A 72,089-nucleotide genomic window follows, 5' to 3' on the forward strand; every position below is an offset into this window, starting at 1 on the left:
AGGAGCATGTTGGAAAGGGTACAATTCTTTTTGGAATTACTTCAAGCAATCCATTAGGATAATTCTTTTAGGAGCTCAAGCAAGCCAAAAGAACAATTCTTTTAGGAGCACAAGTAAACCAAAAGAATGATGGAAATACAAGTTGTAGGATTGACAGGAGAAGCATCTCAGGAAGCTGTCAACTTTGTGGAAGAAGATTGATTTCTTGTTATGATGAGAAATAACTTCAAAACCAACAACTCTGTGGAACACTCTATGACAAGGCACATTCACACCATGTATCATTTATTTTGAGAGCATGTCTTTTAGTCAAAGAATTACTGACAGAAACATTTATTAAATCACTTGATAAAGTTATTTTTTCAAGACTGGTTTGTAAGTGTGGGATATCATTCATTGCATATTATTTAGAAATCCCATATGTAAGGAATTCTTCATATAAGTTCACAAGTATTAAATCTTTAATATTTAAAGGACTTGTGAATTTATCAGTAATCCAGTACCTCATACTTAGTGCTACTATCTTGATTATCATGATTACAATGTCATATACATTTGTGGTAGTTAAATATTATAACATTAAGTTTGAATACTATTTTAATTGATTTAAATTGTGACTGTAGAAAATTCCATTCTATATCAGTCTCATAATTTAAATTATGTTAAAATAATATGCAGCATAGTTATTTGTATCATGTACGAATAATTGTGGTACTTTTAGTATTAGTGATATTATTTAGAATTTTTGTTCTAAGTAATCAATGCTTATTTCTAAAATTACTGATATTGAAAGTTGAATTATTTTCTAAGTTATGTGTATAAAACTCTCAATATTTTACATGCTTAGGAAGTATTTCTAAAATTACTAATTATCCATAGAGTGATTGCCATTTATATAAGTCATATATTCTATTGGTAATTATTCAAGGATAATTATAAATATTTAAGTGCTAGTATCTAACTCAAAGATATTTAGTATTTATTTATTTAATATTTATTTTGGGTTGTTTGGGTGATGGAATTTGAAGCAATTCAATGATTTTATTTGCTCCATAATTCAAACTAACTTAAAATAAATAAGCAGCATGATTGATTATAACTAAATCTGTCAACAATTGATATCTAGTATATTGATGGTAACTTACGTGTTATAAGTTAATATGAGATTTTGGTTTTAGTCAATTTAGCAATGTTTATATCTCAAGAATTCACTGAAATCAGAATCATGATTGTAGCATGATTAGTTGTATGCTAATTCTTGACTTATATCAGTTAATGATATTTAGTTAAGAGTTTAACTATGAACTAATTATGAAGTATTAATATTTGTGACATTACTTAGAACTCCTCTAAGTAATCAATGCTTATCTTCAGTCACTTATACTAATATAGAAAGTGTGGAAATTTTTCTTAAGAACAACTATGGTTAAAATATTTGATTGCTTTATTAGAAGTAACCATATGTTGTCAAGTTAGAATAATTTTTATACTTATTTGTAAATTCCTAAATACTTTGATAATAGATGCAATACTCAATGGATCAAAGTATATGGAACTTAGAATATTTTCTAAGATTGCAAACAAGTCAATGTTGGTTAATGTTGCTTTATTTATCGAACCAATATTGTTTGAGATATTACAGTTGTTAGGAGTTAACAATTGTATGATATATGAAATTGAATGCTGATATCTTTTTGATAGATAATTGGTATTTAATTCATTGATATCTTATTTTAATGTTTAAAATAGGGTGCAACATAATTATTGGTATCCAAAGCACTTGACAAGTATCAGTCAATGATATATTGTTAATATTTTGTTGTAGATAATTGTGAGATTTTAAGTTCTAGTGAATTTATATGCTTTACTGTATCTGAAAGATTCACTACAATTTGAAATTAACAGCATAATCAATCTTATTAAGATTATTTATGAATAAACAATATTGTTGGTAATAATTTTATAAAGATAGATTATGGAGCTTTTGATATGAATGAGAATTGCTTAGACTTTACCCTAAGTGATCAATGCTTTTACAAAAACTCATTCATATTAAAAGATAAAATCTTTCTTTCTCTTCTTAATACTGCTAGGTCATCAGTCTGTGTCTTATCAAATCATTTATCTTTTAGGCATAAAAACAGACTTTTGCTGTTACGACCGGCATTTTGTGTAATATTATTTGCGAACTTTGTATAATATTTGAATCGATTATAAACATACCTATTTGATTATACACTTGTGTGAATGGAGTTGCTGCATTATAAATTGCTTTACTCAGAATATGAATTTTTTTTAAAGCGATAGTTTTATTAATTGCTCCTATTTTTTTAATTTATAAAGAATATTCTTTACCATGGAAAATTATCTTTTAAAAAATTATTTCATTCACAAATTTCAAAAGTGATCTCATAAAATTTCTAAAAATCCAAGTTATTTTATGGTATAATTTTTATAATTTTTGAACTTTTATTTTATTTTATAAAAGTAGAACTTTAAAAATTAGCTGTTAAGTAATTAGCAAATTATATGAATATCCTTGCATGCAAATACCCTCCCATTCAACTAAAGGGCTAAAAAGACAATTCCAACCCCACTCACTTTCATTCTACTAGCCAATTTACCACTTTGTCCTTGCATGCAAATTTACCTAACTTTAGCTAGAAGGTTACTTTTGTCATTTACTAAATCCACCCACTTTTAGTCAAAACAAAGGCATAAAAACAAACACAAGTATCATAGCACTTCATTTTCACTCCACCATTCCACCCTCACCTCACCTCCCTCCCCTCCCTCTCGGCTCCTCCCTCTCGGCCTTTTGGCCGAAGCCCTACCCCCTCCCTTTTTCTTCCTGCTTCATTCAAGCACCTAACTTCCATTCAAGTAAACGTTACTTCCTATATTGTTAGTCCCTTAACAATATAGTAAGAATTACAGAAGGGGGGTTGAATGGAATTCTTGAACCTTTTTCTCGAAATAAAAATGTTCAACTCGAATATAGATATAAGTGTTTTGATTAGCACAATGCGGAATAGAAACTTAATTGAATCAAAACATAAGTAATTAAAAACAAGAGTCTTTAAAAACTTTCTGGTGGATTTAAAGAAAATTCCACCAGAGATATATATTATATATCGAGAGGACTCTGTGTGCAAGACTGCTCACATCTGCTTACAAATGAACTGCTGAGAATACAGGGAAATGCTAAGGATTTTTCTTACAAAGATTTCTCTATTTTTGTGTTTCTCAGCTATCTTTTTCTATTTGCTACATTCTTGGTTTATATATCACCAAGATTACAAAGTCAAAAAGACTGAACAAATATAAAAACTATCAGTCTTAAGCTTTGCTGCTTTTCGTCCTCTATTACCCGGTTAATGGGCTTCCACAGTAGATTTGTATACATCTCGACGGCTGTGCTCAGCTTTCACTGTTCAACTGCTGTTTGAATTCTTTATTAGTTGAGTACATGATCATCCTTCGGGTTGTTGATCATCCGTCGGGTTGTTGATCATCCGTCGGTTGCTTTGTAGGTTATCCGTCGGGTATCAATCAAGCATATGACTTCATTTCACTTATACAGAATTACAAGACATCATTTATGTACAATTAATCAACCTATTCTGCATATCTAGTTAAAGTCAACATGACTTGTATGCTACTACAGATTCTATACAAAGGTGCATACATAACTGTGCTACAGACTTATTATTACATAAGCTACTCACTCGATGGATAATAAGTTAACATCCGTCGGGACTATAATGAGTTATCCGTCGGGACTATAATTCTTATCCGTCGAGTGCTACATTATTTCACTAAGTAAAATCCACTTAGATGTTTTATTTATGAAATCATCAAGTACACAACATCTGCACAACATATATCTTAATCATATATAATCCAAAGAGTTTTTAGTGAAAAGTTTATGTTTTGATCTTGCATGTCATAGTTCTAGTTGGAACTTAAAGTACAATCTTGATTCTCATGGATTTAAGGCTGTATTATTGAGGGAACTACAGGGAATGGTGAAATGCCAAGTCAAGCGAGTGAAGCTCTTGTTTTTAATGGTCATTTCCCTTCCATTTCATTTGGCTATGACCATAAGGGAGCCGAATGAATGGTTCTTGATGGTGTTTTGTTGCCTTGTTTCATTTTTGTGTGTTTTTGTGATAATAACATGAATTTTGTAGTATAAACTTGGTAAAACCCTTTGCATACTAAGAGATCATTTAGTTATAGCTTATGCTAGGATTGCATGTTGATTTTATGATAAAATTTATTTTGGAAATCATATTGTTTTGGCTTGAATATTTGAAGGCATGCATGCATAGAAATCAACTCATGATTTTCAGAAGTTTTTGATCATTTGAATTGATAATTGTTAGTAGGATTTAATTTCAGTTGAGTTAAGATAATGATCTTGATTTGTGATCCTTGATATGTGATGTTAATTCATATATATTTATAAAGAAGATATAGCATGTTGTTTTCAAAAACTTGATGACTTGTAATTAGTGTAGTATGTTAACTTTTGATTTGCTATGTTGCACCTTAGGTAAGGATGATCTACACTAAGTCAATATTGAGTGTAGGAGATTTAGTTCATTAGATCACCTTGGTTGAGGTTTGGTTTGGGTTTCTGGTTGTTGTTGGTTAGGTTTGTCAAGTAAGAATATTGTTGAAAGGAGAGTATTAGTTTCTGCAGAAAATCAGTTTGGTACCCTGAGGTTTAGAGTGAGATTTGACCTTGTCATTGTTGTGCACTTTGAGGCCCAAGTCACCAGAAGCTAGCACTAGGAGTATACAATAGGTTTTAGGTGTTTGTTGGAGGTGAGTCATTTGGTTAGGTGCACGAGTGGAAACACCAAATCTGTCCAGCAGGGAACAGTTTTGTTACAACTAAGAAATGGGAAGTTTTGACCATGTCATAGGTAGGCCTTCATTAGGCCCTGTTGATCCTTAGTTAGAGGGAGTGTCAGAGGAGTTTTTCCAGCCATAGTTCATAGGATTTGAGTTAGAATCATGTGTCAAAGGTTAGTTCAAATCAGGACCCTTTTCTGCCCAGAAAAATAGGGGAAGCGTAGACTTTAAGCTTAGGCCTAGGGAGGTCCAAGCTAGGTCCTTGAGCCACATCAGGTTTTAGAGTTAGCTTATGATCAGGAGAGTCTAGTGTATAAGTTTTGGAGGTAAACTTGAAGTGTAAGAGTGTCAAATGCACCCAAGAAACCTTAGATATCATTCTGAAATTTACCATAATGAGCACATTCACTTACCATATAGTTTTAGAGCACTTAGGAGTGAAGTTTTAGTTGACCACCATAATTACAATATAGTTAGGGTCAATAGAGTAAAAGGCCCAAGTTAGGGTCAATAGGAATTGGATGGTTTAGTAAAGGCACATCGAGTTAGGAGGCCAAAATTTGGAGATTTTGTCTAGCAACCAAGTGACTTAAGTAAGTGGAGCGAGATCATCCAAGCCTAGAGTTGTAATATGGTGTATGTGCTATTATTTGGTACTTAAATATGGTATGTGAGCATATGTGGCTATGTGTACTATTATGATTATAAGGTAATTGTAAATTGTGTGTATATAGGCCTAGTGCAATTGTGTTTAAATTATGGTTTACGAATAGGTTGAGTTGGTAAGAATATATTATAATGAGGTTATTATTATTTGTGTAGGATCTCGAGATGAGGGTAAACTTTCCATTAAGGTCGAGTAAAGCTTTTAATTACTCCTATATGCCAGTCAAGTCCAGTCTTTCTCAAGGCAAGTAATTCAACCTGCCTTTTTCGTTTACACTGCAAGTGTGTGATAACTAGTTCATATATACGATGCGAGTATTTTAATTCACCTTGATATACATAAACCAAGTGGTTTCGAATCTATATCCGTAGTATATGAAAATGACATGAACCCTCAAGTATTTATTTCAAGTAGTTTAACTCTACTTGAAGATTGTTATGCAAGTAAATCAAAAGTCCTATCATGCTAGTATACCCAAGTAATTGTGATGATGAACCATGTGCAAGTTATAATCAGTAACCTTATCTTAATACCTAAAAGTCACTCATTCCTTAACGATTATCCATGATTGGTTGATAACCCTATCTTTACCCTAAAGCATGACACTCTGTTATACCTTGAGTTAATGCTCACCTTCTCTATATTTTAATACATATACCTCATTTGGAACCATTAATGCTTACTTTCTTTGTATTTTTAAATACCTATGCCTTACCTGAAAACGTTACCTAGAACCTCGTTTGCCCTTGTTCCTTCATACTATTCGATAACCTTGCTAAATCTCACTGTCAAAATCCTTGTATATAGAAACCTTGTAATTCCCTTGATGAAGTATAGTCTAGTTGATCATGGCCTTGAAATTTAGTGGACCTTTTCCCTGTGCTTCAAAGTTGATCTAGAACCCTTGATAAAGATGCTCACTGTTTAAGAAATTAACCATCACCTGGCATCAGTTTTTAATAAAATAAAAAGTTAAAATTTGGATTTCCAGTCCCAAAAGGGGACAAATATTTTCTTTAAATAGTGGATCTGGACTGAGACTCAAGTCCTTTCTGCTATTAATTTGTAGGCTTAAAAGTTGCCTAGGGATCCCATTAATGTTCTAGAACCCAGCGAGGTTCGGGATTACTTCGCAGCTGATCACCGGCTGTAATCCATAGCGTCATAAAATGGTTTTGATAGAAATGGTTTGAATGGTTTTGTTACAAATTAAAGATGCCATCACTCAAAAGTTTATCTCTTGCTATTATTAGCTCTATCTTCACATTGTTAATCTTATATCTCGATTTATGTTTTGTATTGTATTGTATAGCACTTGTTGAGCATTTGGCTCACTACTTGCTTTCACCCTGATATTTCAGCTAGCAGATGTGGTTAGATTCAAGCAGACAGCGCATAAAACTAGTGATGCCGATGCATATGTCCGAGCTCAGGTAGTTGTGTGATTGTTTTGTGTGAGGACTCGATATTAGAAATCAGGTTGTAATAGTTAATAGTGATGGGCTGTTCCAAACCCTAAACTGTAAGATCTTGGATTCGGTTGTATTTAATTTCTTTTGCTAACTATTGTAATAATTTGTATAATATATTGTTAAGTCGGGGCGTGACATGTTTTGGTATCAGAGCTACGGTTTAGAGTCCCTGGACAGCCCAGATAGGTTATAGGATATATGTATAAGTTATAGGATATTATGCGAGAGAGTAGGTTAAGCGAATCTATTATTAATACTCCTCTTATATATATATATCTATGTATTGTTTGTCTGCAAAGGGCACATTCCTTATCATCCTCTGGGTCGGCTGACACTATTGCTTTATCTATGTATGCTGAGTTGAGGCGCGAGTTCGACATACTTCAAGGCAAGTACGGCCGACTGTTAGACCGATTAAAGAATGTGTATCCGGACAGCCGAAACTATGAAGGGAAGCCTAAGGAGCATATGACTGCGAGACTTTGGTTCAGTACATCAACACTAAGCTTGAGGAGATGCCATCGCACCGAGACCGTACCAACCAATATACCCTCCAAATGATTGCGGACGAGCTCCAGAGTATTGTGAAGACGCTTCGAGAGGAGAAGACTACCAAACCCCGTTCTGACGGAGTGGAGCCTTAGTTCTTTCCATTATCTACCTTTCATGTTGTTATATTATTGGACTTTGTAGAATTCCCTGTTATTTCCTTTAAATAAGCATGTTATTCCTAGATACATACTTTATTCCAATCTTGATGTACCTTGACCTTAAATTTTCAATTATTATGTACTATCATTCTATTTGCTTTCAATTGTTTTTACGCCTTTATATGCATCACCCTTATTGTTTAATTTAAAAACTCGACCTCATATGTGAGCAGAATGTCATGTGACACCCTATCCTCGAATTATCTTATTGTTCATACCTGTTTTGATAAAACTTTTATTTCAGGATCATGCCACCCAAAAAGAAGAACCTAACAACCACATCTACCACAGATCCTAATATTCTTCGATTACTGGAAACCATACAACAACAAACAAATAATATAGCTCAACAACAAAGAACTCTTCAACAACAATTTGAAAACCAAGATAACCGTGAACCACACCAACCACCTGATCCACCAGTACCACCTCGATAAGTTGTCACTTTCAAAGCTTTTCAGAATGTGAATCCACCTGCATTTCATGATACCACTGACCCAGTAATAGCTAACACATGGATTAAGGAAATCGAAAGAGCTTTTGAATTGGTACAGTTAGGGGACGACCAGAAGACACCCTATGCTACTTACTTCCTGAAGGGTAGAGTCATTTATTGGTGGGATTCAGTGAAAGCTATGGAGGCAAATCAGCAAGTTTCCTGGGAAAGGTTTAAGAAGTTATTTCTGGACAAGTATTACCCTAAGTACATGCAGAATCAGATGGTGCTTAAATTTCTTGAACTAAAGCAATGGAGTATGACTGTATTGAAGTATGAGAAGAAGTTTACGGAACTGTCAAGGTTTGTGACAAAGTATACCAACAGTGAGGAGGAAAAAACAAAGAGATTCCAACAAGGATTAGAGTCTTGGATCAGAGATAGAGTGGCTATGTTTGAGCTTGATACTTATGCAATAGTAGCACAGAAAGCTGCTCTGATTGAGGGTAATGGGATGCAGTCAAGGAAGGAAAGAGATAACAAGAAGAGGAAGGTTCCATTTTATGGAGAGAAGTCTGAAGCTGGAAGTTCACAAGACAGGAGTGTAAAAAGGATTGGATTCCATAAAGGCGGGAATTTTCAGAAGAAGGGAAATTTGAATAAAAGACAAGAATCAAAAGGGAACAACCAGGCAAGCCAAGGGTAAGTTGGAGAAAATAGATTTCAGAGGCTAGAGTGCAAGCATTGTGGAAAAAGACACCCAGGAGTGTGTAATAAGCTGAACATGACATGCTATAGATGCAACCAGAAGGGACATTTGACTAACGAGTGTAAGATGCCGAAGCCGGGAGTCACATGCTACAAGTGTGGAAAGACTGGACACATAGCTAGGGAGTGCAAGTCAACCGGACCGGTCAAAGCTCTGATGAACGTGGCAAGCACCAGTGCAAGCATACCAGCTGAGGTATTGGCATTACCTCCACCACCTACAACAACTCCGCAAGCAACGACAAGGACATTCGATTTGAAAATGAAGGATGCTGTTCGAAATTCTGAGGTGATAACAGGTACTCTTTTATTAAATAATGCGGAAGCTAAAGTATTGATTGATTCTAGAGCAACGAGATCTTTTATATCAGAAACTTTTGTTGATAAACTTTAATGTGATAAAAGGACCATGAACGAGGTAGTATATGTGGTAATTGCGAATCAAGAGAAGATTCTGGTGAGTCAACTCTGTCCTAAGTGTGAGATTGATATCTCGGGATATAAATTTCCAGCCGACTTGATACTTTTCAAGTTAGGGGAGTTCGATATAATCTTAGGCATGGATTGGTTAGGGAAGAACAATGCTCAGGTAAATTGTAAGTCTAAGAAGGTGTACTTGAAGACGGAGAGTGGAAAGAAAGTAGTATTTAAGGGACAGAGGCAAGATCAACTGTTTTCTTACAATCGTTCAGGCTAAGAAGTTGCTTAGGAAAGGTTGTGAGTCATTTCTAGCTTATGTAGTAGATTCAGAAATAGACAGTCTCAGCATAGAAGATATTCCCGTAGTCAACAAATTTCCAGATATGTTTCTAGACGAACTACCAGGTTTACCGCCAGATCGACAAATTGAGTTTGAAATCAACTTAGCTCTAGGCACAAAACCAGTTTCGAAGGCCCCATATAGGATGGTACCAGCATAAATGAAAGAGTTGGCAAGCCAGCTACAAGAATTGTTGGACAAAGGAGTGATAAGGCCAAGTATGTCGCCATGGGGATCACCTGTTCTGTTTGTAAAGAAGAAAGATGGAAGCATGAGGCTATGTATAGATTACCGGGAGTTGAATAAGGTGACGATTAAGAACCGATACTCGCTACCAAGAATAGATGACCTATTTGATCAGCTGAAAGGAGCAAAGTGCTTTTCCAAGATTGACTTAAGATCAGGATACCATCAATTAAAAATCAAAGAAGAAGACATCCCAAAGACAACATTCAGGACAAGATACAGACATTATGAATTCTTAGTAATGCCTTTTGGGTTGACTAATGCTTCGGCATCATTTATGGATCTGATGAACCGGGTATTTAAGAAGTATTTGGACAAGTTTATAGTGGTATTTATTGATGACATTCTTATTTATTCAAAGTCGGAAGAAGAACATAAGCATCATATGTGGATAGCATTGGATATACTCCGATAAGAGAAGTTGTATGCCAAGTTTTCTAAATGTGAGTTTTGGTTAAAGGAGGTTCAATTTTTGGGTCATGTTATTGGAAGTGAAGGAGTTAAAGTAGATACGGAAAAGATTGAGGCAACTATGAGTTGGGAAAGGGCAAAGACACCTACAGAAGTGCGAAGTTTTCTAGGATTGGCAGGGTATTATAGAAGATGTGTCAAAGATTTCTCAAAAATCGCCACGCCATTGACTAAGTTAACTAGGAAGAATCAAAAGTTTGAATGGAATGCAGAATGTGAGGATAGCTTTCAAGCGTTCTTTCAAGCGTTGAAGCAGAGGTTGGTTACAGCTCCGGTGTTGGTACTACTAGACAATCAAGGAAACTTTGTGATTTTCAGTGATGCTTCACATAAGGGTCTGGGTTGCGTGCTAATGCAACACAACAAGGTGATTGCGTATGCGTCAAGACAGTTAAAACCACATGAATTAAAGTACCCTACGCATGACTTGGAACTAGTAGCCATAGTATTTGCACTTAAGATTTGGAGATATTATCTTTACGAAGAAAAGTGTGAGATCTACACGGATCACAAGAGTTTAAAGTATATTTTCACTCAGAAGGAGCTCAATATGAGGCAAAGGAGATGGTTGGAACTAATTAAGGACTATGATTGTTCGATAAATTATCATCCTGGAAAGGCGAACGTGGTAGCCCATGCTTTGAGTAGGAAGGAAAGATTGAATATGATAGCAATACCAAAAGAATTTTCTGAAGAGATTAAGAGATTTGAATTGGAACTTTGTGATTGTGGAATAGTTGAAGAGGTTTGTCATACTATGACTTTTCAGCCAACATTATTTGAAAAGATAAAGAAATGTCAGGAAAAAGTAATGCAGCAGGAAAGAAATCAGCTAATCTGGGAAGAGATTGGGACTCAAAGAGATGAGCAAGGTATACTAAGGTTTTCCTCAAGAGTTTGGATTCCTCATGTGACTGAATTGAAGAATGAGATATTGCAAGAAGCCCACAATTCAAGATTTTCAACCGATCGAGGAAGCACCAAAATGTACCAAGACTTAAAGCAAAATTTTTGGTGGCCAAACATGAAACGAGAAGTGGCAGAATGGGTTGCGAAGTGTTATACTTGTCAGAACGTGAAGGCAGAACATCAAAGACCAAGCGGATTAATTCAGCCCCTAAAGATTCCAGAATGGAAATGGGAAAATATTGTAATGGACTTTATAGTGGGATTACCTCGAACGAAATCCGGACATGATGCTATATGGGTTATAGTTGATCGCCTTACAAAGTCGGCGCATTTTCTTCCAATCAATGAGAGGTCTTCTTTGGACAGATTGGTCCATCTGTATGTTCGTGAAATCGTATTAAGACACGGCGTGCCCGTATCGATAGTTTCAGACAGAGATCCCTGATTTCACTCGAGATTTTGGAAGCAATTTCAAGAAAGTCTTGGCACGAAATTAAACATGAGTATGGCATATTATCCGCAGACTGACGGTCATAGCGAAAGGATAATTCAAACAATCGAAGACATGTTGCGTAGTTGTGTAATTGACTTCGCAGGAAGTTGGGACGACCACCTGCCATTGGTAGAATTCTCCTATAACAACAGTTATCACTCCAGTATTGGCATGCCACCATACGAAGCTTTATACGGATGGAAATGCAGATCACCAACTAGTTGGGATGAAGTAGGAGAAGGAAAGATTCTAGGCCCAGAATTGGTACAACAATTGCATGAGACAGTCAAATTAATTCAGAAGAGGTTACTTGCTGCTCAAGATAAGCAAAGAAAGTATGCGGATCCAGCGCGCAAGGATGTCAGATTCCAAGTGGGTGAAGCCATTTTGCTGAAAGTATCACCGAAAAAGGGATTGTCTAGATTTGGCAAGAAAGGGAAGTTAGCACCTAGATATATTGGTCCTTTTGAAATTTTGAGTCAAGTGGGGAAGGTGGCTTATGAGTTAGCCTTACCGCCTCAGTATCAGCATGTGCATAATGTGTTCCATGTGTCATTGCTTAAGAAGTACAATCCTGATGTCAATCATGTGATAGAATATGAACCTATAGAAATTCAGGCAGACCTGTCATTTGTGGAGCAACCTGTCAAAATACTCGACTGGCAAACAAATAGTCTTAGAAATAAGTCGGTGAAGTTAGTAAAAGTACTTTGGAGGAACCCCAAGGTCGAAGAGTCAACCTGGGAGTTAGAGTCAGATATGCGTTCCCGGTATCCTCATCTGTTCTCTTATATTCTGACGACAGAATCCTTTAAGGGGAAGAGGATGTTACGACCGACATTTTGTGTAATATTATTTGTGAACTTTGTATAATATTTGAATCGATTATAAATATACCTATTTGATTATACACTTGTGTGAATAGAGTTGCTGCATTATAAATTGCTTTACTCAGAATATGAATTTTTTTCAAAGCGATAGTTTTATTAATTGCTCCTATTTTTTTGATTTATAAAGAATATTCTTTACCATGGAAAATTATCTTTTAAAAAGTTATTTCATTCACAAATTTCAAAAGTGATCTCATAAAATTTCTAAAAATCCAAGTTATTTTATGGCATAATTTTTATAATTTTTGAACTTTTATTTTATTTTATAAAAGTAGATCTTTGAAAATTAGTTGTTAAGTAATTAGCAAATTACATGAATATCCTTGCATGCAAATACCCTCCCATTCAACTAAAGGGCTAAAAAAACAATTCCAACCCCACTCACTCTCATTCTACTAACCAATTTACCATTTTGTCCTTGCATGCAAATTTACCTAACTTTAGCTAGAAGGTTACTTTTGTCATTTACTAAATCCACTCACTTTTAGTCTAAACAAAGGCATAAAAAAACACAAGTATCATAGCACTTCATTTTCACTCCACCATTCCACCCTCACCTCACCTCCCTCCCCTCCCTCCCGGCTCCTCCCTCTCGGCCTCTTGGTTGAAGCCCTACCCCCCTCCCTTTTTCTTCCTTCTTCATTCAAGCACCTAACTTCCATTCAAGTAAATGTTACTTCATATATCTTGATCATATGTAATCCAAAGAGTTTTGAGTGAAAAATTTATGTTTTGATCTTGCATGTCATAGTTTTAGTTGGAACTCAAAGTACAATCTTGATTCTCATGGATTTAAGGTTGTATTATTGAGGGAACTACAAGGAATGGTGAAATGCCAAGTCAAGAGAGTGAATCTTTTGTTTTTAATGGTCATTTCCCTTCCATTTCATTCAGTTATGACCATAAAGGAGCCGAATAAATGGTTCTTAATGGTGTTTTGTTGCCTTGTTTCATTTTTGTGTGTTTTTGTGATAATAACATGAATTTTGTAGTATAAACTTGATAAAACCCTTTGCATGCTAAGTGATTATTTAGTTATAGTTTATGCTAGGCTTGTATTTTGATTTTATGATAAAATTTATTTTGGAAATCATATTGTTTTGGCTTGAATATTTGAAGGCATGCATGCATAGAAATCAACTCATGTTTTTCAGAAGTTTTTGATCATTTGAATTGATAATTGTTAGTAGGATTTAATTTGTTATCCTTGATATGTGATGTTAATTCGTATATATTTATAAAGAAGATATAGCTTGTTTTTTTAAAAACTTGATAACTTGTAATTAGTGTAGTATGTTAACTTTTGATTTTCTATGTTACACCTTAGGTAAGGATGATCTCCACTAAGTCAATATTGAGTGTAGGAGAGTTAGTTCAGTAGATCACCTTGCTTGAGGTTTGGTTTGGGTTTTTGGTTGTTGTTGGTTGGGTTTGTCAAGTAAGAATATTGGTGAAAGGAGAGTATAAGTTTCTGCAGAAAATCAGTTTGGTACCCTGAGGTTTGGAGTAAGATTTGACCTTGTCAATTTTGTGCACCTTGAGGTCCAAGTCACCAGAAGATAGCACTAGGAGTATAAAATAGGTTTTAGTTGTTTGTTGGAGGTTTGTAAGACGTTTGGTTAGGTGCACGAGTGGAAACACCAAATCTGTCCAGCAGGGGACAGTTTTGTTGCAACTTAGAAATGGGAAGTTTTGACCATGTCATAGGTAGGCCCTCATTAGGCCCTATTGGGACTTAGTTAGAGGGAGTGTCAGAGGAGTTTTTTCAGCCATAGTTCATAGGATTTGAGTTAGAATCATGTGTCATAGGTTAGTTCAAATCAGGACCTTTTTCTGCCCAGAAAAACAGGGGAAACGTAGACTTTAAGCTTAGGCCTAGGGAGGCCCAAGCTAGGCCCTTGAGTCACATCAGGTTTGGGAGTTGGATTATGATCATGAGAGTCTACTGTATAAGTTTTTGAGGTAAACTTGAAGTGTAAGAGTGTCAAATACACCGAAGAAACCTTAGATGTCATTCTGAAATTTACCATAATGAGCACATTCACTTACCACATTGTTTTAGAGCACTTAGGAGTGAAGTTTTGGTTGACCACCATTGTTGCAAGATAGTATAAAGTCATTAGAGTGAAATGCCCAAGTTAGGGTCAATAGGAATTGGATGGTTTAGTAAAGGCACATCGAGTTAGGAGGCCAAAATTTGGAGATTTTGTCTAGCGACCAAGTGACTTAAGTAAGTGGAGCGAGATCATCCAAGCCTAGAGTTGCAATATGGTGTATGTGATATTATTTGGTACTTAAATATGGTATGTGAGCATATGTGGCTATGTGTACTATTATGATTATAAGGTGATTGTAAATTGTGTGTATATAGGCCTAAGTGCCATTATGTTTAAATTGTGGTTTACAAATAGGTTGAGTTGGTAAGAATATATTATAATGAGGTTATTATTATCTGTGTAGGATCTCGAGATGAGGGTAAACTTGCCATTAAGGTCGAGTAAAGCTTCCAGTTGCTCCTATTTGCCAGTCAAGTCCATCCTTTCTCAAGGCAAGTGATTCAACCTGCCTTTTTCATTTACACTGCAAGTGTGTGATAACTAGTTCATATATACGATGCGAGTATTTTAATTCACCTTGATATACATGAACCAAGTGGTTTCGAATCTATATCCGTAGTATATGAAAATGACATGAACCCTCAAGTATTTATTTCAAGTAGTTTAACTTTACTTGAAGATTGCTATGCAAGTAAATCAAAAGTCCTATCATGCTAGTATACCCAAGTAATTGTGATGATGAACCATGTGCAAGTTATACTCAATAACCTATCTTAATACCTAAAAGTCAGTCATTTCTTAACGATTATCCATGATTGGTTGATAACCCTATCTTTACCCTAAAGCATGACACTCTGTTATACCTTGAGTTAATGCTCACCTTCTCTATATTTTAATACCTATACCTCATTTGGAACCATTAATGCTTACTTTCTTTGTATTTTTAAATACCTATGCCTTACCTGAAAATGTTACCTAGAACCTCGTTTGCCCTTGTTCCTTCATACTATCCGATAACCTTGCTAAATCTCACTGTCAAAATCCTTGTATATAGAAACCTTGCAATTCCCTTGATGAAGTATAGTCTAGTTGATCATGGCCTTGAAATTTAGTGGACCTTTTCCCTGTGCTTCAAAGTTGATCTAGAACCCTTGATAAAGATGCTCACTGTTTAAGAAATTAACCGTCACCTAATAAAATAAAAAGTTAAAATTTGGATTTCCAGTCCCAAGGGGGACAAATATTTTCTTTAAATAGTGAATCTGGACTGAGACGTAAGTCCTTTCTACTCTTAATTTGTAGGCTTAAAAGTTGCCTAGGGATCCCATTAATGTTCTAGAATCCAGCGAGGTTCCGGATTACTTCGCGGCTGATCACCGGTTGTAATCCGTAGCGTCATAAAATGGTTTTGATAAGAAATGGTTTGAATGGTTTTGTTACAAATAAAAGATGTCATCACTCAAAAGTTTATCTCTTGCTATTATTAGCTCTACCTTCACATTGTTAATCTTATATCTCGATTTATGTTTTGTATTGTATTGTATAGCACTTGTTAAGCATTTGGCTCACTACTTGCTTTCACCCTGATATTTCAGCTAGGAGATATGGTTAGATTCAAGCAGACAGCGCGTAAAACTAGTGATGCCGATGCATATGACCGAGCTCAGGTAGTTGAGTGATCGTTTTGTGTGAGGACTCGATATTAGAAATCAGGTTGTAATAGTTAATAGTGATGGGCTGTTCCAAACCCTAAACTGTAAGATCTTGGATTCAGTTGTATTTACTTTCTTTTGCTAACTATTGTAATAATTTGTATAATATATTGGTAAGTCGGGGTGTGACATTCGCACTCGAACAGTTTTAGGAGAAAATCAAACTTCTTTCTACAGTGGTGATTGCTTATTTCATTAAAATCTTTTGAAATCACTATTATACATCATTTCTCTCAAAAGATTAAATGCATGACTTTCATTCATTATAGATCTTAAATGCATTTTATCTCTACATTGCCATATATTCTGTGATACAGTTTCAGCCTCCAATGGCCTTCTTTCATTGATAAGTCATGAGGTTGAAAACCCACAACTTCTATCCTAGACTGTAAAGAAAAACACAGAAACATAACCAACCAACACTCTCTTACCAATAAAATGAAGTATGAATGAGCGTGAGGGAGAAAGTGTCTTAGTGCACCACATAAGGAAGGTTTTGAAGTCAACTCAGCAGCTCTGTCTCCTACAAAGATAAGTAGTATTTAAACAAAGACAACTGCTAGCCCCCATACATCTTCTCAAAAAGATGTAATAACTGAAAAGGCACAAAAACAGTCACTAGATTCATCCTCTCAACAGGGTGCGTCTATTGAAATTCACCTGTCGGCCAAGGCATCCGATGTAGTGTCACCACCTCAAACATAAACAATTTTTTGATGCACAAGGAAAGGTTACACACACAAAGGATGAGTTGAGGGAAACAAGAGTTTCGACCATTTTATGGTCAGATTCAATTGTTCAAGGTTCTTTAATGGACCAATTGCCTTTACAGGTGTTAGGAGAGGATACTGATCCAATAGCCATATGTCAGTGGTCAGTGTCTACCTCCCCGGGCTTAAATCCCCTGGATGAATCTGTGGATAGTGGATCTGACATAGGTGCAGATCGACAACTTGTTGACAATGATGCAGATATAACCTGATGTCACAAGGAAATGTCTTCATAGACATTAGAAGGGAACTTTGATCTTTATGCTAAATTCTTTAGATCATTGTTTACCTTCCCAGAGTTCAAATTTGGAACCCTAAAAGGGAAACTAGCAACTTGTAGATTATGACTCAGATTCATCTGACGAGTCTAACAAGGATGGGGATTTGCGAACTCCCATTGCACCACATGTGACCTCCTGAAGGATGGCTAAGGTGATTTTCCTTGCAGGTACAGCTGGATTTTGGAGCTATGAGAGGAGTGATACACTTGTGAGAGGAGTGTAAACACGAGTGGAGAGAAGAGTGAAACACTTGTGAGGTACACGAAACAGAATCACATACTCATAGTGAGGAAGAAAGAGAACCACCATATCCCATTCCCTATCCCTAAACATGGTTCTTTTTACTTCGAGTCTCGATTCTGTTTATGATTGGAACCTAACTCTAAGGAACCTAACATTTACAGATTAGATTAGAATACTTCGAGACCTAACAAGGTGGGAGCTAACAATTGGTAACAATTGGTGATCTTACAGTTGGGAGGTATAAGGAGTTGGGAATATTGGTTAACAGGATGATCAACAGTGAAGCCATTTTGCAAAATTTCAAGGGACATGGTTGATCAGACTATAAATTGTTATTTCTTTTCAAACCAAATGTAATATGAGAACTCCTTTAGACGACAACATACAATCCTTCTCTAAGGAGGAGATAAAAGCTTATATAATAGTTTGGAGGATTCATCAACTTAGGGGGAGAATTAGCAGGCATAGGAAAAAAGGTAAAGCACATGTACACTACACCACACCATTGTTGTTTGTAACTACGGATCTATTGTACGGGAGAGGTGGTAACACATAAGGTGATTTCCTAGTAATCAGAAGAAGTGGTTTGGTTTATCACTATTCTTCATAAGGGGAGAAGCTGTTTTCCAAAAAGGGGAATACCATTAGTTCTTATCTGCGGATCCTATTGTACGAGAGAGGTGGTAGACGAAGGTGATCTCTTTAAGCAGTTGATTCTCATAGGGGGAGAAGCAAGAGAGATATGCGCTTCTTAACAGGAAATGTGGTTGTACAAAAGAAGCTGCTGATGATTACTTCAAGACTGAGAAGTGTTATCCGGCAGAGATTTGAAGAACCAAGGAAATGAAGATAAAAATACTTGAAGATCATTTCAGTTCTAGAGGAACAAGCATCTTTCATTTCAGTTACTCAAGAAATCCGGAAATGCAGTATTTGATCCAGAAAACTAGTAGCATTATTTACAAGTCCTGGTACATTACTTTTTCTAGTTGTTAGTTGAGTTATCCTCTCTATTTAATTTGTTTGTTAGGTTTAACAATCAAATAGGGGGAGATTTTTGGTGAGACTGCGTAGATGTATGAATAGTTACGTGATAACTCAACACGATAACAACACTAGAACATGACAGGTTAATAATACTACATCTACACAAGAAATCAGGAAGAATAAAGACAAGGCAAATACAAAGAATCAGAAGATTAGAAGAAGACCTGAAGTCTATCTACAGGTCACTGAAAGAAGTTCATTAATATGATCATGCCTAAGTGAAGAACAAAGGTTAAAGACTTTCAAGGTTTCAGAAATGTTGAAGATTCAGTATACAAGTGCTACTGGAAGATTTCAGTGTATTGGCATTGATTGAAGATAGACAGTGTTTGAAGCATAGGAATCTGAAGAATTGAAGACAGGGTATAAACATAGGTTAATGAAGACGTTGTCTAGAGTACCAGAAAGGATTCCAGTGAAAGTACAATTGTTTATTGACAGTCATTGTTAGTCCCTAACAATGCAACAAGAATTACAGAAGAGAGGTTGAATGAAATTCTTGAAACTTTTTATTGGTTTAAAAGTTGTTCTAACTTAAAATATATATATCTGAGTGAATTGATATACAAAATGCGGAATAATAACTTGGAATGAATCAAAACACAAGTAATTAAAAACACAAGTCTGTAAAAACTCTCTAATGGATTTGAAAGTATACACCAAAGATATATATTATATCAAAAGAACTCTGTGTAGCATAATTTACTCACAGCTGCTTACAAATATGAACAACTAAGTTTGCAGAGAAATGCTAAGAATATAACTTACAATTGTTTCTCTGAGAAATTCTTGCTTATTGTTCTTGTTGTTCTATTTGCTACTTCTTGGTTTATATATGACCAAGATTGCAAAGTAATAAGACAAGATAATAAAACAAAACCTATCAAGTCTAATACTATGCTGCTTCATTACTCTATTTCAACATCTTTGAATATCTTCATAATAGCATGGAAATGGCAATGCTTCTTTGTTCTCTAAAACCCAGTTGAATAGGCTTCCACATTCCATTTGCATACACTCGACGCATGTGACTGTGTTGTCACTGTCAACAGATGTTTGAATTCTTTATCCGTCGGGTTCATGATCATCCGTCGGGTTGCCTTGTTGATCATCCGTTGAGTGGCATTGTTGTTTATCCATCGGGTAGCTATCTGGCACTTGACTTCATTTCATTTATGCAGAATTACAAGACATCACCTATGTACAATTAATCAACCTATTATGCATATCTAGTTAAAGTCAACATGATTTGATTACTACTACAGAATCTAAACAATGTGTATGCATAAATGTGCTACAGACTTATTGTTACACAAGCTACTCACTCGATGGATAATGAATCATCATCCGTCGGGACTATATTGAGTCATCCGTGGGGACTATAATCCTTATCCGTCGAGTGCTACATTTTTCACTAAGTAAAATCTACCAAGGTGTTTTGTTAATGAAATCATCAAGTTCACAACATATCCACAACAATCTCCCCCAATTTATGTCTACTGGAATTGTAGCCATAAATTAAGAGAAACTTGATGATAACAAAACACCCTAAAAATACAACTTTGAAAGTAAGTAGATAAAACTGTAAACTGCTTCAATTAACAAAATGTACAAAGATTTGCTCACAGTCATTTTCAAGGTGCTCCTCTAGCCTGAGCATATTAATCTATTTCCTTAAAGATATGGATCTTTTTCCAAGCTTTTTGTTGTTTTCTTCTATCTGATTTTGGAGCTGTCTGTGGAATTCCAGTTCATCAGATTATGAGAGATTTAGCTTTTCTTGCATTTCCACAAGAGTCTCATTGCTAGAGATGCTCAATTGGCCTTCTAATCTGAAAAATCTTCTCACTCCTTTTTCTATCCATGAACTCCATCAGCCAGTAGGGCCTTAGATGCACTCTTCCCCCTGTGTAAGGAATAATTAGAGTCTTTGGGAGTGCATCTTTAGATCTAATACTCCTCAGTTCTTCAATCTTCTTTAAAACCAGTCTTCTTGCAGTTACATTGAATCCAAAGTTCCTTTTGAATGATGAATAAACCTTTATCAGTACAGCTTGGCTTTCTTAAAGGATCCCATGAAGTGGCCATTGAATCTCCTTTCCTCCCTTGTACTTGAAAACTAACTTTTCAGGTAGATTCCTGTAGGCATCAATCCCTCTCACTTCTTCTAGTTCATTTAAATAGAGATTTAGATCAGAGAATTTCTTGATGTCACACAAGTACATGTAATCTCCCTTGTTGACTTTGGATTGTGCTTTAGTTAGAGATTTGGATTTGAGAGGTGACAACTTCACTTTCTTGACTGCTCTTGACTTTGTTCTTTTTGGCTTGCTGAGGACTGGAAAATTGAAGTCAGGAATTGGTAGACTCTCCCAGTCTATTGGTTCATCCTTAGGCACAATAGGTTCACCATGAATGTTCCTGTAAGGATCCACCACTTTAATGTCTTCAAATACCACAATGGGTTTTGATGCTTGAGTTATAGTTGGAGTGGATTCCTTGGAAAACTGATCCTCCAATTCCTTATCAACAAAGTCCAATTTCCTTTTGGTTCTTTTGGCCAATTCCTTGTATCTTTGAGGTTTCTTCTATTATGGTTCAACATGCTTCTTTGGATCTTGAGATTCAGTGATTTCAGATGGCTGAGCATGAATTTGTTGTATTGGTTTCACAGCTTGTAGCCTGGCCAAGATAGCAGCTTGCTCTTTCTTTTGTTTAGCCTTTTTAGCATCTAGAGCAGCTTGCTTCTTTTCTTACTTCAATCTAGCCTTTTCTTCTCTCTTTGCTTGAGCAAATTGAGGATGTCCAACCACCACACAAATTTCTTTCCCATTCCTGAAAACTTTAGCAATTCTCCTTTTTAAGGCTGAATCAGCTGGATCCTTGTAGAAGGCAATTGACCTTGACAACAGTTTCTTCTCATCAGGTTTAGGTGTCTCATACACTATATCCAAAGGGTTCTTTAATGATGATTTTGGATAGTTCACCCTTGGCTTCAGAATTATTTCAGCCTTTAGAGATTTGATGCAGGATGGCTGTCCCCTTTTCAGATAGTTCATGCTCATTTCATTCACAGAGATTTTCCTGACTTGAGAGTGATGAATGGCTGACTTTTCCTGGCTTCTTTACTAGCCCAAACTTCTTTTGAATGTCCTCATCAATTTTCTCCCAGTTGATTGGACTCAACTATTTCTTTTCAGCTGCTCTTATATTGGATGCTGCTTCATTTATCAGATCAATGCTTTCTGTAACTGGTGGCTTGGTGAAAGTAATTGTAGGCACAATTACTTTACTGATTTGAATGTTAGGCTGTTTCTCCCCCTCACTTGGTCCTTTCTCCCCTTTTTTGTTATCATCAAGTTGAGTAGAGGAGGAGGTTTGTGTAGCCACCAGTTCTTGAAGCAATTCTGTCTGTTGAGCTTGATGTAGATGAATTGCTGTAAGAGATGCTTCCATAGCTGTCATCCTTGTATCCAAGGCATCTATCTTTATGGCAAGATCATAATTTTTCCTGAGTTGTCTCTTAATATCAAGAATTGTAGCTTCTGGAAGCTTAGAGTCCATTTTGTCAGAAATATCCTTCTTCATCTCATCAATATCTCCTTTGATGGTTGTAATAACCCCAATTTTTGGAATTTTTTTGAAACCCTTATGAATAGTGATTTTGCTGATTATGCTGAATAAGAAAACTTTTCATACCCCACTTTGTAGAGGTTCTTTTATTGTTATTCTGAGATCTTATTAGTACTCTATATGGTATATAAGTGTATGTAAAGATCGTCAGAATCCAAATTCGAACACTATGATTCTTCCCAAAAATCCATCAGATACCGAAAGAATTGAGTATAAGGAGACATGATAAAAAGGATTTAAATTCAAGGATTATAAGAGAGGATCATATAAGAAATATAATATATTGAGAAAGGTTTAGGGGAACCCAAGTAATAAGATCCCGGGTATGATCCCACAAACGATAAACGAGAATGAAAAGTAAGCAAACCGTATAACAGATAATAGGTCATTAACCAAACAATTAAGCAAGGATTAGCATAAGAATATGCTTTCACCACCAAGTGATGACAAGTGGTAAGAGATGAAGTCACCAAGATGATGTCATGCTTAGTCATACTCCACTCACTTTAAACAACCAACAAATCATCCAAATATCCCATTCACTTCATTTTCCACCATAAAACATTCAACAAAGCAAATACTCTCCCAAGAACACATAGCTCTCGGCTTTTTCATTTTTTCAAGGAGAAAAATTCCAAAAATCAAGTTTCTAGCTTTATTAATTTGCAAGGTAATTACCCAAGGTCCCTTATGATTAGATAAGCATATCCTAGGAGTTTAAGCTTCTATTTCTTCATGAATCTCTTCCAATAAATCAAGGAAGAAGATGATGAATAGTGTTTTCAAGATTACTAACTTTATTTTCTTTGATTTCCTTTAAGATCCAAACATTCCTAAGCTATCTCAAGGCTTCTTAAGGCTTCCTAGATACTCTAATCACTCCAAGGAAGGTATAACACCTCCAAACCCTAACTTTACTTTGAGTATTAAGATGGTTTTGATGGTTATAGTAAATGAGAAGCATGATGCTTGTGTGTTTAGAGTTTGATTTGGATTTGTAGTGATTTGGATGTTGAAATCTTGTTTATAGTTAATGAAACTTAAGTATAGCTAGTAGTTCATGTGTGGGGTTGTATAAATTGGAAAATCTTGAGGTTTGGGGACTGATGTAGTAAGGTTTGGATGAGGGTTGGTTGTATTATTGGTTGTGAGTTGAATGGTGGTTGTTTGGAGTGGTTTAAAACTTGGTAATCGCGTAAACATAGCCGTCGTAATGCCCGATTTACTTTAGACTATTTTTGTTCTTAAGATCAGGACCCGTGAACTCACTGTTAGGTTTTGACCATTGCCATGATTAGATAGTTCATGTTACGAGCTTTTTTTTGATATGTGGTTCGTTTGAATCCGATGTACGGTTTAGGAGAAACGACCGTTTTAAGTAACGGCGCTTCGCGACCGAACCATTACCCCTCGCCTTACTTTGAAACATTGGTTAAAGACCTTAAATGATTAATTGGAGTATGAAACATTTATGTAAAGTGGATTAGGCAGTTGGTAAGGTACTCGCGAAAGAATCGCCTTAAAACTCTTAATGGTTAATTTATTAAAAATGGTGGAGCCGAGGGTACTCGAGCGACTTAAGTGAATCGTTAAGCGCGAAAGCGAACGTTAGGGTCTAATTGGTTAAAGTATAGATTCTTAAGAGACTTTGGTTTGATTCCGGCTTATGTTGTTGTTCATAGGTTACCGGACCCACTCTAAGCTTAAGTCTACCCCGGAGCACTCAGGCAAGTTTTCTACCCGTTATACTATTGTTGTGATGTAAATATATGTATATGCATTATCTTGTGATAAGTGCATGATTGTTATTAGCAAATCTTGCGATATATTGGAGCATGTGATATGGTATATATGCATGTCTGTTTCGTAATCTTGATATCTAATTGTTGATTCAATTGCTTATAAGTTGCATAATACATATGCTAGAGATAAGTAGTAGTTGCGTATACCCTTAGTATAGGGGACCCAAAGGTGAATATTTTTCTAAACCGGGAGTCGATGTTCCCGAGTATAATATATATATATATATATATATTGATATAGTTTTCAAAACTATTAATCGAATAAGGTTTATTAGATAACTTTATTTTATTTAATGAATATTATTCTGAATATTCATTCGAGGACTTATGACTCTGCTTACTTTATTTAATGAATATTATTTCGAATATTCATTCGAGGACTTAAGACTCCGTTTATTTTATTTAATGAATATTATTTTGAATATTCATTTGAGGACTTATGACTCCGCTTATTTATTAAATAATATTCTTTATTTTATTAAAGAATAATGTTTCGATAATCAAACTTATTTTCGATTATTCAAATAAAGATCGTACTTTCGTATAAGTATATCTTTGGTTGTTTATTATTCATTTCAAGTATAAGTTTTAAAACTTCTACTTCAATTATTTTTATAAGGATTATCCTTTTGGGAATATTATTTAAATAATAATATTCAGATATCCTCCAACATATCGGGACTGATTTAATTTATTAAATCAGCATTACTCCAAACATTCTCAAAAATGTTTTTGAGTCTTCAAAATGATTTTAAAAGTTAGAGCGGATCCCAAAACTCATTTTTAAATTTAAGATCTTCCTTTCGAAGGGGACTTGAATACTCACTCAAAAATCTAAGGGATTCGGCTCTGTGGTGTACTTTATATTCGCAACGTGGTTGCTGTTTTGAAAAAAACAATTTGATTACTTGCCCAATGTTCGGGAAGTAAGTCCATCTAATTGAGTCAGCAGCGACAGGCCGGGGTACGGTCTATGAAGGTGTAAGAGGCTGGGTGACAGTCCATCCATGCGTGAGTGGCCGGGTAACGGTCTAGCACGAGGTCCTAATGCGGCCAGGGTGATGACTGGCGAGGAATTCATCCATCTACAGTAGAAAATGTTACTTATTGGTATCTTTGCCTGATCAGCAAGATATCGGGTTTATGCCAAAATTCTTTTCTTTCCAAATTCATTGGATATTGCAACTCTGTTCATACTTTACATGACAGAGGTTTTCAGGAAATGTATGAGAGATATATATGGATAAATATATATATCGGGACTTAATGAAGTATCTCGTAACTTCATTTCATTCAATAATATTTCAAAGATTGAATCTATTCAAGTCTTATCTTGTAGTCTCATCTGTGTGATGAACTTTTGAAACTAATTATAACTTGAACGGTGGTAGTTCAAGTAGTATTCGGAAAGATATAAGTATATTGGAGTATCTTGTAACTTCATCTTTTAAACTTATATCTAGTAAATGATTATCTTGTGCATGTCAAAGATTTTCGGAAAAACATTGAGACAAGGGTAGATATATGAGATCACCTTGCAATAATATTTTTATACAGTTATAAACTGGAGCCATGTGTGTATTATGCACGGCAGAGTATTCAAAGATTTTGAAAAGTATATATGTATATACTGAATATTTTACGACTTGGTCGCGTTAAGATATCAAACTTGGTTCATTTCTTCTTGACCAAGACTTTCATGAGTACTATGAGAATGCTCATATATTGTTAATTATTATACATATTATTTCGGTGGGCTTGTTGCTCACCCTTTCTTTCTTCTTTCATCACACAACAACAGATAGACAAGATGAACAGGATCAAGCTCCCAATTCACGAGCAGATAGGAAACGTTCTGCGGTTTCCTGTAGGCGTTGATGTCGTGTAGCTGAGGTAGGATCTACCAATAGGCTAGGTTTTCAACTTTCGATGTACCAGACTTATGTATATTTATGAATTGTAATAATGGCAAAGAATATGTAAATTATTCAGAAACCCTTTTTAAGGTGAAATAGTTTATAATTGTGGAATAAAATGATTTGGGTTATTTTTGGCATTCATCTCTGAGATTATAACTTGTGGTGTATGTGTGTGTATATTGTGGGGTCACAGTACTCAGTAGTCGGTTGACTATTAAGATTAAGTATTAATAAGGGAAATGGAACTCGTGACAACCCGAATCCCCGACCCCGGATTTGGGGGTGTTACAGAAATGGTATCAGAGCTAAGCGTTATAAACCTCAGAGATGATGTGACGTTAAGATAATAAGTTCACTAAGATAATAAGAACTCTTGCCAAGTTCATAGTCGGGCTATCTAACGTAGTATTGACAGTTAAAACCCTTATGGGAACCCTTATAAATATCGTGATAGAAGCGTAGTTCATTATCGTATATAGTAGCGGGACTCAAAACCCTGAGGTTGAGGAGCAACAGCGCGATGATGTTTTATTACTGATTGGGGATTGGATTGTGGATCCAATGGAACACCCTAATGAGGGACCGGATGATATTCATATTGAGAATGCAGCGGTTGAGGATGTTGTCCCAGAAGGGATTATTGTTGAGAAGGATCTCGTGGAGGATCCTAACAAGACTGAATAGATGATCGCTGAGGAATTGATAACCATGGTTAGGGCGACTACCAGAGGTAGGATTGGCCGGTCACTGCCGGAGGTTCGTTCAAGTTTGTAAAGATAGTAGCCCCTTTTGAAAGAAATATGTCCTAAGTCCAATCAAGTATTAGGATTTAGGAATAACTTTTATATAATCTGTTTTGATTTCATTGATATTAATAAAAGACTTGTTTTGTTTTTATTACGGGCTCTATCTATTTAAGTGTTTAAATAAGATATACCATAGTTTAGAGTAAAGCTTTTATGGATTATGATGAGATCATAATAGTGAGACCTAAAAGAAGATAACTCTAAACTTAAATAGTTCCTGATCATAGGATTACTAACTGGTAATTAATAATCCGCAAAGATCGGTACATACTATGCTTGCTTCATTATGAAGGATGTCTGTTCTCATAGACATTTGTGTGGTGACACTATAGCTAGTATGTAGGTGCTTATTATAGAATAAGTTCACTGAACATGACTCGCACGGCTGAATAACTGATGGAGTTCACTCATGTGTCAGCAGTTGTTCACATAGTGATAGTTGTACAAGTATCCTTAGACTTGAGGTCATCATAGTCATCTTGTGTACACTGAACTATGCTTTGGTTTAGTTCATAGTCTCCAGGGACAATTATTAGGGCTCTACTGGGTATAGGAATTTGTACACGAAGATAGTGTATGATCAATAAAGGATCTACCCCTTCCAGTTTAGGAAGCGAATGTTCAAGGCTGACCCACTTATGCTAGTTCAGGAATCTCTGGCCAGAGTGAATGAAATTAGAAAGGAGTTTCTAATTTGCATAGAACTAAGCATAGTAAATGGTAAGCAAGTGATTAAATTAGATAGGCTTGATGAAAGGAAAATGTCCTAAGTCCAATCGTGTATTAGGATTTAGGAATAACTTTTATGTAATCTGTTTTGATTTCATTGATATTAATAAAGACTTGTTTTGTTTTTATTACGGGCTTTATCTATTTAAGTGTTTAAATAAGATATACCATAGTTTAGAGTAAAGCTTTTTATGGATTATGATGAGATCATAATAGTGAGACCTAAAAAGATGATAACTCTAAACTTAAATAGTTCCTGGTCATAGGATTACTAACTGGTAATTAATAATGCGCAAAGATCGGTACATACTATGCTTGCTTCATTATGAAGGATGTCTGTTCTCATAGACATTTGTGTGGTGACACTATAGCTAGTATGTAGGTGCTTATTATAAAATAAGTTCACTGAACATGACTCGCCCAGCTGAACAACTGATGGAGTTCACTCACGTGTCAGCAGTTGTTCACATAGTGATAGTTGTACAAGTATCCTTAGACTTGAGGTCATCATAGTCATCTTGTGTACACTGAACTATGCTTTGGTTTAGTTCTTAGTCTCCAGGGACAATTATTAGGGCTCTACTGGGTATAGGAATTTGTACACGAAGATAGTGTATGATCAATAAAGGATCTACCCCTTCCAGTGAAGGAAGCGAATGTTCAAGGCTGATCCACTTATGCTAGTTCAGAAATCTCTGGCCAGAGTGAATGAAATTAGAAAGGAGTTTCTAATTTGCATAGAACTACGCATAGTAAATGGTAAGCAAAGTGATTGAATTAGATAGGCTTGACACGAGATCCATGCCTTGTATTTAATCGGGACATTGTAGGGAAGAAGGAGTTTATTGTACGGTAACTATTCACTGACAGATTCTTGGTATTCTAAGCAGTGAATTCATATTATCCGGATAGTCGCGATATGTTGAGAAGCATCACTCACGATGTAGAATAAATGTGATTAATTAATTAATCATATTTAATAAATTAGAGAATTTATATAAATAATGATAAAATAGTTTTATTATTATTTATTTCTACTACCGGCTTAATATTGAACCTACAGGGTCACACCATAAAAAGAGAATGATTTAATGGTGGAGGAATTAATTAATAATGGCTAATAATTATTTATTTATGAAATAAATAATTAATTGGCAAATTTAATAATTGATTAAATGAGATTTAATTGATTATAAATTAATTAAGAAAAGTTCTTAATATTATTAATTAAAGGATTTAATTTTTGGAAATTAAATCAAGAGAGAGAATTATTTCTAAAGTGTTTAGAAAAAGGATTAATGATTAAAAGGAGTTTTAATTATTAATGAGAATAATAAATGGGATAATAATAATAATATTTATGGGAAAATTTCAACTAAAAATTTTGCCTATAAATACACTATTATATACCCTATTTAATTCTAACCCACATCAAACCCGAAAACCCAAAAGGTTTGGAAAACCCAATTCTCTCCACCTCCTTCTTCCTCCTTAACATCATTTTCTTGGTGGATACCGGTGGAGTGCTTCACACTTGAGGAGCAACTGCTAAGGATCTCTGATCGTTGTCTCCGAATTATTTTAAAAGGTTAGATTCGATCCCTCGAATTTTTATTCACGATTTATATGCTTTTATTTGGATTTTGTATGTGTAAAAGTGTTTTTCCACGACCCCGCTGCGTTAAAAATCCAACAATGGTATCAGATCATAGGTTGTATGCATATAGATCTGTGGTAAAAATTTCAGAAGTTTATGTACTTGTATGAATTAATTATGAATTTTACAAGTTATATCATGGATTAATTTTGTCTGATGAGAAATCGTTTCTCTAAATAATTTTGAATGTTGATCTGGGTTCTACAAGTGTTGTAGATCGTCTGGGTATTTTTTTCATAATTTTATGATGTATAGATTTTTTATTATGAATTTTTGAAGATCTTGTAATTAAAATTCGTAATTAAATAAATCATATATATATATAAATTGTTAGTTTGTATGTATATATTTGTGCTGTTGCTGTACTGTGATGCACGGAAAGGAAGGGTATGGCTGTCAGGTATGTCAGGCGCGGAGTTCGAGACAGAAAAGCAGGCGGCGGCTGCTGAAAACAAAAAAAAATATATATAGGGGTGTAACGCATTCCGGGAATGCGTTACACACCTGTGGCGCATTCACGGAATGCGTTACACCCTTGTAACGCAGCACCGTAATGCGTTACAGGGCTTGTAACGCATCACTGTAATGCGTTACAGCCCGTCTGTTAATTTTAAAATTGATTTTCTGGGAGTTTCGTAACTCCGTTTTGGGCGTGCAATATACCGTTGGATTCGTTTTTCCGAGACGGATCTAATGGAGTGATCAATTTTAGTTTATATAAAAGTTTTGAACTGTTTATATTTCCATGAAGTGTTTTAAAGCTGTTTTAGTTGCTTTTAAATGCTTCATGTGATACATAGAGATGTATAATGCTTAGAATAATGTGCTAGATGATATAACATGCCAACCTTGATGTTTATTCATGTTGATATATGTGATATATGCTTAGTTTATCATGCGATGATAGATTTAGGTGAACTTAAATAAACATAAGGCGTTTGTTAGACAACCTAGTATAGTGAAATTGTTTCATAACCTTAAGAACAATATTATGAATACAGTCATGAGATTCTTGTGTTTGTGAAACACGTAATTGAATATGAATTTTCGATATGAGAGAAAGGATGATTCTGTCAACAATAGATTTCTATCTGTAAGAAAGGGTTATTAAGTGACGCCTCTTGACAATGCTCCACCCGATCTGGGAATCGTCTGATTATTGATTATTGATTTGAAATATTTAATTTAAAAGGAAGAATCTCTTTATAATATGATTATGATTGTAACGTAATATAATCCCTCTAAAATTAAATAATATCAAGTAGTAATTGGCCAATGACACAACGGGCTTGTGTCGGTCATAGCCTTCCAACATGATAGAAAAGTAGTTCTTATTTTTGAATCATTGTCGGTTCGTGCTACAGCCGAGGGCTTTGATTTCGAAATAAGAAATACTTGTCTATTACATAGAGATGTGTACATTGAATAAGAATCTAAAGGTCGGTACGTGCTACAGTCGTGGGCCTTTGGGGACTGATTCAACTGTACGGAATGTTGGGTTAGACTTGACTTAGAATATTGAGTTTATCGTGCTACAGCCGAGACTCAATTATTCAAGAGGCTAAAGTTTGATTAGGGAATAACATGAGATGTAATTGACAAGAGTTGTCTGCCTATTGAACATTACATGGCGGTTCGTGCTACAGCCGGGGTCGTGTAATGGAATGTAGGATCCCTATTCCCACTAGCATTATGAATGCTTAATTTTTCACGTAGGGGGTTGAATAAATTAGGAAAACTAGTGGGAGCCACTTATGAATAAAGACCAGATTCAGATAGTGTTTTGAAATGAAATCGAATATTTGCTAAGTGTTGTTATGTGTTTATCATTTACAGATTTACTTTGTACGTTATGTCTTATGCACTATCACTCAGGAGCATACTGGATGCTCACAAATTGACTGGTCCTAATTATGCTGACTGGCTTCGAAACTTGAGAATTGTTCTCAGGATTGAGAAGCTGGAATACGTGATTGACTCACCTAAGCCTACTGAACCTGCTAGTGATGCACATAATGATGAACATATTGTGTATCGTAGGTGGATAGATGATGCAAATGTTGCTCAATGCATCATGCTAGCTTCCATGAACATTGAGCTACAGAAGCAACATGAGCATATGGATGCTCACACTATCCTCATGCATCTACAAGAGTTGTATGATGTGGCGGGGAGGACAGCTCGATATGAGATATCGAAGAAGCTGTTCGGTTGTAGGATGTCTGAGGGATCATCTGTGAATGACCATGTACTTAAGATGATCAATTTGATTGAACGTCTTGGACAACTTGGTTTTACCATGGATGGGGAGCTGAGCCAAGACTTGGTCTTGCAATCGCTTCTGAGTTCGTTCTCGCAGTTTATTGTGAACTTTCACATAAATAAGTTGGATGTCAGCCTTCCTGAACTCCACAACATGTTGAAGACTGCGGAATCGAATTTTTTCCCCAAAGAAGAGTTCTGTTCTTCTAATTGGTGAAGGTTCCAATCCTAAGAAAAGGAAGAGGAACTCTTCCAAGAAGAAGAAAGTAGGTGAGAAAACGCCGGTTCCACCAAAAGCTGAAGACCCCAAGAGCAAAGTTGTTTGCTTTCACTGTAACAAGGTGGGGCACTGGAAGAGGAACTGCAAGGTTTACCTTGCATAATTGAAGAAGAAGAAGGGTAGTGAGACTACAGCTTCTGATTCAGGTATGTTCATGATAGAAGTGAATATGTCATTTCTACTTGGGTATTAGATACCGCCGGTGGTTCTCATATCTGCAATTTGTTGCAGGGACCAAGGAGAAGTAGGACTCTTGAGGAAGAGGAGGTGATTCTACAGATGGAAATGGAGCAAGAGTTGCTGCTGTAGATGTAGAATCGTTTCATTTATATAGGCCTACGGGTAAGACTATTGTTTGAAATAATTGTTATTTTGTTCCCTCGATTGTGAGGAATATTATTCCCATGTTAGACTTGGGTGGATTTTTCATTTATTATTGAGAATAATGAATGTTCTATTCTTAGAGATAATATTCTTTATGGACGTGGTACTTTAAAATAATGGTCTGTATATATGTGACATAATTTACTTCAGATTGAACAAACTAATAAAAGAAAAGGGATGATGAAAATCTCACTTTATAGTGGCACTGCAGTCTCCATTTAGTGGACATGGAGAGAGGGCTGCAAATTTGCTAGGAATGGTACACACAGATGTATGTGGACCAATGTCTAAGAAAGCCATGGGTGGATTTTCATACTTCATTACTTTCATAGATGATAGATCTGGATTTGGATATGTGTTTGATGAAACACAAGTCTGAGGCCTTTGAAAAGTTCAAAGAATATAAGTATGAAGTGGAGAAACAACCAAAACATAGTATTATAACTCTTCGATCAGATCGAGGTGGTGAATACTTTAATGGAGTGTTTCTAGATTATCTCAAAGTAAATGGTATAGTCTCCCAGTGGACTCCTCCAGATTAGTATCTGAAAGGAGAAATCGAACTTTGTTAGACATAGTTCGGTCCATGATGAGCTATGCAAATCTTCCAGTATTCCTATGGGGTTATGCATTGGAAACCTCAGCATATTTACTGAATATGGTGCCTTCCAAAATCTGTTCCTCAAACTTCGTATGTGACATGGAAAGAAAGGAAACCGAGTCTTAAACACGTTAAGATTTGGGGATGTCCAGCTTATGTCAAGAAAGTTGACCCAGATAAGCTGGAATATCGATCCGTAAAATGTAGTTTTGTGGGATATCCTAAAGAGACTTTAGGGTATTACTTTTACACCGATCATCGGGTGTTTGTCTCCAGACATGCTACCTTCTTGGAAAAGGAGTTTATCCTTGAAGGAAACAGTGGGAGCAAAATTGAACTTGATGAAGTTCAAGAAGCATAAACTACTACGGATCAAGTGGAAACACCTGTTCTGACTGAACAACCTTTTGTGGAACAGCCCATTCATAGATCAGGGAGAGTGTCTCGCCAACCTGAGAGGTATTATGGCCTTGTCATTGAGAATGACAATGAGTTGTCGATCATTGATGATGACGACCCTGTGACCTATAATGAGGCTATGAGTAGTGTTGACTCAGAGAAATGGCATAGTGCTATCAAATCCAGAATGGAATCTATGTATACGGTATACAAAAGATAGATTATAGCAGATGGCCAGGTGGAGACCTATAAGGCCAGGCTTGTGGCAAAAGAATTCAAACAAAGGCAATGGATTGACTTTGATGAAACCTTTTACCTGTAGCCCTGTTATAATCAGTTCGGATTTTGCTTGCGATTGCTGCTTACTACGACTATGAGATCTGGAAAATAGCCAGATGGTTTTCTTTCCAAGGGAAATGAAAGCCTAGTGTGTAAGCTACTACAAACCATACGTGGTTTAAAGCAAGCTTCTCGAAAGATGGAACATTCGTTTTGATGAGACAATCAAAGAGTTTGATTTTATCAAAAACGAAGATGAACCATGCGTCTACAAAAGGGTTAGTGGGAGCGCGGTAACATTTCTTATATTATATTGAATTAGAGTTGACACACATAACAACATAGCAGACCCACTCATAAAGCTACTTTATGAAAGTCACTTTGATCGTCAAGATGGGTATTAGATACCAGAGTGATTGGCTTTAGTACAAGTGGGAGATTGAAAGGAATATGTCCTAAGTCCAATCGTGTATTAGGATTTAGGAATAACTTTTATGTAATCTGTTTTGATTTCATTGATATTAATAAAGACTTTTTTTATTTTTATTACGGGCTTTATCTATTTAAGTGTTTAAATAAGATATACCATAGTTTAGAGTAAAACTTTTTATGGATTATGATGAGATCATAATAGTGAGACCTAAAAAGATGATAACTCTAAACTTAAATAGTTCCTGGTCATAGGATTACTAACTGGTAATTAATAATCCGCAAAGATCGGTACATACTATGTTTGCTTCATTATGAAGGATGTCTGTTCTCATAGACATTTGTGTGGTGACACTATAGCTAGTATGTAGGTGCTTATTATAAAATAAGTTCACTGAACATGACTCGCCCAGCTGAACAACTGATGGAGTTCACTCACGTGTCAGCAGTTGTTCACATAGTGATAGTTGTACAAGTATCCTTAGACTTGAGGTCATCATAGTCATCTTGTGTATACTGAACTATGCTTTGGTTTAGTTCTTAGTCTCCAGGGACAATTATTAGGGCTCTTCTGGGTATAGGAATTTGTACACGAAGATAGTGTATGATCAATAAAGGATCTACCCCTTCCAGTGAAGGAAGCGAATGTTCAAGGCTGATCCACTTATGCTAGTTCAGGAATCTCTGGCCAGAGTGAATGAAATTAGAAAGGAGTTTCTAATTTGCATAGAACTACGCATAGTAAATGGTAAGCAAAGTGATTGAATTAGATAGGCTTGACACGAGATCCATGCCTTGTATTTAATCGGGACATTGTAGGGAAGAAGGAGTTTATTGTACGGTAACTATTCACTGACAGGTTCTTGGTATTCTAAGCAGTGAATTCATATTATCCGGATAGTCGCGATATGTTGAGAAGCATCACTCACGATGTAAAATAAATGTGATTAATTAATTAATCATATTTAATAAATTAGAGAATTTATATAAATAATGATAAAATAGTTTTATTATTATTTATTTCTACTACCGGCTTAATATTGAACCTACAGGGTCACACCATAAAAAGAGAATGATTTAATGGTGGAGGAATTAATTAATAATGGCTAATAATTATTTATTTATGAAATAAATAATTAATTAGCAAATTTAATAATTGATTAAATGAGATTTAATTGATTATAAATTAATTAAGAAAAGTTCTTAATATTATTAATTAAAGGATTTAATTTTTGGAAATTAAATCAAGAGAGAGAATTATTTCTAAAGTATTTAGAAAAAGGATTAATGATTAAAAGGTGTTTTAATTATTAATGAGAATAATAAACGGGATAATAATAATAATATTTATGGGAAAATTTCAGCTAAAAATTTTGCCTATAAATACACTATTATATACCCTATTTAATTCTAACCCACATCAAACCCGAAAACCCAAAAAGTTTGGAAAACCCAATTCTCTCCACCTCCTTCTTCCTCCTTAACATCGTTTTCTTGGTGGATACCGGTGGAGTGCTTCACACTTGAGGAGCAACTGCTAAGGATCTCTGATCGTTGTCTCCGAATTATTTTAAAAGGTTAGATTCGATCCCTCGAATTTTTATTCACGATTTATATGCTTTTATTTGGATTTTGTATGTGTAAAAGTATTTTTCCACGACCCCACTGCGTTAAAAATCTAACAATGCTATTAGAGCATAGGTTGTATGCATATAGATCTGTGGTAAAAATTTCAGAATTTTATGTACTTGTATGAATTAATTATGAATTTTACAAGTTATATCATGGATTAATTTTGTCTGATGAGAAATCATTTCTCAGAATAATTTTGAATGTTGATCTGGGTTCTACAAGTGTTGTAGATCGTCTGAGTATTTTTTTCATAATTTTATGATGTATAGATTTTTTATTATGAATTTTTGAAGATCTTGTAATTAAAATTCGTAATTAAATAAATCATATATATATATATAAATTGTTAGTTTGTATGTATATATTTGTGTTGTTGCTGTACTGTGATGCACGGAAAGGAAGGGTACGGCTTTCAGGTATGTCAGGCGCGGAGTTCGAGACAGAAAAGCAGGCGGCGGCTGCTGAAAACAAAAAAAAAATATAGGGGTGTAACGCATTCCGGGAATGCGTTACACACCTGTGGCGCATTCACGGAATGCGTTACACCCTTGTAACGCAGCACTGTAATGCGTTACAGGGCTTGTAACGCATCACTGTAATGCGTTACAGCCCGTCTTTTAATTTTAAAATTGATTTTCTAGGAGTTTCGTAACTCCGTTTTGGGCGTGCAATATACCATTGGATTCGTTTTTCCGAGACGGATCTAATGGAGTGATCAATTTTAGTTTATATAAAAGTTTTGAACTGTTTATATTTCCATGAAGTGTTTTAAAGCTGTTTTAGTTGCTTTTAAATGCTTCATGTGATACATAGAGATGTATAATGCTTAGAATAATGTGCTAGATGATATAACATGCCTACCTTGATGTTTATTCATGTTGATATATGTGATATATGCTTAGTTTATCATACGATGATAGATTTAGGTGAACTTAAATAAACATAAGGCGTTTGTTAAACAACCTAGTATAGTGAAATTGTTTCATAACCTTAAGAACAATATTATGAATACAATCATGAGATTCTTGTGTTTGTGAAACACGTAATTGAATATGAATTTTCGATATGAGAGAAAGGATGATTCTGTCAACAACAGATTTCTATCTGTAAGAAAGGGTTATTAAGTGACGCCTCTTGACAATGCTCCACCCGATCTGGGAATCGTCTGATTATTGATTATTGATTTGAAATATTTAATTTAAAAGGAAGAATCTCTTTATAATATGATTATGATTGTAACGTAATATAATCCCTCTAAAATTAAATAATATCAAGTAGTAATTGGCCAATGACACAACGGGCTTGTGTCGGTTATAGCCTTCCAACATGATAGAAAAGTAGTTCTTATTTTTGAATTATTGTCGGTTCGTGCTACAGCCGAGGGCTTTGATTTCGAAATAAGAAATACTTGTCTATTACATAGAGATGTGTACATTAAATAAGAATCTAAAGGTCGGTACGTGCTACAGTCGTGGGCCTTTGGGGACTGATTCAACTGTACGGAATGTTGGGTTAGACTTGACTTAGAATATTGAGTTTATCGTGCTACAGCCGAGACTCAATTATTCAAGAGGCTAAAGTTTGATTAGGGAATAACATGAGATGTAATTGACAAGAGTTGTCTGCCTATTGAACATTACATGGCGGTTCGTGCTACAGCCGGGGTCGTGTAATGGAATGTAGGATCCCTATTCCCACTAGCATTATGAATGCTTAATTTTTCACGTAGGGGGTTGAATAAATTAGGAAAACTAGTGGGAGCCACTTATGAATAAAGACCCGATTCAGATAGTGTTTTGAAATGAAATCGAATATTTGCTAAGTGTTGTTATGTGTTTATCATTTACAGATTTACTTTGTACGTTATGTCTTCTGCACTATCACTCAGGAGCATACTGGATGCTCACAAATTGACTGGTCCTAATTATGCTGACTGGCTTCGAAACTTGAGAATTGTTCTCAGGATTGAGAAGCTGGAATATGTGATTGACTCACCTAAGCCTACTGAACCTGCTAGTGATGCACATAATGACGAACATGTTGTGTATCGTAGGTGGATAGATGATGCAAATGTTGCTCAATGCATCATGCTAGCTTCCATGAACATTGAGCTACAGAAGCAACATGAGCATATGGATGCTCACACTATCCTCATGCATCTACAAGAGTTGTATGATATGGCGGGGAGGACAGCTCGATATGAGATATCGAAGGAGCTGTTCGGTTGTAGGATGTCTGAGGGATCATCTGTGAATGACCATGTACTTAAGATGATCAATTTGATTGAACGTCTTAGACAACTTGGTTTTACCATGGATGGGGAGCTGAGCCAAGACTTGGTCTTGCAATCGCTTCTGAGTTCGTTCTCGCAGTTTATTGTGAACTTTCACATGAATAAGTTGGATGTCAGCCTTCCTGAACTCCACAACATGTTGAAGACTGCGGAATCGAATTTTTTCCCCAAAGAAGAGTTCTGTTCTTCTAATTGGTGAAGGTTCCAATCCTAAGAAAAGGAAGAGGAACTCTTCCAAGAAGAAGAAAGTAGGTGAGAAAATGCCGGTTCCACCAAAAGCTGAAGACCCCAAGAGCAAAGTTGTTTGCTTTCACTGTAACAAGGTGGGGCACTGGAAGAGGAACTGCAAGGTTTACCTTGCATAATTGAAGAAGAAGAAGGGTAGTGAGACTACAGCTTCTGATTCAGGTATGTTCATGATAGAAGTGAATATGTCATTTCTACTTGGGTATTAGATACCGCCGGTGGTTCTCATATCTGCAATTTGTTGCAGGGACCAAGGAGAAGTAGGACTCTTGAGGAAGAGGAGGTGATTCTACAGATGGAAATGGAGCAAGAGTTGCTGCTGTAGATGTAGAATCGTTTCATTTATATAGGCCTACGGGCAAGACTATTGTTTGAAATAATTGTTATTTTGTTCCCTCGATTGTGAGGAATATTATTCCCATGTTAGACTTGGGTGGATTTTTCATTTATTATTGAGAATAATGAATGTTCTATTCTTAGAGATAATATTCTTTATGGACGTGGTACTTTAAAATAATGGTCTGTATATATGTGACATAATTTACTTCAGATTGAACAAACTAATAAAAGAAAAGGGATGATGAAAATCTCACTTTATAGTGGCACTGCAGTCTCCATTTAGTGGACATGGAGAGAGGGCTGCAAATTTGCTAGGAATGGTACACACAGATGTATGTGGACCAATGTCTAAGCAAGCCATGGGTGGATTTTCATACTTCATTACTTTCATAGATGATAGATCTGGATTTGGATATGTGTTTGATGAAACACAAGTCTGAGGCCTTTGAAAAGTTCAAAGAATATAAGTATGAAGTGGAGAAACAACCAAACATAGTATTATAACTCTTCGATCAGATCGAGGTGGTGAATACTTTAATGGAGTGTTTCTAGATTATCTCAAAGTAAATGGTATAGTCTCCCAGTGGACTCCTCCAGATTAGTATCTGAAAGGAGAAATCGAACTTTGTTAGACATAGTTCGGTCCATGATGAGCTATGCAAATCTTCCAGTATTCCTATGGGGTTATGCATTGGAAACCTCAGCATATTTACTGAATATGGTGCCTTCCAAAATCTGTTCCTCAAACTTCGTATGTGATATGGAAAGAAAGGAAACCGAGTCTTAAACACGTTAAGATTTGGGGATGTCCAGCTTATGTCAAGAAAGTTGACCCAGATAAGCTGGAATATCGATCCGTAAAATGTAGTTTTGTGGGATATCCTAAAGAGACTTTAGGGTATTACTTTTACACCAATCATCGGGTATTTGTCTCCAGACATGCTACCTTCTTGGAAAAGGAGTTTATCCTTGAAGGAAACAGTGGGAGCAAAATTGAACTTGATGAAGTTCAAGAAGCACAAACTACTACGGATCAAGTGGAAACGCCTGTTCTGACTGAACAACCTTTTGTGGAACAGCCCATTCATAGATCAGGGAGAGTGTCTCGCCAACCTGAGAGGTATTATGGCCTTGTCATTGAGAATGACAATGAGTTGTCGATCATTGATGATGACGACCCTGTGACCTATAATGAGGCTATGAGTAGTGTTGACTCAGAGAAATGGCATAGTGCCATCAAATCCAGAATGGAATCTATGTATACGGTATACAAAAGATAGATTATAGCAGATGGCCAGGTGGAGACCTATAAGGCCAGGCTTGTGGCAAAAGAATTCAAACAAAGGCAATGGATTGACTTTGATGAAACCTTTTACCTGTAGCCCTGTTATAATCAGTTCGGATTTTGCTTGCGATTGCTGCTTACTACGACTATGAGATCTGGCAAATAGCCAGATGGTTTTCTTTTCAAGGGAAATGAAAGCCTAGTGTGTAAGCTACTGCGAACCATACGTGGTTTAAAGCAAGCTTCTCGAAAGATGGAACATTCATTTTGATGAGACAATCAAAGAGTTTGATTTTATCAAAAACGAAGATGAACCATGCGTCTACAAAAGGGTTAGTGGGAGCGCGGTAACATTTCTTATATTGTATTGAATTAGAGTTGACACACATAACAACATAGCAGACCCACTCATAAAGCTACTTTATGAAAGTCACTTTGATCGTCAAGTTGGGTATTAGATACCAGAGTGATTGGCTTTAGTACAAGTGGGAGATTGAAAGGAATATGTCCTAAGTCCAATCGTGTATTAGGATTTAGGAATAACTTTTATGTAATTTGTTTTGATTTCATTGATATTAATAAAGACTTGTTTTATTTTTATTACGGGCTTTATCTATTTAAGTGTTTAAATAAGATATACCATAGTTTAGAGTAAAACTTTTTATGGATTATGATGAGATCATAATAGTGAGACCTAAAAAGATGATAACTCTAAACTTAAATAGTTCCTGGTCATAGGATTACTAACTGATAATTAATAATCCGCAAAGATCGGTACATACTATGTTTGCTTCATTATGAAGGATGTCTGTTCTCATAGACATTTGTGTGGTGACACTATAGCTAGTATGTAGGTGCTTATTATAAAATAAGTTCACTGAACATGACTCGCCCAGCTGAACAACTGATGGAGTTCACTCACGTGTCAGCAGTTGTTCACATAGTGATAGTTGTACAAGTATCCTTAGACTTGAGGTCATCATAGTCATCTTGTGTACACTGAACTATGCTTTGGTTTAGTTCTTAGTCTCCAGGGACAATTATTAGGGCTCTTCTGGGTATAGGAATTTGTACACGAAGATAGTGTATGATCAATAAAGGATCTACCCCTTCAAGTGAAGGAAGCGAATGTTCAAGGCTGATCCACTTATGCTAGTTCAGGAATCTCTGGCCAGAGTGAATGAAATTAGAAAGGAGTTTCTAATTTGCATAGAACTACGCATAGTAAATGGTAAGCAAAGTGATTGAATTAGATAGGATTGACACGAGATCCATGCCTTGTATTTAATCGGGACATTGTAGGGAAGAAGGAGTTTATTGTACGGTAACTATTCACTGACAGGTTCTTGGTATTCTAAGCAGTGAATTCATATTATCCGGATAGTCGCGATATGTTGAGAAGCATCACTCACGATGTAGAATAAATGTGATTAATTAATTAATCATATTTAATAAATTAGAGAATTTATATAAATAATGATAAAATAGTTTTATTATTATTTATTTCTACTACCGGCTTAATATTGAACCTACAGGGTCACACCATAAAAAGAAAATGATTTAATGGTGGAGGAATTAATTAATAATGGCTAATAATTATTTATTTATGAAATAAATAAATAATTGGCAAATTTAATAATTGATTAAATGAGATTTAATTGATTATAAATTAATTAAGAAAAGTTCTTAATATTATTAATTAAAGGATTTAATTTTTGGAAATTAAATCAAGAGAGAGAATTATTTCTAAAGTATTTAGAAAAAGGATTAATGATTAAAAGGTGTTTTAATTATTAATGAGAATAATAAATGGGATAATAATAATAATATTTATGGGAAAATTTCAGCTGAAAATTTTGCCTATAAATACACTATTATAGACCCTATTTTATTCTAACCCACATCAAACCCGAAAACCCAAAAGGTTTGGAAAACCCAATTCTGTCCACCTCCTTCTTCCTCCTTAACATCGTTTTCTTGGTGGATACCGGTGGAGTGCTTCACACTTGAGGAGCAACTGCTAAGTATCTCTGATCGTTGTCTCCGAATTATTTTAAAAGGTTAGATTCGATCCCTCGAATTTTTATTCACGATTTATATGCTTTTATTTGGATTTTGTATGTGTAAAAGTGTTTTACCATGACCCCGCTGCGTTAAAAATCCAACACTTGACACGAGATTCATGCCTTTTATTTAATCAGGATATTGTAGGGTAGAAGGAGTTTATTGTACGGTAACTATTCACTGAATAGGTTCTTGGTATTCTAAGCAGTGAATTCGTATTATCCGGATAGCCGCGATATGCTGAGAAGTATCCCTCACGATGTAGAATAAATATGATTAATTAATTAATCATATTTAATAAATTAGAGAATTTATATAAATAATGATAAAATAGTTTTATTATTATTTATTTCTACTACCGGCTTAATATTGAACCTACAGGGTCACACCATAAAAAGAGAATGATTTAATGGTGGAGGAATTAATTAATAATGGCTGATAATTATTTATTTATGAAATAAATAATTAATTGGCAAATTTAATAATTGATTAAATTAGATTTAATTAATTATAAATTAATTAAGAAAAGTCTTTAATATTATTAATTAAGAATTTAATTTTTGGAAATTAAATCAAGAGAGAGAATTATTTCTAAAGTGTTTAGAAAAAGGATTAATAATTAAAAGGTATTTTAATTATTAATGAGAATAATAAATGGGTTAATAATAATAATATTTTATGGGAAAATTTCAGCTGAAAATTTTGCCTATAAATATACTATTATAAACCCTATTTTTATTCTAACCCGAACCCAAAAAAAAGTTTTTAGAAAACCTAATTCTCTCCACCTCCTCCTTAACGTCGTTTTCTTGGTGGATACCGGTGGAGTGCTTCACGTTTGAGGAGCAGCTGCTAAGGATCTTCGATCGTTGCTTTTGGATCACTATTAAAGGTTAGTAATCGATTCATATGTTTTAATCATGATTTATTTGCTTTTATTTGGATTTTATATGTGTAAAAGTGTTTTACCATGCCTCCGCTGCGATATAAATCCATCAATGGTATCAGAGCATAGGTTGTATGCATATAGATCTGTGGTAAAAATTTCAGAATTTTATGTGCTTGTATGAATTAATTATAATTTTTACAAGTTATTTCATGGATTAATTTTGTCTGATGAGAAATCGTTTCTCAGAATAATTTTGAATGTTAATCTGGGTTCTACAAGTGTTGTAGATCGTCTGGGTATTTTTCTTATATTTTTAAGATGTATAGATTATTTATTATGAATTTTTGAAGTTATTTTAATTAAATTCGTAATTAAATAAAGATATATATATATATATATGAGTTGTAAGTATGTATATATATTTGTACATCTGTTGTCTGCTGTTGCTGTACTAGGTTGATTGCACGTAAAAATAGATGTCAGGCACGGCGTTCGAGACAGGCGCAGTTGTCGGCTGCTGCAAGAGAAAGGAAAGGGGTGTCGCGCATTCCGAGAATGCGTTACACCCTGTGGCGCATTCACAGAATGCATTACACCTTTTAATGGGTTAAAAGGGTTGTAACGCATCACCGGAATGTGTTACAGGGCTTGTAACGTGTTCCTGTAATGCGTTACAGCCCATCTGTTATTTTTAAATTTGATTTCTGGGAGTTTCGTAACTCCGTTTTGGGCGTGCAATATATCGTTGGATTCATTTTTCTGAGACGGATCTAATGGAGTGATCAAATTTTAGTTTATATAAAAGTTTTGAACTGATTATATTCCATGAAGTGTTTTAAAGCTGTTTTTGACTGTTTTAATTGCTTTTAAATGCTTCATGTGATACATAGAGATGTATAATGCTTAGACCAATATGCTAGATGATGTAACATGCCTACCTTGATATTTATTCATGTTGATATATGTGATATATGCTTAGTTTATCATGCGATGATAGATTTAGGTGAACTTAAATGAACATAAGGCGTTTGTTAGACAACCTAATATAGTGAAATTGTTTCATAACCTTAATAATAATATTATGAATACAATCATGAGATTCTTGTGTTTATGAAACACGTAATTGAATATGAATTTCGATATGAGAGAAAGGATGATTCTGTCAACAACAGATTTCTATCTGTAAGAAAGGGTTATTAAGTGACGCCTCTTGACAATGCTCCACCCGATCTGGGAATCATCTGATTATCGATTATTGATTTGAAATATTTAATTTAAAAGGAAGAATTTCTTTATAATATGATTATGATTGTAACATAATATAATCCCTCTAAAATTAAATAATATCAAGTAGTAATTGGCCAATGACACAACGGGGTTGTGTCGGTCATAGCCTTCCAACATGATAGAAAAGTAGTTCTTATTTTTGAATCATTGTCGGTTCGTGCTACAGCCGAGGGCTTTGATTTCGAAATAAGAAATACTTGTCTATTACATAGAGATGTGTACATTGAATAAGAATCTAAAGGTCGGTACATGCCACAGCCGTGGGCCTTTGGGGACTGATTCAATTATACGGAATGTTGGGTTAGACTTGACTTAGAATATTGAGTTTGCCGTGCCACAGCCGTGACTCAATTATTCAAGAGGCTAAAGTTTGATTAGGGAATAACATAAGATGTAATTGACAAGAGTTGTCTGCCTATTGAACATTACATGGCGGTTCGTGCTACAGCCGGGGTTGCGTAATGGAATGTAGGATCCCTATTCCCACTAGCATTATGAATGCTTAATTTTTTATGTAGGGGGTTGAATAAATTAGATAAACTAGTGGGAGCCACTTATGAATAAAGACCCGATTCATATAGTGTTTTAAAATGAAATCGAATATTTACTAAGTGTTGTTATGTGTTTATCATTTACAGATTTACAATATACATTATGTCTTCTGCACTATCACTCAGGAGCATACTGGATGCTCACAAGTTGACTGGTCCTAATTACACTGACTGGCTTCGAAACTTGAGAATTGTTCTCAGGATTGAGAAGCTGGAATACGTGATTGACTTACCTAAGCCTACTGAACCTGCTATTGATGCACATAATGATGAACATGTTGTGTATCGTAAATGGGTAGATGATGCAAATGTTGCTCAATGCATCATGCTAGCTTTGCATTGAGCTACAGAAGCAACATGAGCATATGGATGCTCACACTATCCTCATGCATCTACAAGAGTTGTATGATGTGGCAGGGAGGATAGCTCGATATGAGATATCGAAGGAGCTGTTCGGTTGTAGGATGTCTGAGGGATCATCTGTGAATGACCATGTACTTAAGATGATCAATTTGATTGAACGTCTTGGACAACTTGGTTTTGCCATGGATGGGGAGCTGAGCCAAGACCTGGTCTTGCAATCACTTCCGAGTTCGTTCTCTAAGTTTGTTGTGAACTTTCACATGAATAAGTTGGATGTCAGCCTGCCTGAACTCCACAACATGTTGAAGACTGCGGAATTGAATTTTCCCCCTACGAAGAGTTCTGTTCTTCTAATTGGTGAAGGTTCCAATCCTAAAAAAAGGAAGAGGAACCCTTCCAAGAAGAAGAAAGTAGGTGAGAAAATGCCGGTTCCACCAAAAGCTGAAGACCACAAGAGCAAAGTTGTTTGCTTTCACTGTAACAAGGTGGGGCACTGGAAGAGGAACTGCAAGGTTTACCTTGCAGAATTGAAAAAGATGAAGGGTAGTGAGACTACCGCTTCTGATTCAGGTATGTTCATGATAAAAGTGAATATGTCATTAAATCAAATTTCTACTTGGGTATTAGATACCGCCTGTGGTTCTCATATCTGCAATTTGTTGCTGGGACTAAGGAGAAGTAGGACTCTTGAGGAAGAGGAGGTGATTCTACTGATGGGAAATGGAGTAAGAGTTGCTGCTAAAGATGTAGAATCATTTCATTTACATATGCCTACGGGCAAGACTATTGTTTTAAATAATTGTTATTTTGTTCCCTCGATTGTGAGGAATATTATTTCTATTCCCATGTTAGACTTGGCCGGATTTTCATTTATTATTGAGAATAATGAATGTTCTATTCTTAGAGATAATATTCTTTATGGACGTGGTACTTTAAATAATGGTCTGAATAAATGTGATATAATTTACTTCAGATTGAAAAAACTAATAAAAGAAAAAGGATGATGAAAATCTCACTTCATTGTGGCACTACAGTCTCCATTTAGTAGACATGGAGAGAGGGCTGCAAATTTGCTAGGAATGGTACACACAGATGTATGTGGACCAATGTCTACGCAAGCCATGGGTGGATTTTCATACTTCATCACTTTCATAGATGATAGATCTAGATTCAGATATGTGTTTGATGAAACACAAGTCTGAAGCCTTTGAAAAGTTCAAAGAGTATAAGTATGAAGTGGAAAAACAAACCAAATATAGTATTATAATTCTTCGATTAGATCGAGGTGGTGAATACTTGAATGGAGAGTTTCTGGATTATCTCAAAGTAAATGGTATAGTCTCCCAGTGGACGCCTCCAGATTGGTATCTGAAAGGAGAAATCGAACTCTGTTAGACATGGTTCAGTCCATGATGAGCTATGCGAATCTTCCAGTATTCCTATGGGGTTACACATTGGAAACCTCAACATATTTACTGAATAAGGTGCCTTCCAAATCTGTTCCTCAAACTCCGTATGAGATATGGAAAGAAAGGATACTGAGTCTTAAACACGTTAAGATTTGGGGATGTCCAGCTTATGTCATTAAGTTGACCCAGATAAGCTGGAATATCGATCCGTAAAATGTAGTTTTGTGGGATATCCTAAAGAGACTTTAGGGTATTACTTTTACACCGATCATCGGGTGTTTGTCTCCAGACATGCTACCTTCTTGGAAAAGGAGTTTATCCTTGAAGGAAACAGTGGAAGCAAAATTGAACTTGATGAAGTTCAAGAAGCACAAACTACTACAGATCAAGTGGAAACACCTGTTTTGACTGATCAACCTTCTGTGGAACAGCCCATTCGTAGGTCAGGGAGAGTGTCTCGCCAACCTGAGAGGTAATATGGCCTTGTCATTGAGAATGACAATGAGTTGTCGATCATTGATGATGACGACCCTGTGACCTATAATGAGGCTATGAGTAGTATTGACTCAGAGAAATGGCATAGTGCCATGAAATCCAGAATGAAATCTATGTATACGAGATATAAAAGAATGATTAGAGCAGATGGCCAGGTGGAGACCTTTAAGGCCAGGCTTGTGGCAAAAGAATTCAAACAAAGGCAATGGATTGACTTTGATGAAACCTTTTACCTGTAGCCCTGTTATAATCAGTTCGGATTTTGCTTGCGAATGCTGCTTACTACGACTATGAGATCAAATAGCCAGATGGTTTTCTTTCCAAGAGAAATGAAAACCTAGTGTGTAAGCTGCTGCGAACCATATGTGGTTTAAAGCAAGCTTCTCATAGATGGAACATCCGTTTTGATAAGACAATCAAAAAGTTTGGTTTTATGAAAAACGTAGATGAACCATATGTCTACAAAAGGGTTAGTGGGAGCGCGATAACATTTCTTGTGTTGTATTGAAATAGAGTTGACACCCATAACAACATAGCAGACCCACTCACAAAGCTACTTTATGAAAGTCACTTTGATCGTCATAAAGACTAGATGGGTATTAGATACCAGAGTGATTGGCTTTAGTACAAGTGGAAGATTGAAAGGAATATGTCCTAAGTCCAATAAAGTATTAGGATTTAGGAATAACTTTTATGTAATCTGTTTTGATTTCATTGATATTAATAAAAGACTTGTTTTGTTTTTATTACGGGCTCTATCTATTTAAGTGTTTAAATAAGATATACCATAGTTTAGAGTAAAGCTTTTATGGATTATGATGAGATCATAATAGTGAGACCTAAAAGATGATAACTCTAAACTTAAATAGTTCCTGATCATAGGATTACTAACTGGTAATTAATAATCCGCAAAATCGGTACATACTATGCTTGCTTCATTATGAAGGATGTCTGTTCTCATAGACATTTGTGTGGTGACACTATAGCTAGTATGTAGGTGCTTATTATAGAATAAGTTCATTGAACATGACTCGCACAGCTGAACAACTGATGGAGTTCACTCACGTGTCAGCAGTTGTTCACATAGTGATAGTTGTACAAGTATCCTTAGACTTGAGGTCATCATAGTCATCTTGTGTACACTGAACTATACTTTGGTTTAGTTCTTAGTCTCCAGGGACAATTATTAGGGCTCTACTGGGTATAGGAATTTGTACACGAAGATAGTGTATGATCAATAAAGGATCTACCCCTTCCAGTGTAGGAAGCGAATGTTCAAGGCTGATCCACTTATGCTAGTTCAGGAATCTCTGGCCAGAGTGAATGAAATTAGAAAGGAGTTTCTAATTTGCATAGAACTAAGCATAGTAAATGGTAAGCAAGTGATTAAATTAGATAGGCTTGACACGAGATCCATGCCTTGTATTTAATCAGGACATTGTAGGGTAGAAGGAGTTTATTGTACGGTAACTATTCACTGAATAGGTTCTTGGTATTTTAAGCAGTGAATTCGTATTATCCGGATAGCCGCGATATGCTGAGAAGTATCCCTCACGATGTAGAATAAATATGATTAATTAATTAATCATATTTAATAAATTAGAGAATTTATATAAATAATGATAAAATAGTTTTATTATTATTTATTTCTACTACCAGCTTAATATTGAACCTATAGGGTCACACCATAAAAAGAGAATGATTTAATGGTGGAGGAATTAATTAATAATGGCTGATAATTATTTATTTATGAAATAAATAATTAATTGGGAAATTTAATAATTAATTAAATTAGATTTAATTGATTATAAATTAATTAAGAAAAGTTCTCAATATTATTAATTAAGAATTTAATTTTTGGAAATTAAATCAAGAGAGAGAATTATTTCTAAAGTGTTTAGAAAAAGGATTAATAATTAAAAGGTGTTTTAATTATTAATGAGAATAATAAATGGGTTAATAATAATAATATTTTATGGGAAAATTTCAGCTGAAAATTTTGCCTATAAATATACTATTATAAACCCTATTTTTATTCTAACCGGAACCCAAAAAAAAAGTTTTTAGAAAACCTAATTCTTTCCACCTCCTTCTCCTCCTTAACGTCGTTTTCTTGGTGGATACCGGTGGAGTGCTTCACGTTTGAGGAGCAGCTGCTAAGGATCTCCGATCATTGCATTTGGATCGCTATTAAAGGTTAGTAATCGATTCATATGTTTTAATCACGATTTATATGCTTTTATTTGGATTTTATATGTGTAAAAGTGTTTTACCATGCCTCCGCTGCGATATAAATCCATCACCTTTAACGCGGCTTACTCGTAAGACTGAGAAGTTCGAATGGACAGAGAAATGCGAGAACAACTTTTAAGAACTGAAGCAAAGGTTGGTGACATTCCCTATGTTAGCGTTGCCGGATGGAAAATGAGATTTTGTGAAGTGTAGTGACGCTTCACATAAGGAATTAGGGTGCTTCTTATACAGCACAGCAAGGTAATCGTGTACACGTCAAGAAAATTAAGGGAATATAAAATTCAATATCCCCACCCATGAGCTTGGGCTCGTGGCAATATTTTTTCCTAAAGATTGGAGGCACTACTTGTATGGAGAGAAGTGCGAGATTTACACAAGCCATAAGTGCTCTAGTACATTTTCACGCAGAAAGAGCTCAACATGCGCCAAATGAGGTGGTTAGAGCTAATCAAGGATTACGATTATGAGATTCCTTATCATCCAGGGAAATCCAAATTGGTGGCTAATGCCCTTAGTAGAAAGGATAAACTCAAGATGATATTGTCTCTAAGAGAGTTGATAAGAGATTTTGAGAAAATGGAAATAGAAGTGAACGCAACCGGAGCCGGTACCGAAAAGCTATTTGAGATCGCTATGCGGTCTGGATTATTGGAAAATATAATATTGTGCCAAGAAAAAGTGATGAATGAAGGCAGAGAGTTAATGACTGCAGAAGAGATCCATACCGAGAAAGATGATAAGGGAGTTAGGTATGGGAAACCCTAAGAAACACTTGCAATAAATATAGAGAAGTGTGTCATCATCAGCGCGATGGTGACTGATTATGAGATAAATTCAAGGTTAAAGGCGTAAGCAATACATATAATTAATCCCCTTAAGTTGAGAGTATTCGAGGAAACCTTGAGATAGTTCGAAGGATAAATAATGAGACACAGATAGACTAAGGAGACAAGAAAATAAGAAATTAGGAAAATTGGATGAAGGAAGTGACCTTTAAGAATGTGAAGTGTAAGACCGGTGGCATGATACCCAGAAAGGGAGACGTCAGGTATGAAAGATATCCCAACATTGAGATGACTGTTGAGATAAACAACAAAAGTACATGAGGATTTATTAAGAAGATTTTCACGTTGAACACGACCAATATCTTCCAGAACATCCATGTTATCATTACCAAATCAGGAGATAAAAGCGGATAACCATTGTTATCTTTTGGAGGCCATATGGATTGACCTCAATTTGAATAAAGATGCTATTATAAAATTAGTCATAGACTATCGAGGTGGGAATTATGAATAAGATAATCTATCAAGGAAATATGACTTGATTTATCCATGGAAGGATGCATGTACCTTTCTAAAGGTGGAATTAAGGATAGAACCTCGATAACTTGAGATGAATCCTAGGGGAATGCATAAAGGTTGGCATTTCGCCCTTAATAGGGACATCATGAGTTTTGGCAGTATAAATTAAAAAGGATTATGGTAACAACAACCTTTAAAGATCAGTAAAGAAAATTTTTAGAAGTACATAGACAATGGTTCTAGTATTAGTAAATGGTATTTTGATATGCCCTGTATCTACGGAATACAGGAGGAGCGATTCAAGGATAACCTTAAAGGTTTTACAAGGAAAAAGGTAATATTAAAAGTTCTCAAGGATAGAAATTTAGATAAAGGAAATATGACGTAATTATAATAATGCCAGGTGGGGCACGTGTTGAACCATAAGAAAGTATAGATCGACCCATTGAGGGTCAAGATTGGTGAAAACAAGAAGGACCCATGATAAGAGACGTCCTAAGTATGATCGAGAGTCAACCGTGACAATGTTCACATCTAAAGACTAAGGCAATGACTTATGGAATAATGATGATTTTTTTTTCTTTCTCACCAGGACTTAAGAAAAGCATTTTTCACATAAGCAGTGATTGAAATGAGGTAGAAAATTTAGTTGAAGGTGGTTAAAAGACATTGATTATAAGGAACTATTACTATCAGGAAAGGCCAATGAGGTGGCCGACACTATAATTGTAAAAGGATAATTATAGGCGCTCGTGCCAGAGGAATACAATGATGATGGTTGAAGCCGTGAAGGTTGTATTATGGTTTGGAAGATTGACATTCCTTCTGATGACTGTGCAATACCCAACCATAATAGTAGTCTCGTAAAGATTTAATTCATGTAATCGCTGTGAGCGGGCTATCTATTTTAGAAGATCCTATCTTGAGAATAATCCAGGACCATGTTTCAAAAAGGACTAAACGAACCTTTGAGTTAAGTCTTCTATTGAAGGCATATGATTAAGAATGCCTGCTATCGTTGCTTTGATTGAAACTCTTCTGCAATTTTATCTGCTTCATGTCATAAAAGTACTTCAGGATCTGGAGTGTTCTTCATGAATTATGAATGGTAATTATGTTAACTCCTTAGAAGAATTTGATACGACAGGTATGGACTCCGTATGGTTAGCTATTAAGATTCCAAGGAAAATGAATGACGACAGTAGGTCAGTGGTGGACCATAGTAATGCAGCAACGATTCTTTGAATAATGAGCCGATTACAACCGTGAGAGTTGTAGTGTAATGGATGTTGAGATTGGGTACCCCTAATCGGGTTGTGGTGATGTATAAGTTATCATTGAATAGACTGATTAAGTAGATTATCTACCTATTGAATATTTATTCCTTCTTATCAATAGAGAGTCATATTACTATACGAGGAAGGTTGCGATGCAAGCATAGAATTCTAGTAACGATGATGTCTAGAATGAGATCCCAGATTCGATTTTCGATGTCGAGGGAGTTTCAAAGGTGATTATGTATAAGCTCGAGGAAGAGCATGGGTCCATAGAATGATGGACGGAATAGCAAAAATATTTAGGCATGTGAAATATGATGCTATAATACTTGATGTTGATATAAATACATATATGTTTTGTTCTCCTATGACAAACCTCTATAGTTCAGAGGTAGATTCCAAGACAGATATTTTATGGCAATATTTTTTTACATATATACAATTCTCTTCAGTTCGTTCTTTTCTCTTCATTTCATTTCATGTAAGCTGAGAAGAACAACCCTTCCAGAAGGGGAGGTATTGCCGAATGACTATCTATCTGTGTGATAGAAGCCTAGTAGGATACCACATGTTATTTAATTGCTTGCCAAGTACTAAAGGCTGGCCACCTTCTGTACTAACTATGCAATAGAACAAGTGTTCATGATCATAGTGATCTCTCAATAAATTCTTTTACTTCTATACGATGGATCAAGCTTTCGAAGATGGAAGCTGCTAGAAAGGAAGTAGTATCAGTGCGGTGGTATTCTGAATCTAACGCGTTCGTGATACTAAGGTTGACACAATTATTAAAAGGTTATAGAATGCTAACGAGCAGAAGTATAACCAGTATAGTATTATGTACAGAAGATAGTAATGACTATGAACTGGAAAAGAATGGGTATTGAGAAGAAAAACCTATAATGCTAGAAGCTATGATGAGAGTCTGTGCAATAGACTTGAAAGAATTTGGAATGGTCACTTAGCACGGATTGAGTTTTCTTATGAAAATAAATCGTATGTCAGTATCAGGATATCACCTTATGAGATCCTTGAGGGAAGACAATGCCGATCTCCCTTATGTTAGGATGAAGATTGTAGAGCGCTAGATGCTCGGACCCGCAGTAGTCCAAAGGACAAAGGATATAATAGATCTAATCAGAGGAGGGCTGGTAGTAGCCCAAGATGGACATAAAAAGTATGTTGATTTAACACGAAAGGACAAAGAATAGGAAGTAGGGGACCTAGTGTTGTTATAGGTATTCCCTTGGAAAAGATGGATGTGGTTCGGAAAGAAAGGAAAGCTAAGCCCACGAATTGTTGGACCCTTTGAGGTATTAAGACGTATTGGGAAGTTAGCATATGAGCTAGCCCTACCCCCGAACATGTAGCAAATTCATAAAGTGTTCCACGTATCAATGTTAAGGAAGTGTAATTCGGATGCCAGACAAATAGGGGCATATGAGCACATAGACATGCAACCAAACGTAACCTATATGGAGCAACCAGGAAGGGTTATAGATCGAAAATGGACAAGTGCTTAGAAGAAGGGTTATCATGCTAGTCAGGGTTTGTGGCAGAACCACAATGTGGGAAAATTGACTTGAGAGTTAGAGAGTGCAATGCAAAGAAAGTATCCCTATTCATTTTCTATCTGATTCTGGGACGGAATCCTTTTAAGGAGGGGAGATTGTAATAACCCCAATTTTTGGAATTTTTTTGAAACCCTTATGAAAAGTGATTTTGCTGATTATGCTGAATAAGAAAACTTTTCATACCACACTTTGTAGAGGTTCTTTTATTGTTATTCTGAGATCTTATTAGTACTCTATATGGTATATAAGTGTTTGTAAAGATCGTCAGAATCCAAATTCGAACACTATGATTTTTCCCGAAAATCCATCAGATACCGAAAGAATTGAGTATAAGGAGACATGATAAAAAAGATTTAAATTCAAGGATTATAAGAGAGGATCATATAAGAAATATAATATATTGAGAAAGGTTTAGGGGAACCCAAGTAATAAGATCCCGGGTATGATCCCTCAAATGATAAACGAGAATGAAAAGTAAGCAAACCGTATAACAGATAAGCGGTCATTAACCAAACAATTAAGCAAGGATTAGCATAAGAATATGCTTTCACCACCAAGTGATGACAAGTGGTAAGAGATGAAGTCACCAAGATGATGTCATGCTTAGTCATACTCCACTCACTTTAAACAACCAACAAATCATCCAAATATCCCATTTACTTCATTTTCCACCATAAAAACATTCAACAAAGAAAATACTCTCCCAAGAACATATAGCTCTCGGCTTTTTCATTTTTTCAAGGAGAAAAATTCCAAAAATCAAGTTTCTAGCTTTGTTAATTTGCAAGGTAATTACCCAAGGTCCCTTATGATTAGATAAGCATATCCTAGGAGTTTAAGCTTCTATTTCTTCATGAATCTCTTCCAATAAATCAAGGAAGAAGATGATGAATAGTGTTTTCAAGATTACTAAATGACTAGTTGGAGTATGAAACATTTATGTAAAGTGGATTAGGCAGTTGGTAAGGTACTCGCGAAAGAATCGTCTTAAAACTCTTAATGGTTAATTTATTAAAAATGGTGGAGCCCAGGGTACTCGAGCGACTTAAGTGAATCGTTAAGCGCGAAAGCGAACATTAGGGTCTAATTGGTTAAAGTATAGATTCTTAAGAGACTTTGGTTTGATTCCGGCTTATGTTGGTGATCATAGGTTACCGGACCCACTCTAAGCTTAAGTCTACCCCGGAGCACTCAGGCAAGTTTTCTACCCGTTATACTGTTGTTGTGATGTAAATATATGTATATGCATTATCTTGTGATAAGTGCATGATTGTTATTAGCAAATCTTGCGATATATTGGAGCATGTGATATGGTATATATGCATGTCTGTTTCGTAATCTTGATATCTAATTGTTGATTCAATTGCTTATAAGTTGCATAATACATATGCTAGAGATAAGCAGTAGTTGCGTATACCCTTAGTATAGGGGACCCAAAGGTGAACATTTTTCTAAACCGGGAGTCGATGTTCCCGAGTATAATATATATATGTATATTGATATAGTTTTTAAAACTATTAATCGAATAAGGTTTATTCGATAACTTTATTTTATTTAATGAATATTATTCTGAATATTCATTCGAGGACTTATGACTCCGCTTACTTTATTTAATGAATATTATTTTGAATATTAATTTGAGGACTTAAGACTCCGTTTATTTTATTTAATGAATATTATTTTGAATATTCATTTGAGGACTTATGACTCCGCTTATTTATTAAATAATATTCTTTATTTTATTAAAGAGTAATGTTTCGATAATCAAACTTATTTTCGATTATTCAAATAAAGATCATACTTTCGTATAAGTATATCTTTGGTTATTTATTATTCATTTCAAGTATAAGTTTTAAAACTTCTACTTCAATTATTTTTATAAGGATTATCCTTTTGGGAATATTATTTAAATAATAATATTGTGATATCCTCCAACATATCGGGACTGATTTATTTTATTAAATCAGCATTACTCCAAACATTCTCAAAAATGTTTTCGAGTCTTCAAAATGATTTTAAAAGTTAGAGCGGATCCCAAAACTAGTTTTCAAATTTAAGATCTTCCTTTCGAAGGGGACTTGAATACTCACTCAAAAATCTAAGGGATTCGACTCTGTTGTGTACTTTATATTCGCAACGTGGTTGCTGTTTTTAAAAAAACAATTTGATTACTTGCCCAATGTTCGGGAAGTAAGTCCATCTAATTGAGTCGGCATAAGCGACAGGCCGGGGTACGGTCTATGAAGGTGTAAGAGGCTGGGTGACATTCCATCCATGCGTGAGTGGCCGGGTAACGGTCTAGCGCGAGGTCCTAATGCGGTCAGGGTGATGACCGGCGAGGAATTCATCCATCTACAGTAGAAAAGGTTACTTATTGGTATCTTTGCCTGATCAGCAAGATATCGGGTTTATGCCAAAATTCTTTTCTTTCCAAATTCATTGGATACAACTCTGTTCATACTTTACATGACAGAGGTTTTCAGGAAATGTATGAGAGAGATATATATGGATATATATATATATATTGGGACTTAATGAAGTATCTCATAAATTCATTTCATTCAATAATATTTCAAAGATTGAATCTATTCAAGTCTTATCTTGTAGTCTCATCTGTGTGATGAACTTTTGAAACTAATTATAACTTGAACGGTGGTAGTTCAAGTAGTATTCGGAAAGATATAAGTATATTGGAGTATCTTGTAACTTCATCTTTTAAACTTATATCTAGTAAATGATTATCTTGTGCATGTCAAAGATTTTCGGAAAAACGTTGAGACAAGGGTAGATATATGAGATCACCTTGCAACAATATTTTTATACAGTTATAAACTGGTCGCGTTAAGATATCAAACTTGGTTCATTTTTACTTGACCAAGACTTTCATGAGTACTATGAGAATACTCATATATTATAATTTATTATACATACTATCTCGGTGGGCTTGTTGCTCACCCTTGCTTTCTTCTTTCATCACACAACAACAGATAGATAAGATGAACATGACCAAGCTCCCAATTCGCGAGCGGATAGGAAATGTTTCGCAGTTTCTAGTAGACGTTAATACCGCTGTAGCTGAGGTAGGAACTACCAATAGGCTAGGTTTTTAACTTTTGATGTACTAGACTTATGTATATTTATGAATGGTAATAATGGCAAAAAATATGTAAATTTATTCAGAAACCCTTTTGAGGTGTAATGACTTATAATTGTGGAATAAAATGACTTGTGTTATTTTTGGATATTCATCTCTGAGACTATAACTTGTGGTGTGTGTGTATATTGTGGGGTCACAGTACGCAGTAGTTGGTTGATTATTAAGATTAGGTATTATTAAGGGAAATAGAACTCGTGACAACCTGGAATCCCAAGTAATAAGATCCTGGATATGATCCCTCAAATGATCAACGAGAATGAGAATTAAGCGAACCGTAAAATAAATAAACGACCAAGGGGCAAGCACATGCAAGTAATATGGGAAGGGAGCTTCCAAGAGAAGCTAAAACATGTGGTTAAAATCAAGGTGACATCATCACACCATTAGATTATGACATGTGGCAAAGGAATGATGCAAGCAATGACATAAGCAAGTGATGTCATCACTTTATCCAGATATTTGTTCAAAAAATCATCCTCCACCAAGGATTTCTTTCTCATTTCCCAAGAAAACCCAAGCAAGAAAAAACTCTCCCCCATTTTCTTCTTCTTCCATTCGGCCTTTTCATAAAAATGGTGAAATAGATTTTTAAAACTCAAGCTCTAGGCCATGGAAAATTACAAGGTTTGTTTCTTTGGATCCTATATTTCATAACTTAGTTATGCTATAAGTTTGAAGCCAAGATTCCATGGAATCCTTAGTAAAACAATTTCTCAAAGTGTTAGGTCCCAATTTGTTTGTAGAAGGGGGGGTTGAATGCAAACAATACCGTTTCGTCGAATAAAATGCGGAATAAAATTGTGAAACAAAATTCAAGTTAAATAAAACTTTTATTAAACTTGAAAGGTGTTACAACTACGGTATCGATTACAAGGGATTAATCTCAAATCAATTATTACAAATTTAGAATAAATTCAACATGAACTTTTTCTATTTTTGTAATTAAAAGATCAAATGCTAAAAGCGATTTGAGATTAAGTTCTAGGGATTTTAATCCGCTAGATTGATATACAAGAACAAGATAAGTAATTCTAGTGGTTTGGATTTAACATTAACAAACTAGAATATTTGATCTTGAATAAGCAGATGAATGATGAAATATTTTCTTTTGTTTTCTGCTGTGTTTTCTTGTTCTGTATGTGCTGCTCTGTTTTTGCTGAGTTCTAGTTGATATTGTCTTCTGCTTTCTTTTAATCAATCACAGCCGAAGTTGTTGAACTGGTGTGACAATCTATTTGAGCTTGAAAGACTTTCGGTGAGACAATCTATTAGAGCTAGGAAGACAATTAAAATGAACTAGCAAGACTTTCGGTATGACTATTGATTGTCATACCGATTGTCATAGTAGTACAATTGAAATTGTTTTTCTGAATACATAATTGATTTTAATCTAATTGAAAATTCTATCAATACAATCAACTGAATTAGCAAGACATTCGGTATGACTATCAATTGTCATACCGATTGTCATACTAGTACAATCAGTTGTCTTTTTAGAATTATCACAGATTTTAATCAATTAACATTCTGAAAATCCTCATTATTAATTCTAAATTAATTAATCAATTTAATTCAATTAATCAATAAATTAATCCTTGCAGATTTAATTTATTCTCTTAATTAAATTATATGACTTAATTAATTAATAGTGAATTAATACTATCCCTGAGCAGCATCCATTCTTCTGACAATCTTCTGAAAGTCTCTGAGACTTATGAATCAATTCCGTCACTTCAATGCTGACACTCGATGTACTGTCTGGTTCATGAGTGACTAACTTTCGTGACGTTTCTTCATGTCTTGACTTTGTTGTTCTGATTGAATCCTTGTAATAAATGATACCTTGACGAGATCTCTGTCACTTGATTAAATCCATGATCTTGATTTATATCACTGAGGCATGATCAAATTCTTGAACTTCTTCCAGTGAATCTTCAAGTCTGCAGATGAACAATATTTCTTTATTCTTTGACAGATGTTACTTTGTGAGATCTCTCTGATGCTTGATCCACTATTTACTTATTACATTCTTATTTGAGTTGAGTTAAATACTCGAATAAACGAGTAGGCTATGACATATGCCTTTCAATCTCCCCCTATTTGCTTGTTAGACAATAACAACAAATACCTAGAGGATAACTCAACTAACAAATAAGAAAAAGATATAAACAGTAATGTAAAGTAAATAGCAGAAAAGTTCTGGATTATATTTAACATTTTCCAGATTCCAAATGAAATTTACAAGTGAATACAAGATAGATGTTCCTCTAGCCTGAACATATAACTACATTAGACTATCTTGATTCATAACGCTCTAATCATATTACATTGAGTTTTGAGCTAATTGACTTTAGTTGTCTTCTCTTCTGACTTCACCTTCTTCTAAATCTTGAAGCAATTCCTTGTCAAAGATACGATCTTTTTCTGAAGTGAAGCTTGCAGGTCTGACTGGTTGAACTCCAACTGTCTTCAACTTATTCTTGAGTTGATTGTACCTTTTAACATTCTTCTCACAATAAGCTTGAATCAAGTCAGCAGCTTGAGTCTTCAACATGGATGAATATCCAGCAGTTCTCAAATGATGTTCCATCCAGACCAGATGCTTAGCTGAGTAGTCTTTAAGAGATTGTACATCTAGCTGACAGATTTGAAGACAATCAGACTTAAAGAATCTCACTTGATGAGGATTGTTGACCACTTGAGGACTAGCCCTGCTGGCAAACTCTTTAAGCCTTTCCCGAAGAACTTCATTCAACTCTGAGCTTCTTTTCACTTTGTTTAAAAGAACCCAAATCTCTGACAACGAACGATTCTCAAATAGATGAAGTGACACTTTGAATGATCCTTCACTCTGACAATATACAAAAATGCTCATCTCATTTAGGGATCTATCAAAAGCAGTTGTGATCCTTGAGACTTCAGTCTTGATAGCATTCATGTACATGTCATTGTTAGGATTTGAGATTTCCAGCTTGTCAAGAAGATGTAAGAACTGCCTATCATTGTTAGTGCATAGCTGAGGCATATCGAGTACTCTCCTAGCTTCATCCCACTTTCCACCAATCTTCAGTCTGACATCTCTTCTCCTTTCTTGAGCTTTAATGTCATGAAGACGTTGCTTTTGAAGAGTTTCTGTTCTTTGTATGTCTTTTCTCCTATCAATGATCTGTGAGACCTTCTTGAGTTCAGCTTCTTTTCTTTGCATCTCTGACTGCTCTTTCTGAAATTCTTTCTCAAACCTAGGATCCACTGTATCTTCTTCTTCCCAATCTTCAAAATCACTTTCTTCTTCAGCTTCAAATAACCCATCTTTATCTTCCTGAACTGGTTCAGTGGGAATGTCAAAAATATCGAAGTCATCCTGTTCTCCACTGTAGTAGGCATCATCAGCCTTTCCTTTATCTCCAGCAGAAGTATCTTTTTCTTTCCCTTTGGAACTACTCCCTTTCTTCTCCCCCTTAGTTGAGGGATCCTCTGCTGACTTTCCTCTGAAACCTCCACCACCTCCAGAGCCTGATCCTCCACCAGACGGTCCTTCAAAATAAGCTCTTTGATCTTCATTAGGGCAATGAGAATTCTTGATCATGTAATATAAGTGCTTCATGCCTTCATTTAGATGTTCCATGCCCGTCTCTATCTTTACAAATCTTGAGTTGTCCAGTGAATGATTCATCTCAACGAGGTCTTCAAGAGAAGTCATTCTTGTATGTAGGGAGCAGAAGTTGGATATGTCATCAGCTGATAAATTTGGAGTGTCCTGAATAGAATTGAGCTTTGGTATTACAGTAGTCTTTAAATCTGAGATGTCATTCCTTATGATTGCAAGCTGATTGTCGACAGAGGTGGAAGAAGAAGACCGTTCAACCACTTGTGCTTTGAATGCTTGAGCTTCAGCTTGACTTTTAGCAAGTTCTTCTTTCAGGGCAGCAATCTGAGCTAACAGGTTGACAGTATCAGTGTCTGTGTGTGCTCTCACCTGAAGTTCACTCGTATTTGGTTCACTCATCTCACGTGCATGTGTTTCTCTCAATATGATTGCTCGTGAGGAGTCTTCCAATTGCTGTTCTTGTGTACCTGCATTAAAAATCACCCTAGCCTCTTCAAGAGAGGTCAGTGGTGGTGCAATGGGAATTCGCGAGTCCCGATCCTCAGTCAATGCTATCAAATCTTTTGGAATAGATGTCTGAATTGCTTCAGGGATAGATTGACCGAGTTGCCCTCCACTTTCTCCAGATAAATCTGCGAGTGGAGAATCCCATAAGGGAGCCAGAGTTGTTGGATCTGGGAGGGGAGAAAATGACTCTATTAAAGATGGCGGAGAGTCAGATTTTCCCTCTGAAGCATGTGACTGCTCTTCTGCCGTAACTATGGCAGGCACTGTAACCGACTCGACGTGCACTCCTCGCTGGGTGTCCTGAGTATTATCTGGGGAAGTGTATGGTTCCATTGTGAGTAATGGAATTGTGCTTGACTCAGTACAAGATGCCATGGCCCGATGGCGAATTTTAATAGATGCATCCTGTTGAGAGAATGCCTCTAGTAACTGTTCATTGGCCATTTCAAAGTCCATGTCCTGTTGGGAGGACAAGGATGGGCTTTCAGATGCCTCAGAATAGGTTTTTCTTTTCTTAGGAGGAGGCAGAGCTGAGGGTTCACTCATATTTGACATTGTACTACTTCCTAGTAATCTTCTGGGTAACATTTTAGACAGTGGGGGAGAGGGTGAGATAGAATGAGACTCTGTGTTTGGCTCTATGACCTGGGATTGAAGCTGTGGTTCTACAACTTCATGGTCAGCCCTATCAACCACTGAGGGTCTGTTAACAGAAGTAGGAAGAGAGTGAGAGTGAGAGTGAGGAGTTACTACCTGTAATGGAAGAGCCTGGGTGGCTTGAACCACTGGAGGTTGAGGTTGCTGTTCATGGCCGGGAAGATTAAAAATAGGCAAGGGAATATAATTGGCCATGAAAGCAGATACAAGTACTGGTACTTGCATAAATTTGAAGGTTGTGTCTTGGCGAGTGTAAATCTTTTTGCTAACTGGTGGGGGTTCGGTTACAGCAGAGTTAGCAAAAAGTGCTTTGTGTTCAGGGGTGAGTAGATGATTTGCTATAAGCATAAGAAAATGAGCATAGTAACATGATACCCTATGATTTGTAGAATGATCACGTAAAGCAGAAGTTAGACGTCTCAAGAGAATGGGAAAAAGTAGTTTGCCAAAATTGATCCTTTGATTGAAAACAACCGCAAGACCAATATACTGCAGGGTGGAAGTAATGTTATGAAAATTAGATTTTGTGCAGTTGGCAAACACTTTGGAAATTGTATCGAAGAATGTATCCCATTCAGACACCAAATTTGATTTAGAAAGTTTGGTTAAATTGATCACCCCCTGATAGTGAATAGCATTGAAAAAATTTGTGATATCATTTTCAGAGGGTAAATTACAGAAATTGTCTAGTGGAAAATTTAACGCACGATTGACGACTGTTTCATCAACTACATACTGTGTGTTTGCGACGGTGAATGAAAAAGATTTTGAATCATCGGCCACAGTAGAAGTTGTGCAAATCAGTCTAAGTAGATCGACGTTTAAAATCACATTTGATTTAATAGCAGAGCTAACAATCGAATGGTCATTTAAAAATCTAATCCATGGCTTAAATTTTTCAACATCACATTTTTCCGGATTGAAATAACCAACTTGATTATGCGCGACAATTTGGAAATTGAGAGCCATTTTTTATAAAATAATAATAAGACACAAGCTTTTCAGAATTTTAAGAATAATATTAAGAAAATTCGAATTAATTAAATTAATTTAATAATTCGAATTAAATTAATTATAATCGAAAAATTTAGACAGAAATGTATCTCGTTAAAATTCTTAAATCACTAACACAGTTTTGACACACCAAAAGACACAAATAAGAAATTAAAATTAAAATGGAATTTGAAGGGGCAAACTGATTTTAATTTGATTTTTGCGTTTTTTATAATAACTTTTATTTTTCAGAAAATTCAACAGCACTTCTTTATGTATATACTTATATGTATATATCACTAAAGTGATGATTAAGTTTGCTGAGTAAAAACTCGAGCAAGGAAATAACAGGTTTGGTTTGGTTCGAAGAGAGAGAAGAGAGAAAATGGAGAGAAAAACTGTTCAAAATTCTTGAAAATGAACTGTTATGTTGAAAATGATTTAACATAACACAGCAAAAGCCTTATATAACAGCTGGTATGACAATCCGGGATTGTCATACCGATTGTCATACCAGGCAAAAGAAGGAAAAGAAACAAATAAAAATAAACAACTGGTATGACAATCTGATAGTCATACCGATTGTCATACCAGTACAAAATAAAACAATATAATTCTGATATTAATTTTATTACTGGCATGACAATCAATAGTCCTACCGATTGTCTTGCCAGTTATAAAATTAATCTGATATTAAAATAAGCAATCAATATTACTAAAATGACTTTCAGCAAGACAATTTCAATTGTCTTGCCGATTGTCTTTCTAGAATAAGATAAAATAAGCATTAACAGATTTATATTTACATGTTTACTGAAATGATTTTCAGCAAGACAATTTTAATTGTCTTGCCGATTGTCTTTGCAGTAGAAAAACAAAATGAATATGTACAGACAACTATTAATGTACTGAAACTTTATTACAAAATAGTAAAACTGAAATAAATACTTAAAATTTTTACAGAAAATAAAGACAATATTTCAGAATTAATTATTTTTATTCCAAAAATAGATTTCTATTGAATTTTAGCAAATAAAATTCATAGAAAAATATTTTTAGAGGAAATAAAATATTCTGAGATATTTTAAATTAACAAGTAGAGTAAATAACATAGATAAGATAATATATATTACATAGAAATAAGCAAGAAATATGATAAAATGATAAAATAAATTTGCAAATGAATTTTTCATTTATGAAAAATTCATTTGTAAATTCATTCAAGAACAGATTCCAGATATTAATTAAATTAATCACAAAAACTATTTAACATGCCCAATTTACCAACTAATCTGGTAAATGTGGATTCGTCAAGTGGTTTAGTGAAAATATCTGCTATTTGTTCTTCTGTTGGAACAAAAAATAGTTCAACAGTACCATTCATGACGTGCTTTCTAATAAAATGATACCTGATGTCAATGTGCTTTGTCCTCGAGTGCTGCACAGGGTTGTTGGTGATGGCTATTGCACTTGTGTTGTCACATAAAATAGGAATCTTGTTCAATACAGAGCCATAGTCTCGTAGTTGGTTCCTAATCCACAAGATCTGAGCACAGCAGCTTCCAGCAGCAATATATTCAGCCTCGGCCGTTGAGTTGGAAACTGTTTGCTGTTTCTTGCTGTACCATGAGACTAGCCTGCTTCCTAAGAATTGACAACTTCCTGAGGTGCTTTTCCTATCAACAACACTTCCTGCATAATCTGAATCTGTATATCCGACAAGGTTAAAACCAGATTCTTTAGGGTACCAAATACCTAGATTTGGTGTTCCCTTAAGATATCTTAAGATTCGTTTAACAGCAACGAGATGAATATCTCTAGGATCCGCTTGGAACCTTGCACATAGGCATGTAGCATACATAATATCTGGTCTACTTGCAGTAAGATAGAGTAACGAGCCAATCATACCTCTGTAGCTTGTGACATCTACCTTAATGGAGTTTTCACATGGTCCAAGCTTGACAGCTGTAGTTGATGGAGTCCTTGCTGATGCAGAATCCTCTAGATTATATTTTTTGAGGAGTTCCTTGAGATACTTGGATTGACAAATGAATGTTCCATCTAACCTTTGATTTACTTGTAATCCAAGAAAGAACTTCAGCTCTCCCATCATGCTCATTTCAAACTTGCTGTGCATTAACTTAGCAAATCTCTTACAGAGATTATCATTAGTAGACCCAAATATTATATCATCCACATAGACTTGGACTAATATAGTATCATTCTTATGTTTTTTAGAAAAGAGAGTTTTGTCTATGACACCTCTAATAAAGCTATTTTCAATAAGAAATTCAGAGAGAGTGTCATACCATTTTCTTGGTGACTGTTTTAGCCCATAGATAGCCTTGAAAAGAAAGAAGACAAAATCCATATGATCTGGATCTTCAAAACCAGGAGGTTGCTCTACATATACCTCTTCATCCAGCTTTCCATTCAGAAAGGCGCTCTTGACATCCATTTGATAAACTTTAAAGTTTGAAAATGCTGCGAATGCCAGAAATATCCTGATGGCCTCAAGTCTAGCCACTGGAGCATAGGTTTCATCATAATCAATACCTTCAGCTTGAGAATACCCTTTAGCTACCAGTCTTGCCTTGTTTCTTGTAACCACACCATCTTCATCTAGTTTATTCCTGAATACCCACCTTGTACCAACAGCTTTCTTGTGTACAGGTCTAGGTACCAGTTTCCAGACTTGTTGACTTTCAAACTGATTGAGTTCATCTTGCATAGCAATCACCCAATCTGGATCAGTCAGTGCTTCTTCAATTTTCTTAGGTTCCATCTCAGAAAAAAATCCTGAGAACAGACACTCATTTTGAGTAGCACGTCTAGTTCTGACTCCAACATCTGGATCACCAATAATCAACTCAAAAGGGTGAGCTTTATTCCAGACAGTCTGTCTTGGAAGATTTGATCTTGATGATTCGCCTTGAAATTCATTGTGATGTTGTGTCCTACTAGATGATCCTTCAGCATCTCCCCCTGAGTTGTTGCCATGTTGACTTGAAGATTCTCCGTCAGTAGCAGTGGTATCTCCATTGTTTCCAGAGTTTCCATCACTATTACCTTGAGTATTATCAGGATTAACAGGTTCTTCAACAGCAACAACCTCAGGTTCTTGACCATGTTCTGACTCTGAATCTGACGTATCATCAAACTTCAGTTTCTCAGAAGGATCTTCAGTTTGGATACTAGGGAGTTTAGTGTCATCAAATGTAACATTGACACTTTCATTTACTTTGTGTTGATCAATGATATACACTCTATATGATCTTCTTCCATATCCAACAAAAATACCCTCATATGCCTTTGCCTCGAACTTACCACGACAATCATCTCCATCCTTGAGCACGAAGCATCTGGCACCAAATACATGAAAGTATTTGATAGAAGGTTTCTGTTCATTCAAAATCTCATAAGGAGTTTTCATGAAGTCTTTGTTGATTAGAGTTCGATTCTGAGTATAACATGCAGTATTGACAGCTTCAGCCCAAAAGTACATTGGAAGACCTGATTCATTTAACATCGTTCTTGCAGCTTCAATCAATGTACGATTCTTCCTTTCTACCACTCCATTTTGCTGAGGGGTTCTAGGAGCTGAAAATTGTCTGGTAATCCCTTTGTCTGTACAGAATCCATTTAGAAGTGCATTCTTGAATTCTGTTCCATTATCTGACCTTATTGCTCTAACAGGGACGTTAGAATCTAACTCAATCATCTTGATATGATCAATCACAACTTGTGGTGTTTCATCCTTAGAGTGAAGAAATAAAACCCACGTATACTTGGAATAGTCATCAACTATCACAAGACAGTAACACTTCTTTGACATAGAAAGGATATTAACTGGACCAAATAAATCCATGTGCAATAATTGCAGAACACCAGTTATGGAAGATGTGTCAGTGCCTTTGTGACTTGCTTTCTTTGACTTTCCTTTCTGGCAAGCCTCACATAGTCCTTCTGGAGAGAATTCCAGCTGAGGCAGACCTCTTACCAATTCTCTTTTGACAAGAGAATTCATTGTCTTGAAATTGAGATGGGAAAGTCTCTTGTGCCATAGCCAACTCTCATTTGACGATGCTTTTGCATAGAAACAATTGACTTCAAGATTGCTTCCAGAGTTCATGTCAGCTATGAACAGATTTCCTTTCCGTATTCCCATTAAGGAGGGTTTTTCACTTTTCTTGTGCAGAATCTGACACTTCAGCTTGTCGAATAAAACATTGTAGTCGTTGTCACAGAACTGACTAATGCTAAGCAGATTGTGTTCAAGTCCTTGCACAAGATATACATTTTCAATGATAACATTTCCAGCTTGCAAACAGCCATATCCCTCCGTTAAACCTTTGCTGTTATCTCCAAAGGTAACCACTGGGCCAGCTTTCTCAACCACATTTGATAGCAGGGCTCTATCTCCGGTCATATGTCTTGACGATCCACTGTCAAGAATCCACACTACCGGTTGTACCTGTTTAATGCCCTGCAATACAAATGGATTAGAACTTCTTCGGAACCCAAGCTTGGCTGGGTCCGGCATACTTGTAAAATTGGCCTTTATCAGGCAAAACAACATTCTTAATTTCACTATTCTCAACATTCTCAATGACTGAACATTTGACCTTTAAAACAGCCTTATCAGATTTATGTTTAGGCTTAGGCACAAATGTCTCCTTTCTAGCTTTACGAGGACTAGCAGTCTTAGACCTATCATGCTTTCTATTATTCACATGCTGACGAGGAGTAGTCTTATCATTAGAAGCATGCTTACCATTAAAATAAGCAAACAACAGATTAAAAGCACAAGACATACAATCAGGAACACCACATGCTTTATGAGAAGGATTAACAATAGGCAACTTATGCATGGTAGACATGGCATTTGTGCTATCCAACTCATGTGTGTCTGAGTTAGTCTCAGTTGCTTTCACAACCTTGACTGGAACTTTTGACACACTTGACTTGGAGACAGCTTTCCCATTAGCATTATCTTCAGCACGGATTTCTTCTTGAATAATAAAAGAGGTCTCATCAAATGGTTCAGCAATAGATTCCTTATAGAGGGGTTCATCAACACCCTTAAGCACATGTGGTACTTCCCTGCCTTTAGCACATACATGAGGAGGGGAGTTTATGCCTAATTTTCCAATAGCAGCATTGTAATCATAACCTATTCCATGTGTTTGATTAACAGCTTGCTTATTGTAAAACTCTTTGGACTTCGAACAAGAATTAAAGTAAGCTTTAACCTTAGCCTCAAGACCGGTGATCTTGTCTTTGAGAATAGTTTCGAGTTGTCTATAACAGTCAACTCTATTCTCTAGGAAAGATACTTGGTCTTTAAGTTTATCTTGATTAATGTGCACAAGTCTTAATTCATTGACCTCTTTCTCAAGGTGTTTGATTTGTTGATTTAACAATTCATTATCACGACGAGCACAATCTAAGTTACCTCTTAGATGATAAACCATTTCAGCATCAGAAAGTTTTACCTCTTTTCTTGACGATGAGGTGCTTGCATCACTAGCCATGAGAGCAAGATTCCCAACTTCTTCGTCTTCACTGTCAGTATCATCCCAACTTCTTCCCTTTTCCAGGTACGCCCTTTCAGATTTACTCTTCTGATTAGAATCATAAGAGTTCTTCCTTGCTTGTTTTGGCTTCCTGCATTCTGTGGCAAAGTGTCCCAACTCATTACAGTTGAAGCATCGAATGGTGCTTCGATCAACCATCCCTGTTTTATACCCACCACTGCTGGTGTTAGAGGATGAAGATCCACCTTTCTGGAATCTGTTGTAGTTGGACTTGTACTTGAACTTGGGATTCCTTTTGAATCTGACATTTGAGAATCTCTTGACAATCAGGGCCATTGACTCATCCTCCAATTGCTCCAGTTCTTCCAAGGAATAATAATCATCTCCTGATTGATTTGTAGTAGGTGAATCAAATTCTGCTACTATCACATTATCTTCAACCTTGGAAGACTGTACCATTCTATCTGACTGTTGAGATTGTTGTTGATATAGTGGTTGTTGTTGTTGTTGTTCATCAGCTACCAGAGCAGTAGACGTGCTGACCACTCTTCCTTTCCCGTAAACTTCCTTCTGCTGAATCTGCTCCAACTCATAAGTCTTTAACACACCATATAGCCTTTCCAAAGAAATCTCACTCAGATCTCTTGCTTCTCTTATGGCAGTGATTCTATGTTCGAGATGAGTTGGCAGTGTCAAAAGGAACTTTTTATTGACCTCCCTGATGGAATAGTATTTACCATTAATGTTCAGGTTGTTGATCAATGCATTGTACCTCTCAAACACTTCAGTGATTCCTTCTCCTGGATTAGATTTAAAGTATTCATACTCAGAGGTTAGGATTTCTAGTTTGTTCTCCCTAACTTCCTCTGTGCCTTCATTAATAATCTCAATAGTTTCCCAGATATGTTTAGAATCTTTACAATTCATCACATGTCTGTTCATTAGGGGATTAAGGGAATCTACTAAGATTAATTGAAGGCTAGCATCCAGGGAAGCTTCTTCTATTTCAGCAGGAGAGAAGTCCTCAGGATCCTTCACATAAGTTCTCGCTTTGGTGATCACCACATCATTCTCTATTACCTCTGGTTCAATAACCATAGGAATTTTTGGACCCTTCTTCAACACTTGCAAATATTTGGGATTAGCAACCTGTAAAAACAGTAGCATCTTCTTCTTCCACATCACATAATTTTCTTTATCGAAAAGTGGAATTTTAACGGTTCCAACTTTTTGTGTAGTCATTATGAATTTTTGAGTGAATAAAAATTCAAGAAGTGAAAGAAACACAAAAGTCTAGGATCTTGATTTGTACGTTAATCAGAAGGCTCTGATACCAATTGTTAGGTCCCAATTTGTTTGTAGAAGGGGGGGTTGAATGCAAACAATACCGTTTCGTCGAATAAAATGCGGAATAAAATTGTGAAATAAAATTCAAGTTAAATAAAACTTTTATTAAACTTGAAAGGTGTTACAACTACGATATCGATTACAAGGGATTAATCTCAAATCAATTATTACAAATTTAGAATAAATTCAACATGAACTTTTTCTATTTTTGTAATTAAAAGATCAAATGCTAAAAGCGATTTGAGATTAAGTTCTAGGGATTTTAATCCGCTAGATTGATATACAAGAACAAGATAAGTAATTCTAGTGGTTTGGATTTAACATTAACAAACTAGAATATTTGATCTTGAATAAGCAGATGAATGATGAAATATTTTCTTTTGTTTTCTGCTGTGTTTTCTTGTTCTGTATGTGCTGCTCTGTTTTTGCTGAGTTCTAGTTGATATTGTCTTCTGCTTTCTTTTAATCAATCACAGCCGAAGTTGTTGAACTGGTGTGACAATCTATTTGAGCTTGAAAGACTTTCGGTGAGACAATCTATTAGAGCTAGGAAGACAATTAAAATGAACTAGCAAGACTTTCGGTATGACTATTGATTGTCATACCGATTGTCATAGTAGTACAATTGAAATTGTTTTTCTGAATACATAATTGATTTTAATCTAATTGAAAATTCTATCAATACAATCAACTGAATTAGCAAGACATTCGGTATGACTATCAATTGTCATACCGATTGTCATACTAGTACAATCAGTTGTCTTTTTAGAATTATCACAGATTTTAATCAATTAACATTCTGAAAATCCTCATTATTAATTCTAAATTAATTAATCAATTTAATTCAATTAATCAATAAATTAATCCTTGCAGATTTAATTTATTCTCTTAATTAAATTATATGACTTAATTAATTAATAGTGAATTAATACTATCCCTGAGCAGCATCCATTCTTCTGACAATCTTCTGAAAGTCTCTGAGACTTATGAATCAATTCCGTCACTTCAATGCTGACACTCGATGTACTGTCTGGTTCATGAGTGACTAACTTTCGTGACGTTTCTTCATGTCTTGACTTTGTTGTTCTGATTGAATCCTTGTAATAAATGATACCTTGACGAGATCTCTGTCACTTGATTAAATCCACGATCTTGATTTATATCACTGAGGCATGATCAAATTCTTGAACTTCTTCCAGTGAATCTTCAAGTCTGCAGATGAACAATGTTTCTTTATTCTTTGACAGATGTTACTTTGTGAGATCTCTCTGATGCTTGATCCACTATTTACTTATTACATTCTTATTTGAGTTGAGTTAAATACTCGAATAAACGAGTAGGCTATGACATATGCCTTTCACAAAGTTCTTGATGAATAGTGTTTTCAAGAACTGACATTTTATTTTCTTATGTTTTCTTTAAGATCCAAGTTTGGTAGAGATAGTTAGAGGTTCCTAGAGGCTTGTTAGTAATTCTCCGCTCTCCAAGGAAGGTATAAACTCTTTAACCCTTAGTTTTAAGTTTGGTTTGTTTGGATGATAATAGTGCTTGGATGAATTGGTTTAGTTTGATATTTATGGATGTTGGATTGTTGTTGGATTGTTGTTGAATTGGTGATTATTTGGTGTAGTTTAGACTTTGGAAATCGTTAGGTTATAGCCGTCGTAATGCCCGATTTTCTTTAAACTGTGTTGTGATTAACTTTTGGACACGAACAACCACTTCTATGAACTAACCACTGCAATTATTAGATAGGTTATGTTTCAAGCTTCGTTTTGATATGTCGTTCGCTTAGATCTGATTTACGGTTTAGGAGAAACGGCCGTTTCAAGTAATGGAGTTTCATGAACGAACCCAAACCCCTCGAGTAACTTTGAGACCTTGTTTAAGGACCTTAAAAGACTAATTGGAATACAAAACAATTATATAAGGTGTATCAGGCAGTTGGTAATCTAGTCGCGAAAGATCCGCCTTAAAACATTTAATGGTTAATTTTATAAAAATGGTGGAGCCGAGGGTACTCGAGCGACTAATGTAAATCGTTAATCGCAAAAGCGAACGTTAGGGTATAAGTGGATAAAGTCTAGTTTCTTAAGTGACCGTGGTTTAATTCCAGCTTATGTTGTTGTTCGTAGGTTACCGGACCCACTCTAAGCTTAAGTCTACCCTGGAACACTCAGGCAAATTTTTTACCCGTTGTACTGTTGTTCTGATGTAAATATATTGATCCATTATCTTGAGATAAGTTCATGACTGTTATTAGCAAATCTTGCGATATATTGGAGCACGTTGATATGGTATATATATGCATGTTGTGAAATCTTGATATTCTATTATCAATTCAAATTCTTATAAACTGCATAATACCTATGCTAGAGATAAGTAGTAGTCGCGTATACCCTTAGTATAGGGGACCCAAAGGTGAACATTTTTCTAAATCGGGAGTCGATGTTCCCGAGTATAATATATATATATATATAAATTATGTCTCAACTATGTCCTAGACTTCTATCCAAACATCAATAGGCAGGCCAAACCCTTACATGACCGCCTTAAAACTAACCTCGTCCCTTGGTCATCTGAACATACCGAAATTGTTCGACAAATCAAAGCTCAGGTTCTAGAAATCCCTTGTATATACCTTGCTGATCCAAATGCTTCTAAAGTAGTTGAAACAGATGCTTCTGAGTTAGGATACGGCAGTATACTTAAATAAGTAGTCAATGGTAAAGAACAAATAGTCCATTTTACATATGCACATTGGAATGATTGTCAAAGAAATTATTCTACTATAAAAAAGGAAATACTTTCAATTGTTTTATGTATTACAAAATTTCAGAGTGATTTATTAAATCAAAAATTTCTCCTTAGAGTCGATTGTAAATCTGCAAAAGTGGTTTTACAAAAAGATGTCCAAAATATTGCATCAAAACAAATTTTCGCCAGATGGGAAGCATTATTAAGCATTTTTTATTTTGATATTGAACACATTAAGAGAGATATGAACTGTGTCCCTGATTTCCTGACCTATGAGTTTCTAAAAAATAG

The sequence above is a fragment of the Apium graveolens genome, chromosome 5 (assembly GCF_009905375.1).
Source record: "Apium graveolens cultivar Ventura chromosome 5, ASM990537v1, whole genome shotgun sequence".
NCBI lineage: Eukaryota > Viridiplantae > Streptophyta > Magnoliopsida > Apiales > Apiaceae > Apium > Apium graveolens.